The sequence below is a fragment of the Vanessa cardui genome, chromosome 11 (genome assembly GCF_905220365.1).
Source record: "Vanessa cardui chromosome 11, ilVanCard2.1, whole genome shotgun sequence".
NCBI classification, from domain to species: domain Eukaryota; kingdom Metazoa; phylum Arthropoda; class Insecta; order Lepidoptera; family Nymphalidae; genus Vanessa; species Vanessa cardui.
The window spans coordinates 8,267,654-8,334,235 of NC_061133.1; the positions used below are offsets into that span (position 1 = coordinate 8,267,654).

The 66,582-nt window shown below is 30.9% G+C and overlaps 1 protein-coding gene across 2 annotated transcripts; it reads left to right on the top strand.

The window, feature by feature from the left end:
- The first annotated feature begins 6,590 nt into the window (after positions 1-6,590).
- On the top strand, positions 6,591-41,810 carry LOC124533860 (G-protein coupled receptor dmsr-1-like). Of its 2 annotated transcripts, XM_047109408.1 has the most exons (7): positions 6,591-6,833; positions 24,730-25,594; positions 28,314-28,494; positions 35,643-35,809; positions 38,705-38,712; positions 39,359-39,430; positions 41,252-41,810. In XM_047109408.1, the coding sequence occupies exons 2-7, from the start codon at positions 24,827-24,829 to the stop codon at positions 41,280-41,282; spliced, it is 1,227 nt and encodes a 408-aa protein (XP_046965364.1). In that variant the 5' UTR covers positions 6,591-6,833; positions 24,730-24,826; the 3' UTR covers positions 41,283-41,810. The 2 variants fall into 2 exon arrangements, 1 of the variants encoding a protein (XP_046965364.1); XR_006966707.1 differs by lacking the exon at positions 38,705-38,712 and having other exon boundaries at positions 6,635-6,833.
- Positions 41,811-66,582: the final 24,772 nt, after the last annotated feature.

Sequence of the window (66,582 nt, forward strand, 5' to 3'; positions counted from 1 at the left end):
CAAGCAACCAAGCAAGCAGTGTCAGGCTATGATTCAGGATTTAATCCATAAAACCTGAATTATAGTCTGACACTGCTGTCAGCTACGCCCGAGGCGTGCTCGCAGTGGTTACCTAATATTGTAAACGACTGACTCGTCAACTAATGTCACTTTTGGTATATACGTGATTATCGGAGCGTGCTCGTGTCATTTCGTGCAGTAGGTGGAGAGGGCCTAGCTTCCTTCCATTTTTTATAGGCATATAGCTGCTACCTTTCATAGGCGAGAAAGAGATAGCAGAGCGAGAATGGTACAGGACTTAACATGTTCGTCTCAGATGATTCCTTCTTTCGGTCTTTCAGTACATTTGCTCTGACGCTATTAGGAACGATGCCGATGTGAGCGAAGCACGGCACACGATGGAAAGTAATGGCGAAATAAAAGAAATAATATCTGTGTGCTTTTTGCCGAATCATGTTAATCATTTACTGTTTTTGTCTGCTCTGTCACCGTAAGGCGGGAATCAGCCTGTCAAAGCCATTGTAGTATTCACCGGGAAGAGCGTGATGTTTTATAAAGTAAATAGACATTTTATTGTTATTTAAAACGTTTATGTGTATATACGTGTATTAATATATACGTGTGTGTGTATGCGTTTTGTGATTTGTGGAAAATACAGCTTCGCGTTAAGAAGATGACGTGTTGTATTGACATAGCATTAAAATTACTAACAACATATACCTATCTTATTTCTACACTATTATGAATATTGATTCAGTCAATTGCTATTACTCGCAAATGTAGAAATATTCAAAATAAGAATTTTGATTAAAATCAGAATAGCCTTTATTTACCGTTACAGATAACAACAAAGTCAATAAAGTGCATTATTTAAAAAATAAAAAACCTAAACTATAACCAATTTACATAATTTGCCTCCAAGTCTAAATTTTAATGATATAAATCTGAATACTGAAGAACAAAATGATAACAATGATGTCACATTAAATAGTTATAAAATCATCAAAATAATATATCTATATCGATGTATCAATCTCTCGATAATGATGCTTACATAGAGTATTTTATTTACGGTATAGGTTGGCGGACGAGCATATGGGCCACCTGATGGTAAGTGGTCACCATCACCCATAGACAATAAAGCTGTAAGAAATATTAACTATTCCTTAGATGGTCAATGTGCCACCAACCTTGGGAACTAAGATGTTATGTCCCTTGTGTCTGTAGTTACACTGGCTCACTCAACCTTCAAACCGGAACACAACAATACTGAGTACTGTTATTTGGCGGTAGAATAACTGATGAGTAGGTGGTACCTACCCAGACGGGCTTGCATAAAACCCTACCACCATCCATCCATAGCTTTCTAGTTATCTCTTTTTAAATTGTTCTGAAACCAAGCCAAATATACTACTCCTGATCAACCTGGTTCTTAATTATCAAAATATAAAAAGTAAAATAAAAATCTTTTTAAAAACAAGTTTTTATTTAAACACGCTAAAAAGAAAAAAAATAAACTTATACACGAAAAATTTTACTGTAAACTTGTAACGCCATTTTACGCTGACACATTTGACACAGTTTGGAGGTATGTTATGAAAACTTGTCGCGCCAGACAAAATTATTCACTTATTTATAAAAATATAGTAAATCTCGCGACAAGCTTTTCTGCTTAAAAAGGCTTCGTTTTTAAAAAGGTTTTACTTTTTATTTATTTCAAATTCAATTGAAACCTATTAAAATTAAAAACTCCAACAACGAGGCGGCGAGTACAAAATGCAATGATTTTGACAGGATGGCCGGTTCCCGCCTTGCGGTTAGATTGCAAATAAATGAGGCAAAGGAATAATAAGATTCAGTTTAAAACACGCAAACGTAAGTAAAAATATAAAGGTGAGTTGACACTGTTTCTACAGCTTCTCTAATCCTTCATAATGACATGCTGAATTTTCCACGAGGCATATAATAGCTGATTTAGGATATGGTTTATAATATTGTGCAATGTTTGTGTATAAACTACATGCATTGATCCAGTACCTCGTGCAATAACAGACCAACAAAAACTACTATTATGATATATGATGTAAATAATTTTTAAAATCAATACGAATAATACGAAAACATGGAGGTTTTTCTTTAAATTGTTTTGTAAAAGACTTTAATATTAAAGGTTTATTATTAGGACGAAAGACTTGTTATAAAAATAAGAAAAAAATTATGATTACTAATATTTATGTAGTGTAATTTTACATTATTTTTGTCTTCATACCATAACGTGAAAAAAAACTAAATTAGCACACAGAGAAAAATTTAAATCAAGAATCTATCTCTAACAGACACAGTAACGTAACATTCAACCAAACATTTAAAACATATTTTGAATACACATCAAAGTTAAGAGTAAAGCAGGTACTACAAATAGTTTCAATTTCAACTCGCTAAAATTTTGCTTTATCCAGACAAGGTCACTCTCGTAGCACATTTATGTGATTACTCACACTGAGAGCTATTAAGTAAAATTAAAACCGACTTTTCACCTCTAAGAGCTTAATGGGGTTTCGGTTATTTTGTCCATTTACGAACTATATTATACCGTACATAGCACGTACGTAATAATCGAATACGTAACCAAAAGTAATTTCAGCGACTATCAGACGATAATGATCAAACGTACCTTCGACACTATTTGGGCAATAACATCAATAACAGCCTGTAAATTTCCCACTGCTGGGCTAAGGCCACCTCTCCCTTTGAGGAGAAGGTTCGGAGCATATTCCACCACGCTATTCTAATGCGGTTTGTTCGAATACACATGTGGCAGAATTTCTATGAAATTAGATACATGCAGATTTCCTCACGGTATTTTCCTTCACCGCCGAGCATGAGATGAATTATAAACACAAATTAAGAACATGAATCTTCAGTGGTTCCTGCCTGGGTTTGAAGCTGCAATCATCGGTTAAGATGATCATATTAATTGTTTATTACCATGAATATAAAAAAAATACTATTATAATGGACTATTAGTATCTTAGTATATCCTAAGGATGTTCTAGGTCCTGTAAACTAAAACGAAAAACCGATACCATTTTTCATGCACAAAAATGCGTGCAATGATCTGTCATCTTCTGTACAGTGCAGAGCGCTGTTGTTTCATTAGAGTTTGTAAATGTTTACGTACGAACCTTGATGAGTTTACTTAGCTCATTAAGTATAAAGATATGATTAATGACCCACATCATCTTCGCATTAACGATAATATTAAGACTATGTTATGTATTTTAATTTTCAGTTAATGACCCAAGATGGCCTGGAAAATAGTATTTAATTATGTTAAAATCCTGTCAATAAGATGAAAATCTCACACTGATTTTTTATAATTTATCTCTCTTATCTCGTCTCTTATTTGACAGCCAATAATAATATAACGTTTTTCTCTAAAAATTCTGACACACACAGACCCGACTGAATAAAGCATATATTTTTAACAATCCATAATTAATGTATTATATTGTGGCTCTTATATAGGCTTATTAAATATAATCCGGATAAGCTTGATACATGGAAATAAAGTACATATAAAATACTTTTACTATAACTACATATTTTTTTCTCATTTATTAAAATATCCTCTTTATAGGGTTTTTGACGGAACTTTAATAACATTTGTTTCGTTCAACAAATATCTTAAGATATAAATGTAAAATGATAATATATATAATATATCTTTAAATTTCATAAAGTCACATTATATATGAAATTAAAGACTTAGCCAGAATTAATCAGAGAAACATAATATATTTTTTTCAATTCCAAAAAGAAAATCAAAATATTGGCTTCTATTTTGATACTATGTATTATATTATGTTCATAAAATTTTTGATGTAAATATTGTTACTGTACATCTATTATAATGTTTAAATGATAGTTACCTTTTATACACACAATAATTATAAAGTATGATTTGTGTTAACATCAAAACAAAACTATAACACGCGTTGGTAACAAAATGTTTTGTAACCAACTTATGCTGAAATTTACACGTGTCACTGATGACGGCTATATGAAGAACTTTTACAGCTGCACACTGGAAATTTGGCAATTTTGACAATAGCAAATTTCCTACTAACTGGCAAACACTCCTTTATAACTTTATATCCGAATCCCTTAGGATAAAGTTGTTGTTCAAAATTTCGATCGAGATGAATACAAGCCCGAATTAAGTACATGAAAATTCAGTTTATTTTTAGATATGTTGCCTCAGGCGCATCATATTATTACAGGCTAAAATAGCAAATGGTTTATAAAAAATTAACGAGAACCAAAATGGTGCCGTTTTTTCCATAATGAAGAAAACAATTTCATAAATTTATGTAGATTTTAATAATATTTTTGATGTGGTACAGTTTTTTTGGAAATAAATAACGATCGTTTACAAACATCGACGATACGATTATAATGTTGTATGAAAGTGTAAAAAGTTTTTTGTGTAAAATAAATAATTTATAACTTTCAAGAATGGATTTACATGACAAAAGATAATCGTAATTTATATTACAGAATATAATCAAACTAGATAAAGATTTATTGATACCGTGTTATAAAAACGAAGGAAACGTAGATGATTATGGAAATAAATATATTTACAACAATAATAAAACGCCGTTCTATGATAATTGCACATTCACGTAACTCGTTTTATCTTCCATTTAGAATCAAAACCGGATGTCTAGACGTCATAAAAGTATTTCCTAAGTAAATACTTACAAAACATTTTCATAATTATAATAACTAAAAAGTATTTTTTAAGTAATTTATTTAACAAAACTATAAAGTTTATTATAAGTATATTATTATGTATTGTAAAGTTTATTAAGCAAATTGTTTATTTCAAATAAAATTTATAGCTTGAGAAATAAAATCAAAATCTATACACAAACAAACGGTTTGGCAAGTTTTTTTATTGTTATAAAAATAAATGCACCCACATAGCTATTTGATACAAAGTCGATAACGTAATAAATCGATCAAACGATTTGTTGAAACCGAATATGTTGACATGCGGGCCATTGTGACGCACACTTTTAAACAAACTTTAGTAAAAACTTGCTTTAGTAGTATGTGAATAACATTTTAACGATAGATAAAATTTTAATAATTTATTTATTATAATAACGGAATAAGAAATAAAGTATAGCATGCTATAAGCTTAATTAATAGTAGCTAAAATAATTTTAAATTTCCTTAAAAGCTTAAGTTACTTACATAAAATTAACATGGTATTTAAATATTTTACGTGAAAAAAAATGATGTACGCCTGATATTAAATGATAAATCTGAGTATTTTTCACTCAGCAGTTTTGCTTCAGCGGTTCAATAAAAGTTGAAGGGTCAAGTTGAGTTGATTATTCCGATTAATTGGATATACCGCACCCGCCACGAGTCAAGAAATAGGCCACTGAATGATGCTTGCATTGAGCGGTGTTCATTTTGTCAATTACCCGTTCCCGCCTTTCGAATATAAAGATGTATATTATTGGTTACGCTTAATACACCCTAAAGAATATTTATTTCTAATTTGTTTTACTTTTATAATATATTTTACTGTAAGTTAAAAATACAATTTACAAAAATCTGCTATAGTTGTTCTATGTGCGACTCTCTTTTGTTTTTTTTTTAATAATTCTTTTGCGCGGGATAACATTCTAAAGTAAACGAAAGCCTAGAAAGATATGCTTAATAATGACGTTCTAAAATCGCTTACACTTTTTTGAAATCGGATACACTAACAAAATATGAGTTTATTAAATATAAATATACATATACATAAAGAAGTATATCTAACAATATTTTAACATTAAGAAATAGATTGATGTTAGTTCAGTAATTTAAAACGACCCCGAGGAAGAGTGTGTGTCATAGGATTCATGTGTAATTACAGTTTCAGAACTGCATAAATTAGTCTTCCTAGTTCAAATATCTGGGCGGAGTAAAAGTTGTATGATATTAATATAACCATTTGATGATTTAAACATGAGCATTAAACAAATATTTAATTACTTAATCATTAAAAATAAAAGGGTTTAATTAACAAGCAAGGATACGTTTAGAGGATTTGATGAAAGGTTTCGTTGATTTCTTTAGAACCGTTTCGCTTTTCTCTGAATAATGGATTAATATGGAAGGCAAAGCTTATTTTTTATTCAAATTTAATTAGAATTGAGTGCCTACCGAAATTATTTTTTTATGTTTGATAAGTTAAGTAAATCTTGTATTGAGAGAAAAAGATTTGATTATTTTTACAATCAATGACTTCTCATTATTTTGACAAGGTACTGTTACCTATTTAAAATTAGAGAAAAGTAAATATAAAATGTTAATACATTTTTTTTGGCACCAATATCGAACATTGTACGGTATTTAAGTATCCAAGGTTCTATCGTCACCAGCACCAAACGGCTGTGCAGAGTATTATCTCAATGTTTTGATCTGAAACTTTTTTAATTGCGAAAAATATACAACACATACTATGTCAAGTGACAATAAATAAAAGCTGAATAACAAAAATATATTCTTTTTCTAGTAAACTCTTCTGCATCTGGTTAGCATCAAGTGAAGAATACGAAGAGCGACACAGGGTCTGATTAGTAGGGGACAGCAGTGTGGACTTCGTCGCCGACTGCGCCGCACGTTACCGCGCATTTTCCTCGTGTTTTCCTAAAAACAACGAATAAATAAGTGATGCGAACATTACTGACATACCTAAAACTATGTAATATATAACTTTGTTAAAATATATGAACTTAACCATGTGAGGCCAACATGAAAAAGTGGTAAGTCCTATGAAATAAATACTTTTAAATTATTACATTATATTCAATTCAGTAAAAAATTTGTTTTATATAGTTTTGTAATTTAAATATTTACATAATTTAATTTAAGTGATATTTATTTCGAATAAATTGTTCATTCTTCGTCTTATTTGCTTAGTTATCTAAATCACGCTGATCTCAAGTTGTTTACCGTCTTCTCAATTGAATTCTTTATACAGTAGCAAATTTTATACTTTTAAAGTCACCATAATCATTATCTACATATATTTTAAGTAATATCATTAAAAGAATTAGAATCAAAATAGATAAGACCAGTCACGAACATTATTATTAAAAATAAAAACTTTTGTGGATTCTAAAAAAATAGGTATAATATTATTCTTTATTTCGACATATTACTTCCGTGTATTATGATATCCATCGAAGCAATATATGTAGCTATATATATAAATATATAATACAAAACAATGAAGGCTGTATAAGGACACATAAGCCACGACGATGAGATTACATAACAATGGTTACTTTCGGCCGAAACAACTGTAACTATGTCATTAACTGGGATTTCAGGATAATTTGCGTTTTTTGGTCACGCTTTTATCGTAGTTCATTTATTGGAATTCGTATTAAATTAATAATTACTCGTAGAATTTAATCGTAATTTGTTTGCCGATGTTTTTTTTTCTTTCGGCAAAGTTTTTAATTGGATAATAAGCGTTCAATTATAAAACTGGAAAATAATTACAGTTTTTTTTACATTATCAAAACTTTTAATAAAAAATTCGGGTTTTCAAAAATTTACTCTCTGCCTTTTGTATCAAATCGTATTATTGAATCCTATTGTCGTTTGTAGGGATTACTCCGTCTCTACAATAAAAGGGAAACATTCAAATGTAAGATTTATATATACTATAATAATTATAATTTTAGGTAGAAATAAAAATACATTTAATTATAATACGATTTATTTATCGTAACTGTAGTGCTAATTATTAATAATAATAAAAGTATGTTATTAAAACCACATTTAAATACTAATCAAAAATAGTTTTAGTAACAATTTTTCCATGAACAATTATTACGCGTTAAGCTCTTTTAAGTAGGTGCTACAAGCACGGATAAGTAACGGTGTAAAGTTTCTGTTTTGCTAACAAATTTGTTAAATACCGCGTTAACGTGGCTGATTACGTAACGCTTTCAGAACGACGAATTACTCAGAAATCAAATCAAAATATACTTTATTCAAGTAGGCTTTTATAAACACTTTTGAATCATCATTTAACAACTATATTAAGTAAAGCTAACACCGCTTCGGAAAGAAGATTCTGACGAGAAGAACCGGCAAGAGTTTCAGTAGTTATTCTTTTTCAACATTTAAATATTTATTAATGTTAATACTTTTTATCGTCTGCATCATCATATCATCTTGTCCGAGAATAACACACTTCTTTACCATTGTACTCGTATTTTTTACAAATAAATTGAATTTTTGAAACGGCAAAGTTAAAAATGTCTGTGGAATTTTACTATAGAAACGGACAGACATTTCGCATTCGATTTTTGTCGCTATGTAGTTAAACCATATCATCCTAGTTGTATACAATCATGAGTACATAGAGCGAATGCACATTTGTCTTTGTAGTCAATGTAGTCTAATATGATATTGCCATGGTGATTGCTTGTGAATTTGGAATATACGTAGTTATCGTTCTCTCCTTGTAAAATATCTTTAGTAAAATCATAGCCAGTTCGCTTTTATATCAAGATATATTAATAAATTCCTTCGCGTTCTAATTTTATATTTTATGTTATTCAATTAAATAGATACAATTTTTTTAGATATTTAATACTTAATACTTTAGTTAAACAGTGTACAACCCTATTATTTTATAGCCAAAATCATTTCTGTCTCATTGTGATAATGGAAAAATTACCATAAAAATGAAACGAAACGCGGAATAATATTTACGCTTTGTAAAGCTATGCTTTTGTTCTGAGGGATTCTGCGTTGATAGTCAAAAGTTTTTTTATGACAAAATAGCCAATCTTTAGAATGCTACGTACATTTATCCATTAACAATAAATAAAAAAAAAGAAAACTCATTACTGAATCTTTAAATTATCAAAATATCAATCTGTGACTTTGTCTGCTCTTTTTAGATAACTTATGTCAATCTTGCAACTGAATTTTAAGCTAGCTTAGATGGAACTGACATTGCATACAATTTGCATGAAGTTAACATCATTTTTTTAGACGGGTAGATAATTAGTTACCAACATCCATAGAGGTTGGCACTGTTAGAAATATTAGCCATTCTTTAGAGCACCAATTCGCCACAAACCTTGGAAACTAAGATGTTTTGTCCCTAGTGTCTGATACACCGATTCAAACTAAGACAAAACAATACTGGGTATTGCTGTTCGACTGACGATATACGAATATGGGATGAGAGGGTGGAACCTACCCAAGGCCTTGCATTAGGCCCTACCACCAAGTGAAACACAATCTTCTAAATCAATAATATATGTATATTGGAGTGAGTTCAAAATAGATTGCAAGATTGTGTATAATGTAGTATGTAGTAGAAGTATGAAATAAAGGATATTTTTTTTTGGCACAATCTTATTGCCTTACGACAAATTCGTAAAACACATTTATAATATGGTCAAAATTTCGAGGTTATGCTTGTATGAAATTTATTATACATATTTTTATATAAGATAATAATTATATCGATGTTAAAATTATTTAAAATATTTGCGTGTAAGTTATAATATTTTATATCAAAGTAGACCAAAATAAATACGCAAATGGTAGTTAAGCAAATTGTCAAAATTATTTGTGTGGTCTGTTTCATTGGAAAGCCTTATTGAATATTATTATAAAGAGTTATTGCATAGCTTTCTGCTCTAGTGCATTGATTTTAAATAACAATTACTGGATTAGGGAAATATGACCCTATAAATTTCCAATGGATGAACTTGAAACGTGAAAAAATGTCTCAAAGATGACACATAATGATTGAGGATATCTCAGTTTAGGTACGGAGCTCTAAGATACTAGTTAGTACGTAAATGTAGTAAAAATAATTTAAGTAGTAGGTAAGATTTTTTTAATAGTCTCAATCTCTTTCCTGAATATATAAACTGTGTGAGGGATCTACACAGTTCATAATCATTAAGATGAGATGTGTAATAAAAAAATCCATAATTAACCTTTGAATAGCTAGAATATAATATAAAATAAAAGTGCTTTAAAGCAATAATTCCAGACGTAAGTGACATTATTTTTAAGTTTAAGTGAAGCTCAAACTTCAGTTACGTGACAAAAGGCTTCGTGTAGACTACGGACGATATACCGTTTTCTGCAGTTAAATGTGGCGTAAAGCAATAGCGGTTCCGTGGTTGCGTCGAAGGAAACGAAATGCTCTGAATAAAAGTGGATGTGTTGACGAGAACCTTAGAGAAAAACGTACTGTGTTTTATTGCTGAGGTACTGAAATAGAAATGTTCAAACAAAACTTATTTTTTAAAAAGTTTATATAAAAAATATAAATTTCTCTCTCAAACTTATAATGTTAACTATTCATAAATATCTCAAGCTGTATAAATTTCCCAGATATAAACATTTTAATCATAAATATACTCCTAAATAAAAATAAAAAAAAACCTCGTATTATCGTTTCCACCAGTTCCAGCGGAAAAATACAGTTACAATTCTCGCTACTATTTTACCGTGTTTAGTCAATGTGAGCAAAACAATTTATTCGATTTAAGCAAACTTGTTTAATCCCTCTTAGAATCCGTCCTTTCCCATCCGTGTAGATAACACACCTGAAAATCAAACAAATATTATGTTATGGGCGTACCTTTTGGATAAGCATACTTGTCGCTGACGAAACTTCCAGCTAGACGCTTTGGACTTCCAATTTCACGATAATAGCGTATTTATAGTCTATGTCAAGGCAGATTAACATTTAGCTCAAAGTATGATTTAAAATAGATAAAATAAAATTGTATGCTACTGCTGTTAATTTTAGAAATTCCAGTAAACCATTATAGATAAATTAAGATAGAACTGAGCTGCTATTCCAACTTATCAAGATTAAAATTTTGCATTTCAGCTCTACTTAGACGTTAAACTCATGTATCACTTATCTATATAATATTATGTTATAAAATTACACTTCTAAAAAAAATAACTAAATTAGTCACTTTCGACAGGAAGTAAGAAATGTAACCAAAATATTAATACATTATCTTATTTCTAGTAAGTTTGAGCTACTGTAATTTTAAAGATTCTAACCTGTACTAACTATTACGTCACTATAAGATCATTCTAATAATTTCCTTTAATTTTTACGGTCATCAATATTAACCAGCTCATAGTACTTATGACTGAGATGATCTAAGATGATGATTAAGATATCAATCAAAGCCACTGTAGTGCTTTTAATGAAAAGTGCGTAGATAGGCAGTCTTTTTTAATTTAATTTAATTATGTTGCTGAGTTGAGTAGATCTCTGGCATTTAAAACGTAGTATCTACATTTTCATGAGCCACGCAGAGACCCCAAGAGGAACGCGCATTAGCGTCCGACGTGCTAATTACGAGTAACAACCCAAATAGGCCTGACCCTGGAGTAAAGATGGAGCTACTAGCCTCAAAGGCTTCAATGCCGGTATCGTACTAGGTAAACTCCTGCCCATGATGGAAGGTCCAAATGCGAATTGCACGAGGGCATATACATTTATGGCAAGATAAGTAAGTATTAATTGATTGTCGCTCTCAAAACAACCCATTTGCAAAAGCTGCTGCTCATAACGATATAAATGAAATGCAGATGCCTTTAGGAGTCGGGTCATATTTTTACACATTAAAAGCATATGTTATCTGAAAATAAAATAAAAAGCAACCAGTATTATTATATAAATTCGATTTTAGTTGTATTTAATCGGTTGATTAAGTGATGCGATATATTTACGATAAGAAACAAAACCAATACAACACATACAATATGAAGATAACGAAGGTTGTTTGACAGCCGGCGAAGTTAACAGACAACGTGTAACGAGTCATCTCGTTATGCGCATTCAAGCATGTAAATCCGCCTATTAGCGAAAAAAAACATTGTATCGATATTTTTTTAAATAATTTTCTTGCTTAAGATCACATTAAAATGTTAATGTCTTACAATTCTTTGATACGTGCTTTCAAATCAAATCAAATCAAAATAAACTTTATTCAAGTATGCTCTTACGAGCACTTTTGAATCGTCATTTTACAATTAAGTGAAGCTACAATCGATTAGGAAATTAGATTCTACCGAGAAGAACCGGCAAGAAACTAGTAGTTACTTTTTTTCAACATTTCAAAAATACAAATTCATGTTAGTTAAATACAATTATTTAAATTAATATATCTTGCGAAGTGAACAGGTACGCTTTTTTATCATCTATAAAATCTTGTATCGAATAATATGCCTTTTTTACCATTATATTTTGTACAAACGATATGAATTTACGAAACGGCAAAGTTAAAAATATCTTTGTAATTTGAATAATATTATAGTAAAAACACTTAGATTATCTTCATCACTTATATTCATTATTATTTTTTGTAAGAAAAACCTGTAAATACTTCATAGTCAACGACGCCGTTTACAAACACATATTTTTGTGATGGAACTTTTTTATCTTATATTTTCAACAAGTCCAAGGGTATTCTTATGATAATTAATACACTATTGTATTCATATTAGAAACATTGGAACTGACAACAACAACATAAAATTATGATAAAAAAAATTCAAGCCGTTTCATAAATGACAGTTTTAAACTCCTTCTTTTAGATCGTTTCAAAACGGTTAATTTAATACCCTTATATCATTCTAACTTTTTTTTATATAAATTTGTTTAACAGAAAAGGAATTATAAAAATCTCTTTTGATCACACTGTAAGGCAAGCTACAAACAAAAATGGATCGAAATAAAAGCGTACTTCTATTTCAAATACATATAAATACTATATTGGATGTATTCGGCTGTTTGAATATCAGAAATGTTATCTTCTATAACACGAGCGAATAACGAACGTAGGTCATAACGCTAACACACAGTGACTTAGTAAAAGCTTCATTAAAATCTTTGAAATTGCGAGGTAACGTGCATAGAAAACCAAAAAGACAATATCGGAAAAATATGTTTCGTATGTTTGGTAGGAAAAGTTATCGAGTTTCTCGTGTTTATTGAAACCATTTATAATTATGGTATGTGAATATACGTCACCATAACCAGTTTATTAAATGTATATAATCATAATACTTTCACACACACTTGCAGACACTCATATACAACACACATGCTCTTTGTAATAATTATTAATTTCAGTTATCTTTATTTTTATTTTATTTAACTTTTTTATATTAATTTAATGTTGTTTATTCTTTAGTTGCTATATAAGCAACTAAAGAACAACACATGATGTTAAGGAAGAGTGGGTCCCTCTGACACGAGTATGTATCATGCTCACTAGAGAGACTGAACCTTAAATATAAAAAATAATTAATAATACACTACTCAATACCATAATAATAATTGATGTACTATTGATGTTATTTTAGAGCGTATATTACGTCTCGATTGACAATAGACGTATTACACGAAAAAAGTTTAAAGTACAGTCTACTAACTAGTGGCCTTGGTAACTTTAACGGAATGAGGATGGGAGCGAGCGCTAAAACAGCCTTCAAAGTGGAAGTCTAGTGAAGTACTCAGATAGGTTTGAGTACTTTAGACCCGTCTTAATGGTGCGTTCAGTGAGGCCAAATCTCGGCTTTGAAGGCCGTTTTAAAACGAGTGTACGTTATGAGTCTGGCAACTCCAGTATTTCGGTGGAATTTTTCCACTTTGTGTTCTCGTTACCTTATTCCATAGTTATTGTAATGCAAGTATTTAAGGGTCTTCCTTCTGGGATTCCTATTAGTAGATACATGCTTCCTAAATGACAAAAATTACACGATCATTCGTAAATGTATTTAATATGTAAAAAAATACTTTAGAGTATTCGGGGTATTAGGCACGTGAAAGTAATTAATATAAAAACTATCGATTCTATATGAAAATTACGTAAAAAAAGCGATTCGACAAATAGTCTAATAACAAGGCCCCAATAACTTTATTGCTGTTTGCTTGAATGACCAATTACTAATTTTATATAAGTGTGTCTGACTCCAAATTGGAGAGACACAATTATAGCGACTTTTTGTATTTTATTGTCTCAGCTGTTGGGTTCTACAAATAGACACATATATAACACAATGAAGTAAGTTTCCCTTATTGCACTCAAAAGACCAGTACCAATACCAGTTTATGATTTTCAAGTATTACTTACTTTTCAATTTGAATTAAATAGAAAATAGCGTTCTATCATACCAAACGGGATATTTTCCTACTAAGACATGATAAAATAGAAAAGACATGTTAGATTTTTTTTTCATTGTTATTTTGTATCTTCACAAATATGTTTTCCGTGTCATTGATGTATCTATATTTATTCAAGCTCGCCCATTAATATTCGTAAATATATTTTAGAAGAGCAGAGATATTTTCGACTTCTTGATCAACTTTTGCAAAATGCTCAATTTTCAGTTATAAATACTGTGATGAAATCGGAAAAGTATAAGTATGGCACAGTGTTGAATTAAGAATGAAAGAGTGATGAAATCGGAAAAGTATAAGTATGGCACAGTGTTGAATTAAGAAGGACAAATAGACTCTTCACGCCACCTAATTATTTTGGTCAAGAAACACGGGCGCTATTGTGGTCACGAACAACTATTAACTACAAAATTTTGTAATTTGTTTAAAAGTAGGTGTATAAAATAAACTTAAAGTAAGCCCGCACGAAAACATTTCTTACTATAAGCTTCTTGTTTATTAGCATGATTCTCTCGCAGAGACAGATTTATTAATGTGTCTCCTCAAGGCTAAACTAAATTGCTGTATTTTTTCTAACAATACCAAAAATATAATAAAATAACGAATACAAAGCTTATACAAAAATATTTTTTTTTAATAGCACGTGGTTGGTGAGATCGAGACGGTCAACGATCAGCATCGCCTATGGAAATTGGCGTTTTAATCATTCCTTACATCGCAAAGGCGCCACTTACCTTAGGGACTAGGATGTTATGTCCCTCAAAGCATCTGTTGCATGAATCCTTCTTCCAAAATATTCGGTTGTAGGCTCAGCCTGGCTCACCTATCTGTCTATACCATTATATAAATTACACGTGCTAGTTGAATAATTTATACATTTGGAAGAGAACGTTGTTGGCTCGTACGGTGTAGGCATTAAATTATGTGCGATTTACTTTCAGAGTTAAACTGTCACGTTCCATACATGAGAATATATTGCGAATTGTTTACGTAATTTTATTGACAAAAATCCTGAACAAAGCCAAGTCAGAAAATACGTGCTGAACGTGATACTATATTTTATTTTATGCATGGACGCCGGTAAAATACTGATCTAGCCTGTATTACCCAGGTGTATCTAGTTTTATTGACATTGTTTGTAATAAGATCTCAAACGCTATTTATAACCTTAGCTACCAATTAAAATTGTATTTGATTATTTCTTTTGCATGAAGAAATTTAAGTTCCAAATTTAGAAGCTTTTATTAAAAGATCAAGTATTTGATTAACTTTATTTTTAATTAATTACAAGATAAGCTCATAGCTACCTGATCCATAGAGTTTATTAAGATTCGGTGTTTGAAATAAATGATAAAGACAAAAATAAGTCGTGAGATATCCTATTTGCTAATTATTTTTTCGTTTATATTTAATTTATTTGTAAAAAACGTATATAGCCAGAATTAAATAAATAAATGTAGTGACATTATTATTTATTAGTTTTTTAGACAGAATTGAATAATAAATAAATTCGATAAAGGGAGGACGTCAAATTTTAAATCTAGCTCAATAGGTATAGATGTTGCTGTCCTAAAAGTGTCCCTCGATAGTTAAACCGGTACCCAGATATGTGAAAGTCGCAGTTTGGTCCCTGAATCGTAAGACTATTGTTATTTCCACTTCTAGCCTAAGCTTGAAGCTTACTTGGAGAGAAGAGGCAAAATAGAATCTTAACAAAAGCCTTTTATCGAGAAACGAAAGATTGAGAGAACGAAGAAAGGTCGTACTAAAAATTTAAATAAGATATTATACAAACAGGAATATTGATATAATGAATAAAAGGTGTCTTAGTGGAAGCGATGTCCTTTGAAAACTTAAATTCGATGTTGCTTAGTAAATAAACGCTTTTTGTATTTATTTCTTATAAAATTGCTCTTTAAACTGCAAATAAAAAGAACAACCGCAACAGTCGTAATTTCGCAATAGTTTTTTTTATATAAAGTCAGAATACAAAACTGTACCTATCTATACCAATTAAGGAACGACAAAGGCGTATTGTTTCTTACTTTTTTTGCACGTTATATATTAAGTTGCATTTGTATTTTATTGAAAAAAAAATTCTCGAGGAATCGTTCCTTCGCGGAAAAATATATAAAATCTTTCAGACAAAGAAAATTCCTGTCTTTATAATTGTCTTTCTTTTATCGTTCTTCGCTAAGTTAGATGATGTTATGTTAAGGCCCAACGTGCGTTTTGTGAAATATTCTTTTGCTACCAAAATTAAAAGAATTTTTCAATACCGAACATTTGTAGTTATAATTATTGTTATATTTGGAGCCGGTGTCAGCCACGGTGCCCTTGCCCCAACAATCAAAAGAAAGAAGCGATGCGAGCCCCTTGATTGATCCAGTATATTATTGTGTAAAAGGTAATTTGTAAAAAACATATTTGTTAAAGTATTCTCGTATTGTTTTTTGATAGATATACTGTAGGGTTTTATTGGCTGACACCGACTCCAAATATAACAATAATTATAACTACATGATATAATCGTTAATCGACTTTTAAGTAGTCTAATATTTTTCATTTCATTTAACTTAGGAAGACTCTAAAAAATATGTTGAATACGCAATTATTTTTATTACTTTTTCGTGCATATTCATTTGTTTTAAAATAGTGTTTTGTTTGAAGTCGGTTTTTCTTTTTGTTAAAATTTTATTTATTTTTTGATTTTAAGTGAAGCTGATGTTGACTAACTATTTTTTTTTTAATATGAATAGATTAAGCGTTCCGTTTATATGAGTCAGAAACTACTTCGAGGACAATTTCAAAGGAAACTTGCGAATAAAGCAAAAATAGACTTTCGAAAATGCGGATTTAAACGTCACGCGGCGTGAACTACAAGGATCCCTCGAAAGAGCTGTAATCGAACTCAGCAAAAAAACTTTGAAAAAGACCAACTATATTTCGTACATCATATGACATCACATCACATACACAAAATTTGATTAAAGATAGTAAGAAATTCTGCCCCATATCGCACCCTAACTGCGAGCCGTATAGGAGTTCCATCACTACATAGTATAAAACAAAGTCGCTTTCTCTGTCCCTATATCTTTAAATCTACGCAACGGATTTTGATGCATGATGAATTTTTTTTAAAAGATAGTGTGATTCAAGGGGAAGGTTTGTGTATATAATACATGAACAATATAGTAAAGAAACACTGATAATTTTAGAAGTTTGCGATGTGATGTCGTATATAAACAAATTCTGTAGTATATTTAGTATCAGTATTGCACCCGTGCGAAGCCGGGGTGGGTAGCTAGTTGATTATAATATTCGACTATGATAATTACATAAATATAACCACATTACGGAAGGTGACTCAAATATCCAAATAACCTATAAATAAAGGATTCGACTGAGTATCGCTAACGTGCTCCTCAGAATTGTTCCGTTCCCTTCCGTTCCGTCACTTTGTCATGGATCCTGTGCTCAGAACCTTACCAAACTTTCACCAAATTACCCTTGAAGTATATATTTTATAATAAAAAAAGAATTATCAAAATTGGTTAACGTGATTTTCAGTTATTCACCTATTTGTCGCGCATATACATAACGCAAATTTAAGACTTATGTCGTTTTCATATGGATACCATCATCGGAAAAAAAAATAAAAAAAATGGGACCCCACGGGAAGCACTACCTTTCAAACAAAAAAAAAATTATCAAAATCGGTCCACCCAGTGAAAAGTTATGAGGTAACAAACATAAAAAAAAAAAAAAAAAAAAAAAAAAAAAGAAAAAAAAAAAAATACAGACGAATTGATAACCTCCTCCTTTTGGAAGTCGGTTGAAAAGAATTAAGTTTAGCACACTTAGTTACGTTACAGTTACAGTTACACTTAGCACTAAAATTTTACTAGCAAACGCATATGATTTAATTATCCAAATACGACCTATGTACTCCGCTTTAATCAAAAGTTTTTTTTTTTTAATTATATCACGCAATTTAAATGAATTATGACACATATATTATCACACTTTAAAATATTGCTGGTAAAAGGTAAAGGTAAAATCTATCTACATAGGAGTTCAGTTCATGTCCGGTGAAAAAAAGTGCTATTTCCTTATCACGTATATCGCGATGGTTCCTCGATCGCTGCTCAATTTAAAGAAGCACTACAGGGTAAATCTCTCATTTATGTACATAATAGTTTCTAATTCATTTGAGGTATTTAGTGTTAAATTAAAATATTATATAATTATTTTTAATTACTATGAATTATAATACCTTTAAGAATTAATTATACTACTTATCCAATATTAAAAAAAAAATTAAATATACAAGCTTTATTTAGAGTCCATAGAAACTTCTTTTTAATTTTGAAATTATTTTTACTGTCACGCTTTACTTATTTCCCTCATCTTTGAATATTTTTATGTATAACAAACAAACGGGTAGCCCATAGTTTATATAAATAAACACACATACTTTTATTACCTTTTACTAAAGATATAAATATAGTAGTTTCTGTTCAATTCGTTCTCACCATCATGGATATATATTAATAAATGAAAATTAAGTTGTGCTCTAGTAAAATTTTAACCCATAAATTTATATTAGGGTAACACTTGCATAGAATGGGACGATTAATATTTACTCATTCTTGGGTATTATTAATCTCATCCTCGGTAATCTTTTAAGCAAATTCATAATGAATCTAGCCGCATAAACAAACAATATTTTAATGAAAAATATACCTATAATATATATACCCTTACTAAAATGTTATTGATTACGCATCTATTTTGTAAATTTCATATATAAACTTAAATATGCTATGCAACAATTATTGTACAAGATTCTGTCACATGTTCCACCAACCCGCATTGGAACAGCGTGGTGGAATATGTTTCAAACCAACTCCTTAATGGGAGAGGAGGCCTTAAAATTTACAGGCTGGTGCTGTAAGTAATTGTGTACTGAAATATTCGAAAAAATGGAAGAAAAACAAAACACGTTCGGGTACCTACCTATGTTTTGATAATAAACATATATGTAGATTAAATTAGGTAGAGAAACCTAGAACTTTAAAGATACATTTGTCGCTACGATGTAGAGACCTACAATTTTTTTTGTGAATAATTAGAATTAGCATTAGTTTACATCCATTACAGATCTTTCACTAAATCCAATCGATTAGCTTGAAATTACATAGTTTCAACATACCAAGATAAATACATATCAAATAATGTTTTTGGCATCAGTACAGTATGTTACGCTGAAATCATATTAATACATATTTTACGAGTGCTGATACGACCCTTGGTGTGTTGTTAACGTAGATTTAATAATGTATATCACGTGACGAATTTCTAAGAACGCTAACCTTATTTAGTTTATCTTTCTCGTTTGCCTACTTTATGCGTTCGTAGCTATGTCAATAGTTTAAGCGATGCTATGTAAGCACTATAAGGGTGTCAATTTCATAAAAGGAAACCTACTAAACATCTAGAATAAAAAAAATCTATGTTCATAATTGTATCTTCGCATACATTTTTGTGTATTAAATGAAAATGCTTGGTTAATCGGCAAATGGGTCATCGGATATTATGTGGTCAAAACTGCCCATGTTCATTGGCGCTGATAAATATATTTAGCCATCCTTACTTGCGCCACCAACTTTGGGAACTAAAATATTATGTCCCTTGCGCCTTTAATTACATGATAAATATATAAACCAAGCCTACATTTTTTTCACATAGTGGAAACCTTCAGCAAGGTATCAGGATCCCTGGTGGGGAAACCGGGTTATGTGGGATTAAACCAAGCCTACCTGACTTAACCTGACTGCCTCTTTTGTCTTGCTATACGATCATAAATCCCGTGGTATTCCGTGGGTTCATATCCCAGGTTGAGCCAATAAAAAGTTATTGATTTTTTCTATCGAAAAAATGTTATCGGGCTTATATCCGGAATTTGGTAGTCTGTACTCATGTACTTCTTGATATGGCCGAAATCGATCATAACGAATGACATATAAAACATAAAACAACAATACAAACATAACAATTTATTCCCATCGAGAAGAATCTATTCACCGCTGAGAAATATATCATGAGGAAATCGTCATTAAGTGATCAAAATGCAATAAAATAACAATTTGATGTCGGGAGATCGTTATTCACATAAAACTACACCTAGCTGTTTGATTCTAGTATTATGAAACAGTATTCTTAATTTTGGGAATATTACGTTTTAACAGTATTTTAATTTATATGAAATGATTTAATTAATATACAACATTTATTATTTAGCTACAATATGATAATTTCTTTGTTAAATGCGTTTTTATAAAGATTGATTCTATAAGTTAAATATATTATCAATTAATTTAATTAAAAATCCTAATTAAAAATAGCAATTACTGCACAAGTTTATCGTGACCGCGTAGAATGGTAGAGAGAATGCTACGCCATTTTTCCGATGCACCGCAATTGTGATTCTGTGAGTGAAAAATGAACCGACTCTATTGTCGGCGCTGGAGAAAATACGATGGAGGGGACAATAAATCTTTTACACTTTTTTTTATTATCACTCGAAGTATTTGAAGCTATAAATACATATTTGTTTAATTTGAAATAACTGACCAAAGCTGACATAAAGTTTCATACATTTGCCATTTAAATAATTTTCCGGCCAGAATTGGAGAACAATATGTCAGCATATGGCGTGCAATATGCCTACGTACGTTTCCAAGAAATTATGTAACACTCATCTTGGTCCATTCCAGAAATTTATCAAAGTTATCAGAATCAGTAAGTATTCAAAGAGTCCTTTTCTTTGCGTAAATTCTTACTTAATTTTCTCGACGACATTAATTTGTTAAAAAAAAAGAATTGGAATATAATTTTATGGAATTGATGAAAGTCGTAATTAATGTTATAATTTTTATATTATATTCATTTATCGAGAATAGAAGTTCAATAAGTGATATATTTTTAAACATTTAAGTTATCTTAATTGATATTGAATTAAAGTTACTATTTACACCGCAATCGTAGATTACGATTGCCTTACATATTTTATTTTCAAATTATGTTCACCGAAAAAATAGTTCACACGAGTGGTCGGGTTATACTTGTCTTTTGATCATTATTAAAAAAGAAATCATATTCCTCATTTTATATAAACTAATCAATAAATAAAAGTTATAAAATAACTATACCAGACTTATATGTTCTTTTCTTCTCATTTTATTTATTAAAAATCGCACCCGAAGCCGAAGAACTTAATAATGTCCTGTGTCGTGTTTATTTGAATATAATTGTCATCTTTAAACAAATATTTTACTAGGAATATACTGTTTGAACTTGTAAGGAAATTCCATATTGAATTTTAAGTTAATAGTTGTTATAATTCTACAGAAAGTTTTAATCACGAACTCTCTTACCCACAATTTACAACTTCTTGGAAGTTAATTTTCTTATAATCCTGTCCTGTTCGTGCCTACACAAGTACTATAACCGTAAAAGTAAAGTAACAGCCTGTAAATTTCCCACTACTGGGATAAGGCCTCCTCTTCCATTAAGGAGAGGGTTTGGAACATATTCCACCACGCAGTTTCAATGCGAGTTAGAGGAATGACATGTGGCAGAATTTCGATGAAATTAGACTCTTGCAGGTTTCCTCACGATGTTTTTCTTCACCGCCAAGCACGAGATGAATTATAAACACAAATTAAGCACATATATATAGTGGTGCTTGCCTGGGTTTGAACCCGCAATGATCGATTAAGATGCACGCGTTCTAACCACTGGGCCATCTCAGCTCAATAAAAACCATATGTTGCCGAATTATAGTATATAATAATGAATGGATTAAGTGAAGTCGATTTACTTAGAAATGTATCTGATATGTGTACCGGTTACATAAAAGTGTAAAGTACCTAATCGTTTATCACGTGTAATTAACTTGTATTTTATTTATCATCGGATATAAAATTTTCTCCCTCAATAGCACTGAAAATTAAAAGCTATTCTCGATCATGTCAACTAAAATTTAATAACCCTGATGAAGCCACAGGGTTTACCCGAACTACACGTTATATTCATGTACTGCGTGTACATTATTCTCGTAGGTTTATTCTTAAAGATTTTTTATTAAAAAAGTTTCATCATTAGCTCAAAATCTTTTAGAAAAAAAAAGCTGAAGATTAATTGAACGAAAAAGGTTACCTTGTAATACAAACCCTGCCTTACATAAGACCGAAAGTTGATATTTAAAAATAAGTATTTACTGCATAAAACGAACTTAAACTCCACAATTTTATAAAGGAATTTAACTTCCACGTTATAATAAAGCAAATTACATCGAATTACAGTTTTACTTTTGCAAAATTAATGTTCAATTGAAAATTGATGAATTGCTACAAATTTTGTGATAAATGTGCATATATTTTTTTAATATAACTACGGCTAAAATGGAATTATTTGAATATTTTTGTGAGCAATATTTAATGCTATAATGACTCGTGTTTGTAGTACGTTTATGTTGAACTCTGTTGTTATTACACCATTTTTCACGATGCTAGATTAAAATATTAATGATGTCTGTTAAAATTTAAATATATACCATAAAGCTGACAATGAAACCGCGCATTTGACATTTTTCCATACAAATGTAGAAAATAAAAACTTCTCAATTGCCGAAACGTCGTAAACGTCAAATGCCAAATTATATAACATTTTATTTTATGAAAAGGCAAATGAGTCACTTAACGGTAAAATGTCACCACCGCACAAAGACATTGGCACTGTAATGAATATTAAATACGATTATATATTACTAACGACACACCAGTGTGCAACCAACCATGGGAGCTAGGATGTAATGTACCTTGTGTCTGTAATTCCGACGCTCACTCACCCTTCAAACCGGATCGTAGCAATACTAAACAACGCTGTTTGACAGAATATCTGATGAGCGGTACCCAGATGGGCTTGCACAAAGTCTTACCGTCAATTAATTTGTCCCGTTATTATCTTGGTTTATTGCTTCGCAAACAACATAAATATCATATTTCTCGTATTTAACGCGACTTTGTATGTAAATAATTAACATTTAGAGCGTAAGGTATATAAGGCAAAAGGGTCAAACTTTTATTTGATTTTGCATGTGTTTCATTTCAAAGTTTAACAGTTCAAAGTTAAATATAGTACAGTACGTATAACATACGAGTACATTATTATTTCAAGGGTTGGGTTGGGTAAAAAACATTAAAGAATAAAATTTTCTCGATGTTATGAAGTCACAAAATATCCTTTAATTAATTCCGTTTTTTTATTCTCTCAATTTTATAAACCCGTATACGAAATTGAATAATTAATTCTTTCTAAAAATTATTTAGCTTTGATATTAAGAATTTTGTAAATCCCTTTAGTTTCATTTTTATAGCGATAAAAACGCTTTCAGCGCTTATTAAATTATTTTATTCTTTTCGTGAAAAAAAATACAGTTTCCGGACGCATGACACCAATACTTCAACATACACTTATACGTTTTATAATTCAGTCGCTTTCGATGAGAAGACTGCTTTATACAATTAACTGCGATTTGTATTGATTATCATATCATGTTTAAAACAAAATATGATTTGCAAAATATGAGCTACAATAAAAAAAATATCCAATGAACAAACGTTGTACAAAGAAAAAGTATAAAATTAGAGAGTATATGTGTTTACACTCTGTGAAGGAAGCGCGCTTGAAATCTGAAATTATTCTAAATTTCTAAATTCTTTAGAGTGTAAAATTCTGAAATATTTCACAGCTAAACCTAGTTTATCAAGATAATAAGATACAAAACTTATTCTTCTTTTTTAAAAAATCTGTAGAAATAAAAAAATTCAAATGAACATTTTCGGTATCACGCTGTGACAGCGGCGCAGAGGCGACGGCGTGGATTACGCGGTGCCTCTATTGTCCAGTCAGTTTCTCATTGAATTCGTCAACGTAATAAGACTGTGTTCGAGCAATTTCGTCGCATCCATTTTCATCGCTATACATATATTGATTCCTAGCATTTGTAATTATAACGGACATATTTATAAATTTATTTTATAAGAAATCAGTTACCATAGACATTAATGATAACTGAAACAATACCTCCGAGTTTTAAACAGTTCACAAATTAATTCAGTCATTTCATGCGAAATGAGTTTTTCAACATAGCAGAATCAGAATACACGTATAAAGATTAGATACATTTGTTATGGATACAATAGAATATGCTATCGAGTCCAATATACATAGACCTTGATTCTATTATAAGATAATTTAATATCACAGCGCTCCCACTTTGACAACAAATGGATGGACTAAAAATAATCAATCTCATACGTCACAAGACCTTCGAGAAGTTTCTTTGAAAATGTCTTCTGAGATTTATAATTTTTATTTTCTTGTTACAGATAATAAAGGAGAGCGTCGAAGTTTTGAGCGGAAATGAGAAAGGGAAAAGGTCACAAACCTGATGATTGCGTGTAGCGTTGTGGATGAATTGCGAGGATGGCGAACGCAACGGCGACGGACGCTTATTGTGTGCCCGGTGCCACAAATTTTAACAAAGCGTACAGTAGACTGCACGGCTACATCGCTATAGTCATATGTATTATTGGATCTGCGACTAATTCTATTAACATAGCAGTACTCAGCCGCCGGGAAATGATCAGTTCAACAAATTCTATTCTCACTGGCCTCGCTGTGGCAGACCTCCTCGTAATGCTGGAATATATTCCATACGCTTTGCACATGAATATCAAAATAGGACCACAAGTCAATAAGAATACTTACACCTGGGCTGTTTTTGTATATTTTCATTCAATATTTAGTCAAACCTTTCATACGATATCAATCTGGCTGGCAGTAACCTTAGCAGTTTGGCGGTTTGTTGCTATCGCTTACCCGCAAAGAAACAGAACCTGGTGCAGTAAAAAGAACACAACTCTAGCGATAGTAAGCGCTTACATAATTTGTCCGTTCCTATGTCTTCCGATATACTTTGCGATGAATATAGTGCCGAGTGAAGTGACACCGCACAATAATTCGGAATTCGCTGAGGACTTATCGTTACCACAAAACCGGACGGTGTACGTGTTAGAAATGTCTAAAAACAAAGAGTTAGTGACTGCAATCATGTGGATATATAGTGTTATTTTGAAACTCGTTCCTAGTATTGCCTTGTCTGTTCTGAGTACTTGTTTGATATCCAAGTTGACGTCAACAGAAAGAAGAAGGCAAAAGTTGCTAAAGAGATCGACGATCGGATCCAATGAGGCAAGTCTAATTATCCACAATATACTAGTTTCACTACAGATTAAAAGCTTAAATATTTAGAGTTTTATAGTATCGTGGATATTATTCAATTTATATTATTATATTTTTTTCATTTACTATGAAATTAAATTTTGTATACATAGTGTACGTATTTCAAGTTGTAAAATATATTTCCGGTCCATATGTAAAGTACAATATAGTTTATAAAATAGAAAAAAAAACAAGATTTTTGTAGGAGAGCGAAAAATTACATGAATCGTAATATTATATATTCAAAACCATCAATTGATTTTTGATACAATACCATTCGGACATATAATATTATGTTTTAACTACAAATTGAAATGTAGGCACGTATCGAATGAAGCAATGATTTTAAATATATTCTGCGTAAATTGCCACAGTCAAATTTTATTATAATATATTGGAAATAAGGTATTTATTTTGTCATCCTTCTGAAATACCAGGAAATAAGCCACACGAATTTATAGACTTACATATATAAATTATAACCGACTACTATATTGTTCACTATATATAATGTTAATACAATTCCTGTAACTTAAATAAAAGCGTATGTCCAATAAATTAGATATACATTTAAGAACATTTTAATTACAGAGTACATTTCTTGTTTCATTTTCATCTTATCTTCATTTTGTCTGATGTGAAACCACACGTCTTTCTGTTGCTTCTAGACATAAATTCCTTAAAAGCAGACATGTAGCGAGCAATATTAAAGTAACTCGTAAAACTGTAACATTAACGTACAAGTAACGTTAATATCAATTGTGAATTAAAACGCTAATAGAAGGGAGTTTATTTTAAATTAAAGCTAGTTCTATTTTAATAAAACGACGTAGTTAACACAATACATTATAACAAAACATCTTAAGCGTCCAAATATTTACGAGACTTAAAAAGCCATTTAATTCTGAAGTAAATGTTTTGGCGTCATTAGTTATATATTAAGAAACGACCCTAACGACGAGCTTTGAATAAATTATATATAATCCGCTTGTAACAATGCTGCCTTTTAAAGTTATTTTATTATTTATTCCTAGTCTATTATCAAATTTCTTTGATTAAAGGGTACTCTGTTCTTCGAAGTACACCGCTTATTTGTCACTTCTTATTTATCTTAATTAATGCACGAGTCAGAATATAATTCAAAGTAAATTAATCCATTCGATCTCATTATATTCTTAATTTCGACGGGACGGAATTTTGGCCAAACATGATTTTCGTACAAAAAAGACCAAAATAAAGATTCTTTCTTAATGGAGTCTTTATTGCTATCAATTTACATAAAAATTGTAACAAAATGAAATAACAATGGGTAAGGTAGAAATTGGTCTTCCCTACTTCTCATACGTTTTCAGCCGTCTGGTGCACGATAGGCAATTGCATTCATTTGTAAACAACAATAGCGCTCATGAGTCCAGTCGACGTACTTGCGTACTCTAACGGAGATACTTGATGCCATGCGACTTCTAACCGTGCACATATTAGCCTTAAGACTCTAAGTTCTAAACGACTATAATGTAGAGAATAAAAAAAAAACATTAAATCTATACGTATAATAAAATTGGTGTGTCTGTTTGTAATATTAAAATAGCCTTTTTATACTCAATGCATATGTATGTATACACGGTATATATACCAAAATAACATCTTTTACAATTTTTGTCTGTGTGTCTGTTCCGGCTAATCTCTGGAACGACTGGACCGATTTTGACGGGACTTTCACTGGTACATAACTGATATAATAAGGAGTAACTTAGGCTACAATAATATTTCTTTTTGTTCAATTCAAACGGGTACAAGGTCGCGGGCACAGCTAGTATGAAATAAAATTACTTAACACTAAAGTAGAAAATATTCTATAAAGGTCAGTAATCTATCAGACAGGATATATTTAATAATTGGTAATCTTTAAATATAGGAATATCATCTAATATGATTGTAACTAAAGTAGCTTGGTTCCAATTCTACTGACACATTGTCGCTTTATCGCAATCGAATCGAAACGTAATCAACGCGGTTCTGCCATTTTCCTATTCTAGAAACACAACGATCCAATTGCGGTTCCATCGAAATTGGATCGAAATCGTATCATAACCGACATAGATTAGAATTGGTCTCTGGCCGCAAGAGACTAATTTTTTTTTTATTTATATACAAAAATCGTATACGAAAATTACATATATTACAATCATGAATTAGTAACTTCTGTATATCTGTGGTTTTTTATGTAGCAAAGTATATCATACTATATACATTGTATTTTAGAGTTGAATTGGTTTAAATAGCAAATAATTTGGACTTTACTGAGCGAAACATATTTTATGCTATTTATTCAGGTTAAAATGTATCGTGTATTCTTTTCCTAATCGAACAACACGTTAAAATAATGCTTAAACGTCTAAGAGCTTCAAAGACGCTTACGTTCTTAAAAGTTTCACTTTGAGAAGAATACCGGAGAGAGTGCTTAGGAACACTTTAAGATCAAAGAAATGATTTCGGGACTTGCTACGTCTGCAATGTAATAGATATTGGAAAAAATCATTTTCGCTTATGTGATCAGAAGTTTATTACATTACAAATTTAAAAAGTATTTTATTTGACACTTACCTATAATATAAAGTTTATATATGAAGTTGTCATTTAACGTTCTCTTTAAATTATTTGTATTTTAATGAGGGTTTTATATGTTAAGGCCGAAAAACAATCGTTGGCCGACGAGTCGTCAGCGCGAAGGTCGAGTCGAACTGATCGAACTACGAGGATGCTGCTGGCAGTCCTTGGACTTTTTCTATCAACAGAAGTACCTCAAGGTCTTTTAGGCCTTGCGAGCGCATTAGCACCGGACTTTTTTAAAAGCTGCTACAGTATGTTCGGTAAGTTATTTACACATTATGAATTTTCAATTTGGTATTATATTCCTTTTCATTTTTGATATAAAATGATATGATTAGCTTTTAAATAATACAAAATAATATAAGTTTATTTTTATACATGTATATCGCTTTAATATGTAACCATAAAAATGCTATTAATATTCAATATTTTACTATTAAATAACTATAAAAAACATTCAATTTAGTACTACTAGTAGTAATATTGCATTGGTCACGAGAAATTTGCTTGTGTCCCTGGTTTACGATCTTTACGTATATATTTACACGAAAAGCGGCACATTTGGAAACCTTATCTTACTACAGCAGTTGCCGAATTCTTACGACGTCAATAAAATGTTAATGTTAAACGTCGTAAACTCATACATTAAAAATGAAAATTACCTAATTAAATCCTAAAGTATATGATGTAATAATGGTCTTTTTTTAATTCCAGTATTTATATATATATATACAAAAGATATATATCTTTTGTTTATACATTAAAATATGTACATATGTATTGATTACCAACTAAATCTTCGGCTGTACTTGCGCGAGATTTATAAAACTACATCTATAGCACACAAACTAAATAAGTGAAATTAATTTAAAAAAGTATAGGTACTCCTGTTCTTCTTCGTCACCAACATTTATCCAAACCCGTTCAATGGCTTAAGCGTAAAAGAGTTACTTTCGTAGCTTCACTTAATGGTGACGATTCAAAAGTGTTTGTAAAAGCCTACTTGAATAAGGTTTATTTTGATTTTGATTACTAATTTAATAATTCTTGTCATCTTATAATATTCCTATCTTTTGAACTACTTACAATATATCCCAACTGCTAATTTCAGATAAGAGTTAATTCAGGTTCGAAAGAGTGTATATAAATAAACCCATACGACTTAAATGTTCAGTGTTTAAAATTTAAAATCAATCGAAAAGTTCGTATCAGCTAATTAAAATTTCACTCACCAGGTACCGTGGCCAATGAGCTGTACTAATTAGGCTGTGCGTTCGATTAAGCAGAGTCGAACGAAACTCAATTTACATCACAGTTACGAGTATCTACAAAAATTTATTCGAATGAAGTTACTAACAAGAAACTTTATTCAAATAAAAATTATAATTACTCTTAACGAATGACACCTAGGCCGAAATAAGTATAAGATTTGTTTGTGTTTATATTAGTTATCTATATTAATTTTATAAATGGGAAAGTAACTATGTCTGTCTGTCTGTCTGTTCCTCTTTCACGGCCAAACCGCCTAACCGAATCTGATGAATTTGGTATGAAGCAAACTTCAACTCTAAGAAAGGACATCGACTACTTTTTTGCCTAAAACATGACAACTAACACGCGAGCGAAACTGCGAGCGACAATTAGTTTTGATTAATTAGTTCAGGACAAAAAATGCTCTCAAGCTTGTTTATTTATGTCACCGAGCATGCTATTTAATTCATAATATATAGCGAACAGAACTTTATTCCTACCGAGTCTCACGGCACCTTCCTCTTTATTTCTATATTTTATTAAAATTAAAAATTTATATCATTTCCATTAGCGTGCATTAAGATGAGTTAGTGACGGTCATGCTTACAAAAGTGTCCGACGCCTAAGGTACAGACAGCAAAAGATACAAAAGAGGTTATATATATTTGTTAGGTTTACTTTATTAAAAATCAGATAATGTACCGTGAACAGGCGCGCCTTCATAATTGAATATATTCATAAGGAGTTTGGTATACGTGATGTCGTTACATTGTTAGAATTATTTGAATATCATGGGTTATGTATAATATTATGAAAAAAAAATATAATATGACTAATTTTGTACACTTCCTATATAGTCGTAGTCCATAGTATTTTTACGTATTTTTCGATCAGATTGGGATTTCATTCGTACTAGTTATTAGAATTAGGAGTATAAAAAAATAACCTGCAATTGTTTTTAAAAAGGCATTTTTAGAAATATTTATTTGAGTATTGCATAGTATATGTATAGTATTGTAACTTGTTATACAAGTTATACCAATACCTTGTCAAAATAATAATATCAGTTTTAAGAATTGCAAAATCTTATATTTCTATCAGAAGTACAATAAGGGAATGTGCTCAAAAGTGAGAGATGCTGTCTGCATCTTAAGTAATAGAACTAACGCGTCACCTGTTTGTCTGTACTTTGATGGATGGATAAATATTACAGTAAACTTCATATACTGTAAGAAGTGTCTGCTCAATCGAATAAACGATACGCAAAAGCAGCGAATACAAAAAAGGAACTAAATTATTATTAGTAGATCAGATAAATTAATAATACTTTTGTGTAAATATTTTTTTACATACATTTCTTATCAGATTTTCTACTGAATATTTTAAATTTAATGCGTTATCTTAGACTGTCTCTGTAAAGATGGCTTTGTAAACCGTAAAACCCCGAAGCTCTCTTGAATTATCAAATAGTTAAAATGGATATTAGCATAATTGATTAGGGGATGTTAATTTAAATTTTCTAGTCCTTGACGAGACCCAAATTAACGTTTGAAGATAATCTTAGAATTATATTAGACCTAAAATTATTCGAACCCATTTTTAACCCCCGACGCAAAAACGACTAGGTGTTATAAGTTTGACGTGTCTGTGTAAATGGGTATGTGTCTGTCTGTGGTATCGTAGCTCCCAAACGAATGATCCGATTTGATGCGGTTTTTTTTATTGAAAGTCATATATCAGTTATATATCAGTTGAGAGTGTTCTTAGCTATGTTTGGTGAAAATCGGTTCAGATCTTTATCTTCAGGTTCAGGTCATCAGGTCGTTTTTTAGGTGTGATAGGAATGTTACACGCTCAGTTTCAGTATATGGGACTGATATTTGAAACACTAATGTCTTCTGGAACCACCGAGACCGAACCACTGGTCAGCTTTTAAGGCTCGAAGATACCTAAGACGTAACCCTGGACTGCCTTTTGGTAAACCCATCCAGTTTGAGCTCGTTGGATTTATCTTAACTAGTTTTCTTTATAATAAATATAATTGACGAGGACCTGATGCTGATAATCTGGAACCTCTGACCTGGTCTGATGATAGAGCTCGAAGGTAGGAGACGTAACCCTGCTCTACCTTTTAGTAATCCCATCGAGTTTGGGCTGATTGAATTTGTCTTGTTTGGTCGGGGGATATTTTATTTTTTTTAATTTAATTTATAATTAACGTAAGCTTAACGGTGCTGCTTGCTAGTAAGACAGTACCTACCCAGACGAGCTTGCTCAAGGCCTTATCAAGAAGGAACAAAAGACAGAACCTGCCTACCCTTTTTCAAAAGATTCAAATGTGTGTCACCTGCACTCATTGGACCAAATTAGCGGTGGCTCGTATACAGGAATACTTAATCAGATCACGAAGAAGAGCTAGTCGACTCGATCCTTCTTAAATTGCGGAGTACCTGAAATCCAGATCTTAGGTACCTTGCAAAGCCCGTTACAACAAAACAACGGGCAGGGCAACCAAATACAAAACAAGTTCATGTCCAGCTTGTCAATTCTAACCGGAGATGCTGATAATGATTAGATAGATTAGATTAGTTACTTGTGACGGTAACGGTGATTAGAGTCGAGATGGCCCAGTGGTTAGAACGCGTGCATCTTAACCGATGATTGCGGGTTCAAATATGGGGGGTTGCGAATATCCATGTGCTTAATTTGTGTTTGTAATTCATCTCGTGCTCAGCGGTGAAGGAAAACATCGTGAGGAAACCCGCATGTGACAAATTTCATAGAAATTCTGCCACATGTGTACTTCACCAACCCGTATTGGAACAGCGTGGTGGAATATGTTCCAAACCTTCTCCTCAAATGGAGACGAGGCCTTTAGCCCAGCAGTGGGAATTTACAGGCTGTTGTTGTTTGTTGTTGTTGTTGACGGTAACGGTGAATAACGACTTAGTTCGAAGGTTGACCTTTAATGTTCCATACGTTCAGATCCTACACCTATCAGAAAGAAGAAATTTATTATTCGTATTTCATGAAAATTATATTTCAACTTCATTGAAATGATTATAATGATATTCAAGAGTTACCTTAATTAAAATTATCGACTTCAACAGTAAACTGAAGCTCTGCGACTCATGTCATGCTACGAAGTTGGAAATTAATATAAATATGAAGCGTTTATTTGCAGACATGAATGATAAAGGAGTTTAAAATGCATAACGATGTAGTATTAGAATATATCTGACTTCATTAAATATAATTTCATTATGAAATCATATATCTATGAAAACATATGACGCCATACAAGATAGAAATCATAAAGCCAAATTTTCCAAATATACTTCGGAAATGTTGATTCTCGGCGTTTCAATTATCATAAATTTGCTGTATTGAATAGCCAATTTAAATATTCGTTTAGCTCTCAGTGTCTCCATTCGGAGATTTTAGACCGTCTGCTCGATTTATTATTAAATTATATTGCAAGAAAATTTTATTAAGGTTCAGGGAAATATACGTTTTAATTTTAAAATATTCAACTTAGCAATGATTAATAATTAAAGACAATACGAATACTTTGTGAACTGAATAACTTGAACACTTAATAATTTTATAATTTTTAAGAGCACTCAAAGAGTTTCCGTTTAAAAGAATAACAAAATTTCTTGAGTACTTTTCATCGCGAGAATTAAACTTTTAATCTTTCATTTATTCTTTACATTTCATATTAGCTGATTTATATCAAAAGTTTGAATATGAGTTATCATTATCTATATAAATAATAAAGTATTATTTAATTGCAAATTACAAGATAAGGTTTTCAGGTCGGTTTTAACAAGACTTGTTGTTTTAGTTTAAAAGCGTGTTCTAATTGAATGTTAGCTGAAACCTTTAAATGTATATACGGATAACAGAATCTCAGTATCTAAGTGTTTGTATATCTTCATTGTAATCTTCACATAATCTGTGTATAGAATGTGGATTTATTTCCACTGATCAAACACGTTTTACTAAAAGTATTATGATTTTTTTCTAGTGTTTTTGCTTTGTTCTGCATAGGTATAGGAAGTTATATTAAAGTCATTATATCATTTATTCTTATATATAAAAAAGTATAAATACCAACATGGTTCGAACTATAAATTTTACAATTAATAAAAATATTAAACCGATGTACTAAAGATCTGTAATATTAATTATATATTACAAAGAAATATAGATATGAAAAAGCTTTATTAAATAAATTAAAAAATGGGCTATTGCATTTGAAAACAAGCGTATTGTACTGTTTTTTTTTTTTTTGTTTGACGTGCAATCAACCAAGCCACGTCACCTATCCGAACGATTGCCTAACTACAACTACGCATGAAAAATAATAAAGCTATCCAAAGTACACAACGCTGGTCAATTATTATCTATCACTCTCAGTCTTATCATTGGTTAGGCTGACAAACAAGGGACAGAGGAGATGTAAGACCACACTGCCAGAGGTGCTGTCAGAGGCAGAAAGTTATAAATTGACGACTATTTCACTTAAACTAACTTCCCATATTATGTATATGTATGTATACGTTGTGAATACCTCAGGGTTATACTTGTATTTACTACCTTAAACTAAAAACTAATGCATTAACCTACCGTTAAAATAAAAACAACTACACAGACTATACAGACACGTACGATACCCACACATACTGACTCCATACTCAACACGTGTTATCTCGAATACAATTTGATCGTAATATTAAGACGATTATTGTTACTGGACTCGTGGATTGTTTCGAGCTCGTACGGTTATAAATATTTATATTAGCCGGCCCAACAAATGTGGGAAAAACAAGGTTTTGTTTTAACATTAACAATCAAGCCCACGTGAATTATAAAACGATACTCGATTATGATAATATAATAACAACATAACAATTATTAAGTCGAGTTTGAACCGCGACAAGGACACATGTGTCAATCACATTGACTTCATGGTATCAATAGAGGCCTATTCTGGAACTTAATCTGATGCTAAACTGCTACATTTTATACTAGTTTTCACCTGCAGCTTCACTCGCGTTTTCGGGTATCGATTGCTATTTGTAAGCCAAAAAAATTAGGCATCCTTTCTTGGAGTTCAAGTCTGCTTCATGCCGAATTTCATCCAATTCGATTTAGCAGTTTGTTCATGCAAGAATGACAGACAGACAAACAGAGTTACTTTCACATTAATAATATTATTATTAACAAAACAATCTGTTTTGTATCAGTTTGAATGTTGAGTGATTCAGAGTAAATATTGACATATTTCAATAAGAGAACTTCTTTAAAGATGATGTAAGAAAGTTTTTTACAATGCCAGTCTTAATAGGTAAAGGTAAATACTGACCATCATATGTAACATTTGCGTTGACTATGAATTAAATATGTATATAAGCTCAGTTGGATTGAAGTTACACATGATTTATATTATTGAATTAGAAAATAATTAAATTATGGAATGGTAATACAATCTTAATACAAATTAAATATCATATATTTCATCGAATAGTGTAGTTTTTTATATAAAGAACGGTTCCAATTCGGCAATTTAATGAAAGAATTACTATTAATATTAATTACTAGTATGCCTGTTTCCCTTCAATTAATACAATAACCCAAGGGACCTAGAACGAACCAGCGACTTTTTAGGTCTTAAACCATTGCGCTATTAACACTAACTATATATGTAAACATTGGCAGTGGTGACAATCAAGAGGCCGATTTGATCGTCCACCTACCAATGTTATAAAAAAAGAACTGAAATAAAACTTCTATTTGTAAATCTTCACGAAATATTTATTTTAATTTTTTAATTTATACGTATAATATTTTTAGATTCAAACATCAGTCTCAAGGTCAATTGTCTGGTTTAATAAATTAAATATTTTGTATGGCATCTATGTTAGTCATTTAATACTAATAATATTATAAATACGAAAGTTTGTGAGGATGGATGTAGGTATGTTTGTTACTCTTTCACAAAATATCTAATAGAATAAATACATTAGAATAATACATAGGCTACAATTTATAATGAGTTTATGTAATTTGGTGATAATATAAAGATTTATCAAGTACCCGTGCGAAGCCGGGGCGTTTCGCTAGTATTACAAAAAATATGTTATGTTCTCAGGTGACCTAATGGACGTGTTGGCACTATTCACGTCTTCAGTGAACTTCGTGCTATACTGTAGTATGAGTAGGCAATTCAGGTGTACCTTCGCTCGACTAGCTCGACGGATGCTGTACGCAACTGAAGAACCGGCCAAATTCGGTACTAAGCTGGAACCCACAACGCAGGTACGCATAATAAATGAGAACATATTTTTTTATGCTAATGGATTGCACGATGGTAAGTAACGATCTCGATGAACGATATAGCATGACCTCCGTGGTCGAGTGGTGAGTACACCGGCTTTCATGGGTACGCCACTCCGAGATCCCGGGTTCGATTCCCGGCCGAGTCGATGTAGATTATAATTATGTTGTCTTGGGTCTGGGCGTCTGTGGTACCGTCGTTACTTCAGATTTTCTAAAACACAAGTGCTTTAGCTACTTACATTTCACGGATCAGAGTAATGTATGTGATGTTGTCTCATATTTATTTATAAGTAACTAGTTCCCCATAGACATTGGCGCCGTGAGAAATTTTAACCATTCCTCACATCACTTCAGCATTGGGATATGACATGTTATGTCCTACAGTTAAGCTCACTCACCCTTTAAACCGAAACTCAATAATACTCAGTATTGCTTGGTGGCAGAAAGTGTAATGAGTGGGTACCTGGGTAGGTACCACCCACTCATTAAACCTTCGACTGGTCAAGCGGCCTTGCTGATGCCCTGCGACCAAGTTAATGAACTTAAATAAATTATGGACGTTGATATATGCTTAAACGAAAATAATTATTATTTAAAATTATTTAAAAAGAATAATTACAAAGCAAACGTTGATGAACATAGGTATATTATAGTTTATCAAATACTTATTGTATTTGTTCACCATTTTTCATTGTTATCGTTTCTACATCAAAGCAACCTTTACGAACTGTCATGATATAAAATACATTTGTCACATCCTTTTTTATACAGAGTTATTGGTAATAAAGAGCACAGTACACACAGCTTGGTCTACAGTGATAATTAAAGTTTTGATATTGACAAATAACCAGTGATTAATCGTTTTTATAAATCAAAAGAAAAAATAGATTTAAATTGATACTGTTTTTAAATACATTTTTGAAATTGCAATTTTGACTTATTTTGATAACTCGAACATGGTTAATTTTAGCATGTGTAATAGTCACCCCGATTACCTACTAACGGGAATACGTCGAATTACCTGTATATAAATATGATAAATTCAAAAGTATATTGTTCCGTGTTTTTAATTTTCAGTTATAAACTTTCGTTATCGTTTTTTATTTGGTAATTACCGCCAAAGATAGAATAGCGCTAGTATATGACAGTGGATTTGCAAATCAAACTTTGAGGTAGTAGTATTAACAGAACTCTTGTCGCGAAAAATTGATAAAGATTCAGGTATTTTCGATGTATTCTTTGCCTCAAAATCAAATATAATCCAAATCGTACCATACCTTTACATTACGAAACGAAAGGTATCATTTTTAGGTTTATAATTGGTATCCAAATAGACACTCGTGTCATTCATATTATAAATAGATCAACAAATTCCACGCGAACAAAATCTCATTCAACGGCGTAGGTAATAATATGTTTAGATTGTACGTGATAAATATTGTAAAATATGATGTTAACAGCAACGAAATACGTTTAGAAATATAAATAATAAACATAAAACACGCGAACAAAGTCTCTTTAATGAGAGAAATAACGTATTTAGCTACGTTTTTGTTTTGAATAACACTTGTTCCGAAATATGCTGTTAACAATAAAGTAAATACGTTTACAAATTACTTGTTGTTCGTTATGCCCACTTAAACAAAATTGGGGGTCCGAGATAAAGTCATTAAATACGATTATATTTTCCACGTAGCGGAGGTTCAAAGGTACTTTAAAATAACATTGCTACCCATATCAGTATTTCTACTTTGAACATTTCAACTGACAAAGGATTTCCGTCATTAAGGTATTTTTCATAAAAATAATATTATACTATGTAACTGGCTGTTTTTAAGTTATTTACGCCGTTCATTTTTTTTTTTGTTTAATTAATATATTAAAAGTACTGAAGTAGTTTAATAGGTACAAAGTAATGTTTGCTTAACAAGAGAAAAATAACAATTAGCTTAAATTTTTTGTGCGTTGCATTCTATCTACCACTATTTAATAAAAAAAATACTGATTGTTTTGCGCTTTTAAACCATTCATTATAATAACTAAGTGTAATAAAAAATATTGGGTGTGTCAGCGTTCGTCGAAGAAGGTTCGTAGTCCAAAAAAAGCAAAAAAAACTGTCTGTTTGTCCTTCAATATACATGTTTTATGTAGATTCGTATTCTACCCTTGCGCAGCTGGGACTTGTAACTAGTTTGAAATAAAAAAAAAAGATTTAAGAGCTGTGAGTAAAGCCTGCATATTTATTTTAAATTAAAGTCTGCGTTCCTTTTCCTTTTTCGTTTACGTAAATTGGTCATTATTCAGCTTGCAAGGGGTAGCTATTTTATTTACGACTTTCGACACAACCTAATCTATTGAAATGACGAAATAATCCTGGTTTCAATTCGATATTTGATGAGCTTTTCTTGAAATATACGAATTCATCAATAATAACAATGTAAAGGTATAATGTTAATGGATTGCTCAAACGTTTAAGGATTAGTAAATTAATTAACAAAGTATTTATAATTTCGAGTTATATTGCAATAATAAATTTTGGATGAATCTTCTCCTCGCATACTTCATAGATGTAATTGCGTTAGCGAGTTAAAGCGTGAGCTCAAGTTGCGACGCTTTGAATAAATAAAGTTGAATGATGGAGTACCTGTCACTTCCTAAGAAAACAATATAAACAAATTATTTTGCTAGTCTAGAGAATATAATCCTCTCGTCATTAAATTCGTTAGTTATGTATACAAAGCATCGAAATTGAATCGTGAAGCTATTGATAGCTTCTCCTTTCAGATTTAATTTGCTATTTATAAAATATTAACGTAAACATTTTTATATGAGTGTAATGAGCAAACAGCAATATTTTCGATTGTTTTGTTCCAGTTTGAAGGGTGAGTGAGCCAGTGTAACTACAGGCACAAGGGACATGACATCTTAGTGTCCGAGGTTCGTGGCGCATTGGCGATGTAAGAGATTAATATTTCTTCAGCACCAATGTCTAGGGGTGGTGATCGCTTTCCATAAGGTAGCCCGTTTTTACCCAACCACTTTTAAATGGGTATTATTAAAGTAAGAAGTTTATATATGTATGATGTAGATAAAATCCAGATCGGATATATGTAAGTTGATAAATTAATATTTGGATTTAGTTTTTGCTCATGATAATACGTCAAATGACATGTAATAGTCAATGATTGTGTATATACATATATATTTATTACGTATATAATTTTAGTGGAAGTATTTTTTTAATTTAGTGGTTATGTTAAGCATTTTAATTAAAATTACCAGGAAAATAACTGTTAATGATTGTAAATATATCATTTTACATAAACCTATATATCATTTTATACAAAATATTCATTAATTTCGTTCATACAATCATTCATACATTTCAAAGCGTTTTGCAATAATTCATAATTGCTTTTTAATATTACATATTAATTAAACTGTTTGTTTGATTACATAAACGTCAAATAATTTCGTGTATACAAATATTTTTATAAATATGTTTTGAATAAAATGGCTTTGTTCCAGGTCACCGGTCCGCTATAGCGACCGATCCCCGCCCTCACCAGGGTGGTGGAGAGTATTATATAGATTTAACAGGTAAACAAAAATTTGATTCGTCTTTAGATTTAAGTACGTCGACTCCTAGAATTTTCGATAAAATTGTATGGATTCCTTGTTTATACCTAATAATAAGTATTGGTAATTGAAGAAGTTATTACCTATTTATTTCGTAAATTCTCAGAAGCAATTTAATTTTATATTAATTTCATTTACATTTAGTTTACAATTAAATCGCTTGTACGTAGTAAATAATCAGTTTTGCATTATTATAAAAGCTATATAGAAGGTTGTTTGAAATTTTATTTTAAAAGTGAACTATATCCAGTGGGTTCATTAGCAATTAACTTGAGGGCATCTACAGTGTAACAGAAAGGTTCTTACAACAAACCTAACATTATTAATTAATTTACAATATTAGTACAATATAATTAATTAACGTTGATTAAACTAATAATAATGATACAAATTACTCAATCGGCAATTAATCATCAGCTAACAACGCCGGACCAGTTGGTTTAGTGTAATGCACGAACAATAATATGGTCACTTAGCAAATACAATGTGTTATACATATGCCAAGTAGGTATTATGATGGTAATTCGATCTTACAAATATATATAATTAAATAACTTTTATTTAATGAAATTCAATTATAGTTTTGCTTTTAGCTTCACCGTTTTTACGGCCAGCACGCCATTGGATCATTTTTTATTAATCAAATCGTATCTTGTATTTGTTATAATATTAAGTTCATTCGTAATTTTTACCGTTTATTACGTTCCGATATTATAATTAGTAATACAATTAAGAGTTTACACAATTTAAAAATATAATATCGTCAATAGCATTATTAACAGTAATGTCGTAGTGAAAACAGAATACTTCCTGTAGGGTATAATTCTCCCAGTAGTAAGGATTTGAGCGAGGTCATCAAGGTGGGTACGATGATCACATTAATACTACTCAGTATTGCGTTCTGGTTAGAACAGACCATGAACCAGAATAGTTGCGGTCACAAGGGATAGAATATCTTACATCTCATGGTTAGCACGGTGATTTAAGTGTATGTAAGGTGTAGTTCATACTACTGGAATGTCAGATTTAATGATACTTGGACATTACTAAAATTTTAAATCAAACTATACTTCGTCCAAGCGTCTTTGAAACGTTAAATTAGGGGATTATATTAAATATACCACTGGCTCGGAATGTAGATTTCGTCGAGAGCAACCGACAAGAAAATTCGATTACAAAGTTATGACAATCAAATAACATTAAATTTATGAACTTATTATCATCCTAATCCTGCCTTAAATTCAACAAACACTCCACGCTTTTTTATCCTATAAAGCAAGTTATTTTGTTATTAAAATAAAATAATTTCAAAAACATTATTTTGTGAAGATATTTCTAATGTAATAAATGTTATTATAAAATAGTATATACTAAAAAAATATCTTTGTACCATTTACAAACAAAATTATAATACGCAACCGATCCAAATGACATTTATCTACTTATATTAAAATATATCAGATACTTGTTGCTTATATCTAGTTCAAGACTAGTGAATCCAATTGCCTCAATAAAATAAATATGTTTTTCATATTATATCAAGGTCGACTGGGCATCGAATGTTATTATTTTTAGCTCGTAAAACTGGCTGCCTCGTGTTTTCCAGGATTATTCGGTAAAAACCTCTGTACGGACGCCTCTAAATGGTTAACATCGTTTAAAGGATTACAATAACGGATTGCTTTATAAAATGAGATATACATTTACGAACATTATCAAACAACCAATTAAATTAATTAATCTCTTATTATATTATTGATTTGAATTTATTTTTCTTTTCAGGTTCATCCCGCCCTCTAATACCATACAGTAAGAATGAAATATAATTATAGATGTAAACTTTGTAAAATAATCTATTACTATTACAAATTTAATCTTACTATTTTACCAGTACACTAAGATTATATAATTATCAATAATTATATTTATTACTTGTAAATTTTGTAAAGTGTGTTATAAAATTTCTGATGTACATACTTTGTGTAAGTTCTAGTTATTGGGTCTTTTGAGCCGAGACGCAAAAACTAGATAAAGTAATATTAAAACTTCTAATTATAAAATATTTGAATATAAGCTAACCGTTGTTAGTTAAATGTTAGGGTCCAAAATGTGTTTTTTTAATCATAGGGTTGTATACATAAAAAATATTGTACGTATTTTTATTTTACAATTACTTCTTAATAAGAAGCTTGAACACTATGCCAATATTGATCTTGTTTTTTGTATAAGCATTTTATACGACTTATAATAATTTTCTTAACTCTTTTAAGAATGCTATAAAACCAAATGTTTCTTACTTTTTACTTATTTAAATAAATATTTAATAAATTCATAGAAGAAAAGATGTTTTATTAATATAAATATATAGTCTTAAAAAATTGCGGTTAAGCAATAAAAAAATTTAAATTTGTAACCCTTGGCGTGACCTCAGTTGTGTTTCATCGGAAATTAATTGTTTATAATAATTAATACATATTTTTAGTAATAAAGTACAAGACGGTTTGCGGTAACTAAGCAAAAAGATGCAAATACACGCAATGTGCGATAAAAACATTTTCTCTTTGCATAGTTACATGCGGTACTTTCTCGGATACCCGAATCAGTAATACGAAATTCTAATTTAAAAGATTCTTTTGTTTTTTCTTTTATTATCACTTATTTTAGATCGTCGCATCTGTCATCAGATAAATACTCAATCTGGATTATTACTGCAAAAAGTCGAATTTACTTTTTACTTATATTTTCGAACATGTCTACTCGAAAAATAAATATCAGTCTTGCGCGATGAAAATACTATTTTTTATAATATTTATGTAATTCACGATTATTATTCATATTATTCATTTCATATTTTATTTTCGCGTGTGGAAGCCGCGGGCAAAATGAAATAAAATATTATTAAAAAACATAATAAGTTTGACACGGTTTCTGACTCGAGGAAGGTACGTATTCTCTGAAAGTTTTTAAACCTTAAGTAAATAAATAAATTATTTGATGTCGTGGGTGTTTACCAGCAAACTAATTACCCGAGTCGGCATTACACTCCGATTCACAATACGACACGAACAGAGAGTGAGACTTGAGTTTATTGCTTTGCCACATTCAGGGTCGAAGTTATATATTTGCAGTTCTTCAAAATTGGATCAGTCATTATTTAACAAAGGAAGTTCACGTAATCAGACCGAAGAGATTTGGGCTTTTATTTTCTTTGTAATATTTGATGTGACGGATTGATTAAAATTCCCAGATCAATATCCGCAAATGATATTTTTATACTAGCTGAACCTGCTGGTATACCTACGCTATTTTTAGATATAGAAAGCAGTCGAGGCGAGAATTAAAAAAAGTGCATTTTATCTTAATCGATTCAGATGTTAAAGTCAGCCAACAGTCTACAGAGTTACTTTTGCATTATTATTTGTCGCTCGCGGCTTCGCTCGCGTTTTAGGTGGTTTGGTTGTCATGTTTTAGGCAAAAAAGTAGCTTATGTCCTTCCTTGTTAATCAAATTTGCTTTATACCAAATTTCATCAAATTCGGTTCAGCGATTTGGTCGTGAAAGAACGACAGACAGACAGAGTTACTTTCACATTTAAAATTGATAAATGAATATAGAAGTATAGATTAGAATAGACATTACATAACTCACTTTGGAACATTGTATTGAAATAAGATCGCCAAATATTCGCCTTAAAATAAAAGGACGTCTTGCCCAGAGGCCCAGCAGTGGCTTTTTTACAACCTGTTACAACATATTACAAAATCATTGTGTATTGTTAGTTACAATAGCGTCTCGTTAATTATATTCATACAGAAAGGAGTAATGTTTTTTGCCAATTACGAGTTAAATATGAAACGAATTCGTAGAAAGAATCGCCACACCTTAACTGTTGATTAATTTCATATGACATGACTAGTTTTGAATGTCCACGCCTCTTTCATTAGCAGATATTATGCCGCGATGAAGTATCATCAGCTAATGCCTGCGGGAAACATCGAGGCACATTATTTCACATTGTTTTTACCTCATTACACTTACATTTACATTCGTTTTTTTTATGTCGCCTACGTATAATTCGTACATGTTTTTATATATTACTTGGAACAATGATAATTCAGACTTATTCTTACATCATATTTGCAACAAAAGGTAAGTACTTAATTAGTTTTTTTATCAAATTACTTATTTCTTAACGATAGCTAATGTAGATAAAAAACCTGAAAGAAAAATAAAAAAACATAAAGACCATATATATATGTTTTCTTTTTCCCACTTAAGGTGTTCCGATGGAATTTTAGATACAATATCGTCTAGACGGAACCTAAGCTCTCCTGTAGTCTAGACATAGATACAAATATGAGAGGTTCGTTAACGTTTAAGCTATGTTATTTTAATTTTTAATGAATATTACTCTAAATTAGCTAATATGAATTTCGTTCGTCGAGTTTATTTTTATGACAAGTTAGTCGAGAACACAATCAAAGATTTATTCAATACTTTTTTCGTTTATTTGCGACTTTAGAATCATCAGTCAAGAGAAAGTTTAATAGATACAAAATAAGGAATATCAATTTCGAAATTAACCAAAATATATGAACATGTTTGTAAAATAAATATCTTATTATTCGTTAAAATTAAGAAAAAAAGGATTGAAATTCACCCAATTAAAAATTTTAAAACACTTTCCACTACAATTTTTTCTTAAAGAGATTAAGAGATTTAATAAAAAAATAATTTCTTTAATCGAAATATTACTAAAAAAAAATGTTAAATGATGATTAGTAAGTACCTTTATCTCGGCATGTTCAATTATTTTAAGATTCGCCCAAAAATATCAATTATGAAACGCATTTATGGAACAATTTATATATTCCAGATGCAGCTGCTCATCACTCTTCAATACAATATTACTACAAAGGTTACTTCTACATTTTTTTAGTTATACCAACACAGTAGCAAAATCAGAACAAGAAATTCAATATAATCGTAATTGCTTTCTAAAACATGCATTAGTTATAAAAGTTATTTCATTGAAAATTTAACGCATATGATTGTGATATGCCTGGAAGTGATAAGCGTATTCTATTATAATAATTGTCACATTTTAAGTGTGGCAATTATTATAATCGAAAACGGTCAGTCATTAACTTAGTGTAATATCGAGGTTAAAATCGATTAATTAAATTGATAAACGAGTAAAACATCTCGAGAGAGCAAAAGGGACCTACAGATATCAAATTACAGTGACCCATATTGATGATATCGTCCTGGCCGTATACGGTCTCGACGATCAATCGTATGAAAGACCAATCAAATAGGCAGGACATATTATAGTGTACAAGTGTATACGAGATTTCGGACGCAGGATCAATGGATTTAAATCCGAGGCACGGGAGTTCACACACACACTTAAGAATTCAAATTTTTATCCCTGGAACCCTAGCACTAGGGATCAGCGCCTATCCGGCATAAGACTTAACTAACGAGTACAATTCCTGAACAGAGTATATGATGACAGTAACTGATTTGGAGTTTCAGCGAGTATTTGAAAATTCATCCGGTGATACAGATCTATACAAAATAGTTAGGTATCAACTCATTAATTATTCTACAACCACACATCAATACAACGTGTTACGATTCATATAAATACAGACACAAAGGATTTAACATCCTAGACTGAAAATGGCGATGACTCAACATAAAGTTCATTATTCTGCTTTCAAAAACAAATAAAAAATAACAAATAATATAATTTCTAAATTTAATCCTTTTCTTTTCACCACATAGGTATATAAAAAGCAAATGATTTTAGTCAGCACATTACATGAGATCGGCTAGACAGATAGCTATTATTACCTATTTTTTCTTATAAAATGTTCGTAAAAGTCCGAATTAAGCTTTTATGTAAAGCAAAAATTGGAGAAGTTTCCTGGAAAAATTCTCAAATTCTATAGGATAAGGTTATTTGCCAGACAAAAGATTTTCGCGGTAAATTTGATATTTACCTAACATTACCAACTTTGATGGCTGTCGTTTATTGTTTACGCTATACGACATTATTCGGACGTCTTTTTATTTTATTTTCCGAGAGAAAAATAACCTAAGCTGATTCAAATCTATTTGAATATTCATTTTCACGACCTTCAATTGTTTCTTGTCAGTGGAATCGGGATTACCTATGTTTTTAGTTTACGTCGTCGTTTGTTTAAAATAAATTTTCATCGACATAAAAATAGGCGATAGATTATTTTGTATTTTGCTTGCTTGCATTTAATTGAATTCCCATTCGATCCGCCGGATACATTTCGGAAAAGGTTGATTAAAAAATACTGTAGGGATATTTACTTATAATTTCAATCAATATTATATTTGAAAAAAATAAAGGGACAACACAGGTTTCAATTGAACTAGATTCTACTACTGGAGTCCTAGGTGGCGGTGGCGAACAGCTTGCAGATATTGTCGCTAATTGCACTTTAGTTCCCAACAATTCAGCGACAAGTTAGTTATATAGGGGTTATTTAATTGGAAATAATAACTTATAAAATGCTACAAGCGTCAATATGACCTGCTATGTTATTCCGGTAGAAAATAAGCTCTCCTCGGTTATAGGCAGATGCGTAACGTTTCCATAAATGCGGACCAGCAATTAATTATGTAGATATGTAAGCCTCTTAGACATTCAAAGACAACAGTCGATACGGTTTCTCAGCGGCTTTGTCTTCAGACACATCGAATACATGAAATATAATATCAATTATTTAAAGTGCTGGGGTATTCGAATATATCCAAACCCTATACTTTGAATATTACTAACGAAACAGTATAGTTTTTCAAAACTGTGTCCAGTAAGCACGTGATAGGAAAATTACAAGTTTTAATTCAAACGATCAATCAAAGAGAAACTGTTTCTACTTACTTTGTACAAATATAATATTTATACTTTTGTATTAATAGCGGTTTAAACATTGATTAAAAAGTTCTCGTATTAATTTTTCTGATCTATTGATATATCTTGATATTAAAATCGATATACATACAGTTATATAAACAACTAGCAAACAATACTCAAAGAAATCCAAATCAAAATATTCTTTATTCAAGTGAACTCATAAAAGCACTTTTAAATCGTCATGAAACACTGTTGAATTAAACTTGAGAAGAACCGGTAAGTAACTCAATATAAACTCTTTCCCGCCATTTAAATTATGGATATATGGATATTTTTATTAAGTATATCTATAGTACCATTAAAAGTATTATTATTATCTGCCTAGACAAATACTAAGCCCACGCTTAATTATCAATTAAATAATCTTGTATTAATTAATGTGTCTTATTTATAAATGTTTATAATAATCTCTGTAGAATCTAATTAGAGAAACATATGCCGTACCCCAGGAAGGATGTCTTCACTTTGCGAAGTCGGAAACTAAGCGTTATTACATTACCTTTCCTCCTCTTGTCTATACAATGATTATCACCGTTTCTCTCAAATAAATCTTAAATGTTGTGAATATTCATTATAGATACAAAATATTGTAAACATTGTTAAGCAATCTTCACTTGTACTTGTCAGTACACTCACTTTATTAAAAAAAATCCTGAAGGAAGTCATGAGGTGATATTTTTGCTTGTCAAATGTCCTCCTGGTCAAATTCCAGCTTCTGGTTTTTTCGAAGTAATTTTATTCGCATAATAAAAACGATATAAAGTTATACTTGGAGTACCCATTTTAACTTCGGTTAAAATTAGTACAAGGTTGGTATATTATCTGTTAAATAATTAATAAAAAAACACGTAAATAACTAAATACCAACATATTTATTCGCTTGCATTGCGTTGTTTAAATAATGTTTTTCAACTAAATTCCATATAAAGATACAGATTTTAGTTGATCTAAATGGATCTAAAGGGTAAAAATATTAAAACTCTGCTACAAGACGTTTCAGGAATCAGAATAATATCTTTGTTTGTAAACAATTTAAATACAAAACTGACATCAAAACATTACGTTAAAATTAATGCAGTGAAATAGACTTTATATCAAGTGTGTTGACCAGGTGAGCTACAGTTTACGATCGTGAGCTGCACTTACAGCTTACGATCGTAAACTGAAACTCGACAAAATTTACTGCAGGTTCTTTACATTTCAGAGCTTTAAATATTAGAGTATAGCTTCTGTATTTGCATTTTAAACGAGATAAAAAATATGTTTCAGTTAGTATATGTAAAGACAAAATGTTCTTTTATTGAAAATCTAAAATTTACTAGAAATAAATGACCCATTGTTTGAATAGGTGACAAATAGCTACGTTCAACTTCGATATACTTGGTACAAATTGCTCAAAGAAATAAGTTGCAAATTTATGGAACTTAACTCACGACGGCTATTAATGTACAATGATCGATTCGTGAACTGTATCAATATTCAAGTCATCTTCGAAATAAACATTTTAACCAAGTGTTCAAACTTTTTATATAAATTTAAATTGAAACTTATATTTATGTTTGTTAACTTCATAACAGTGGCGTTTCGTATCCTTTACTGTATGTTGTGTTGAAATGACCATTCAATTTGTTTTTAACAAAAACGATAAATGTAACAATTGTTGATTTAAGATAGTAAAATTGTAATACTTGGCTTTTACAATTTAAAAAAAAAAGTTATCACAAATTCTAATTGGTTCCGTATTCTGATGAGGTTTATTAAACGGTCTCGCGAAATCGCCATTCTTAGTAATACCATTATTGTGCGCATAGTATTTCTCCCATATACAGCTTTTTTTAAACTATCCCAAACATGTTCATTGAAATTAGGACCAGAGTTACCTGCTGGTTAATTCATGATACGAATCCTAGCCTGTTTGCTTTATTGTCTAACTTGTGCAGCAGCCTGGCGTTGGGCATATTCTTGCATTGTGGTAAAATTCTCGCCATTAATTCTCTTACTTCGTGATCTTTTAATATCTCTGCTTTATGTCGTTCTTCCGTCAAATCACCTCTTCTAGGGTTTTATCGAACCATGTCGATGAACACAAGTTTCGTCCGATCATCGAAATGTGATCCTAAGGTAGCATATTATGTAGTGGGGTGGCCCACTACAAGGTACGTTACCAAAAGGCAACTTCTCCTCAATGCAATTTTGAGCAGATCCCACGATGTGGACGGTAAATTATTTGACCGTTTGCTCCATTTTTAACATGTCCTTAACAGACAGTTCAGTGGTAAACAATATGGAGGCCATTGATCTTCAGTCACATTAAGATGTTCAACTCTTAAACAAGCTTATCTGTGAGCTGCAGACATCATTGGACTATTTGCTGGTCTCAAAGTGGTGATTTCCGCTTCCTTAATCTTGAGGAAACGATAGGGAAGTTTAAAACAATGACTCGGTTGTCACGACGAGTGGATGCTCAAGTTCTGAAAAGAACGGGTATTCTTTCGTAAAAATCTGTTTCTACAAAACCTCAGACATATTTGAGAAACCATAGAAAAAGTTAAATTAGATTTTTTAGCTATCGTTTGTTGATCTAAGCCCTCAGGCAATAATGTCACAATTTGACGGCTTGATCCGAATGTATCCAATTTTATTGCATCTATAAATCCTCTGTTCAGTTAAAAACACTAGTAACTATTCAATGCTATTGATAAAAATATTTAAAAACACAAATATAAAAAAAGCGTAAATATTTAATTTCAAACTTTAATAACTTGAAATATTGAGACTATGAATAAATTTTATTTTCCCAGTTATAATATCATCTTTGACTATCTACTTTTCTCATTTCAAAATATTAAATGTTTCTTTAATACTATTATATTGTATTCAATTTTGAAGTTTCGTTTTTTATTCTATGATGGAGGGATCTTGCTGTAGACATTTTCATTTAGTTGCATTTACATATATATGATACTATAAAATTGCATACTTACCAAAAATATTAATCCGAAAGTTGTATTGAACTTTGATTCAGCTTATGAGTCCATCAGTGTTTTCAATACTAAGAATCAAAGCCGCTTCGGAAAAACGCTGACGCGAACAAACTATTCAAATATTCGTCTCTTGTTACAAATTACGTTTTCATCCCATTTGAAACACTGGAATCTTAGAGTAGTTGTGCCTTCATTAAAGATATAACCTACCTTATCTTTGTGCCTCCACTGATGAAAAAAATCTGAAAAATTGGTTGTGTTACAAATGGTAAATAAAATTACCAACTATTTATATTAATAAATATAATGTTTGCCATTGCCACGAGAATAGAATTAAAGGCTTTAGCCTTTTTTCATGTTTATTTATATTTTTAAAAGTTGGATTGGGTCGTTCATTCCATTAATTTTTGTCAAAGATTTTAAATTTATAAACTAACTAATGTGCCAAACGCACGCTTGCACGTTTCCATCTCGACAACAAAGGGTATATAAAATTGTGGAGACCAGGTAAAAGGTATAGCTGTATTCTGCTTTCGCTATTAGCTTCTTCCCTCTGAAATAGGTCAACTTTATAAAATACTTTTAGTACTTTTTTAAACGAAGTGACAGCTTTAGTGTCATCGCTCTATAAAGTTGTAGCGATATTCAAGTGGCGTGTCGTAAATGATAAAAAATTTAATGAAATGGCGAGTCTGTGAGTAGGCGACATTGATCGAAAGCACATCAAAAGTTCCGTAATTAATAGACGCTGAAGTGCCCGACTAGATTGTACGGTGAATATTGACAACAACGGAAATCGTAACTATGATAAATATTTACACATTTGCTATGGATCAGTATTTTATTTCACTGCTATTTATTTGTAAACAAATCTGTAAATATGTTGTTGGCATTCAAAATCTAATTAATGATAATGGACATTATTAAAATATTATGTACAAATAGTACACTATACTATGATATTATTTACCCAAGTAAACAATAAAATATAAGAGTACATTATTAAATTATTTCACCTAAAGTATCATGGTTCAATACTCTATATTTATAGAATATAAATGTATTATTAGTTTCGATCTGAAGGTGGAGACTCGTATCTAGACGTAAATTTGTATTCAAGCACTGAAACCGAACAAATTAATCTGAATCATAACGAATGCGTCGCATGTTGTGCTGAGATACAAATCGTAAGTTACGAGTAGGTATCCGATAAGTTGTGCTCAGCGAATTTGTAGAAATATTTTATTTAAATTGTTTATACAATCAGACCTATCTACTAGAGTAGCAGATGTTTACATCTTCAACTTTATTCTATATTACCCAAGAGGAATTAGTTGAAATAATAATCTAGCGTTGTAAAACGATTGTGTAACATTCAACGCTGATTTTGTGGGCCATAAGGGAGTGAGTTATTCATAACGTCTTCGTAGTAATCACAATAAACATAAAATTTGAATAGGTATCTAGACAATATAATTCGTATATGAGAACTAGCCAAGACAGACCTTAGGCTACAATATATTATTCTAAGTTATAAGAAGAAATAATGTTTTATGAAGTTATAAATAAATTTGAAGAAGAACCATTGAACTTGGCACCCATTTAGATCTCTTCTTTAACGTTGAACTAAGGTATATATCATAATATTGAGATTGGCTCTCACTTTACATTTATGTTTTTGATAGAATATTTATTACACCACTAAGTCAACACTGCTAGATGAATTTCGCAATCATTACGTGTACGTAATGATCCGCATAGCATAAAACAAACTCTCTTAGCATATGTACAGACACACATAAATATCTAAGCATTTACAGATATGCTTAGATTTTGATGTGGTTTCTTCTAATAGATAGAGTAATTCAAGAGGAACGTTAATGAATGATAAAATAAGGTATAATACATGTACAATATAGAAGAGAAACACTGATAATTGTTGAGGGTTCTATTGTGATGTCGTAAATAAAGAGGTTTTTTTTTAATTACTAAAAGTTAATCAAAATAATGTACTACAGTATTGTATACCTTATAATTATAAAAAAAAATCTGTGGTTTATTTAGTAACAGCACTGAGAAGCCGGGTAGGGTAAGCGCTAATTATATTATTAATAAATGGAAAACTATTTTACTTGTTATCAAAATCAAAAAACCGGCTACAAACTCAATAGTTACTCTAAATCGTTTTAATTACAGGGAATGTCAGAAAAAATATATTTTCATTTTTTGTTTTACTGCTTTGTAAAATTTTATCAAGCATTTTGAAAGAATATTGTGAAGGAAGAGATTAAGCAACAGTGCTATAAAAACAACCTAGAAAAATAAAATAAAATCCACTATTTCTGGAAATATAAAGCAAGTGTTTGTCTTCTTAATTTTCCTGGAACACGCCATACCAAACTTATTTCGATTGTTTTAATATAATATTTACTTTAAAAGAAATTCATCTACCTGACTAAAAAATAACATGAATAAAAATTGAAATACTCCTTTTATATAGAATTATCAAATTAATAAAAAAAAATCAACCGGTTCATGTAGAATGATTTGGTTGCTTGTTTTACTATATGTTATTTAAATTTTTTGTGTTATTTATATTTATTATAACATTTATTTAAAGATTATGCTTACATTTTGATTTTACTATTTTTGTATAGATGATTTAAAGCACAAATTAATGATGAAGTGCAAGTGTTTTATTATTATAACGCTAGGTGAATTTCGTATCATCTGTATTTATACAGTGTAGTTGTAAGTCAGAAGCAAATATAAATTTAGATATTCTTCATATAGTATTACTTTTTTAGGACTCTAAAACGATTACGATATTTTAATCCATGTATTTTAACGAGGTTTTTAAGCCCATATCAAAGTGCGACCGAAAGCATCTGACTAAAAAACCAAGGAAAAAATAGTTACTGTTGTCGAAAGATATTTGCCGATCTGTCCGCTACGTATTCACAATTCAAATTTTTCCAGATGACAACAAGACAACTTTCTTACATCTCAAATTATTAGAGGCGCAAATCGCCTCATTGCATAGCAAACCATCTGATGTATGTAGTCATTTGCATATTTTAAAGCGAAAATGGCCATATCGCTGTTCTTGTTTACATATTTAAATATGTACTATCGACTCGACGGTGTTGTCGACATCAATGTGAGTAACTTATAAAATAAATATTGACAAGCATATACAATATAGATACATAAGTATCTTGTCCTTTGATTTCAAAAACTACGCACCAAACGTTATCTCTGCAATTGAACGCCGAAAATAGAATGAGTTTTATTTCATTACCAACGAGTATAGTGGTGACAGCAATCAATTATCTCCCGTGTCGGTTGGAACACTTACTGTCGATCATACAAGGTGATTCGTTATTGAAAAGTCCACAAGTCCATGGAGCACGCTCTTAGTCACCACTGCAATTTTGGATCAACAGTTTCGTAGGGGATTTCAGCTGAAATGTGAATCTGAATAATCGAATCAATTTCATCTAGTTTGAATTCGCCAACTAAACTAACTAAAATTTGTACTTTCGGCAAACCACACTTTTGCGTCTAACAAAGTAGGTACATCCAATAACGACCTCGGCCTTACTCGTGTTGTTTGATAATTAAATTCATAAGAGTTAATCTCTTATGAGTAACTTCACATTAAAAACTTGACCAAAGATGTCAAGTCTATCAACTAGAAATTGCCTTGGTAGTAGTTCGTTCTTAATTTCAATCCATTGAATTTTATATTTGAGAAGCCCAGTGGTTAGAAAGCGTGCGTCTTAACCGATGATTGCAGGTTCAAACCCAAGCAAGCACCACTGAATATTCATGTGCTTAATTTGTATTTATAATTCATCTCGTGCTCGGCGGCGAAGAAAAACATCGCGAGGGAACATGTGCAATTTCATAAAAAATCTACCACATGTTTATTCCACAAACGTGGTAGAATATGTTCCAAACCTTCTCCCCAAAGATAGATGAGACCTTAGCCCAGCAGTGGGAAATTTACAGGCTGTGGTTGTTGGTTGTTGATTGAATTTTACAATTTATAAGTGAATGTTAGGAATAGGTCTGGATGAAATCATATTTTGCGCGAGCAAATATGAATCTGGCTTCTGATCGATGGCTGACAGTTGAATTCGAAAATCTCAATTTAAGTTCTCGACTCACTTATGTGGAAAGGTGGCCCAGTAACCATTCAGACCACGTGTAACTTACCCAATGATTGCAAATACAAATCTTTGATAGCACCGCTGGATTTCCATCTGCATCTTATGGAAAATATCGTGAAGAATTCACAAATTAATGAAATCCTCCAAAGTCTGTATCCGCCAATGCACATTAAAGCTCGAGACCTTCTCAGCCTCGCCCATAGACAATATTGCTTTAAGAAATATTATCCGTTCTTTAAGTCGCCAATACGTTACCCGTCTTGGGACCAAGATGTCTCTTGTGCCTTTACTCCAATAATACTTACCCAGGTGGACTTGCTTGAAGTCTTACCATCAATTAAAACATACAATTATAATATTACGCATAAAATATCGTTTTACTGTAAGTCAATCTTTTTTTTTCACGTTTCGTAGAACTCTTTCTGAATAGCACTACCGTCATTGTTTTATAATTCTGATTTTTCTATTGTCATTTGTTGTTTATAAAATTTTAAAATATTATATTTATAAAATGTAAATGAATTTTCTAAAATAATGAGCTACCAACAGTACCTATTACTTTGTATCGTTTTGTTATATATTTAATAAATTGTCAAACAATGTGTAATTATATTGTCCATAATATTAAGGATATGGAGGATTAGATAATATTTCTTTTAACGATATGTTTTTGAGGTGACCATTTTCTATGAGTCGAGCTGGCATCTCTTCCACAGTTTCAAAAAAGATAGGATATATTATAAATTAAATAAATATAATATATTTAATAAATAATAAACAAAATGAATGAACTATTTTCATATAAAAGCTAAAAATACATATTTTTGTAAAAAAGTGCTTCTGAAAACAAGAACCGGTACAACGAAAACTTCTTAGCATTAAACTGTATAAAATTCATCCCCTTCCGTTATCGCTTTTTAAAAGTAAAATCTTTTAACAGCAAAAGTATTTTTGTTTACAACTTTAAATATTGTGTCGAGCTAAAGCTCAACAGCTTGTCCGTGACATTAAAAACTTTTAAACAACTTTTACTAAGTAGCATTTACACGAGTTTAACACATTTTACCACTGTAAATAAAATACGAGCACAAGGAAATCGCTATTTAAAAACTTCTCGTTTAAAACGTAGTCATATTATTAAATTTAATTACAGTAATATAAAATGACTCAATAACTGTTAATATATATTTTTTATATAATTTTAATCGTATATTTTAATGTATGTTTTATTTTCCATTACATAATTTTAGTTTACAACAACAACAACAACAACAGCCTGTAAATTCCCACTGCTTGGCTAAAGGCCTCCTATCCCTTTGAGGAGAAGGTTTTGGAACATATTCCACTACGCTGTTCCAATGCGGGTTGGTGGAATGCATATGTGGCAGAATTTCGATGAAATTAGACACATGAATCAGCGGTGCTTGTCTGGATTTGAACCCGCAATCATCGGTTAAGATGCACGCGTTCTAACCACTAGGCCATCTCGGCTATCTTAGTTCAAGTAATGTTTAATTTATATTTTCAATAATATGCACGTTGAGACTACCTGTAAATAGTAGAACTTTTACTTTGATAATTTTGAAATGTTATTTATTTTTCATGTAATATTGTATCTACTGTTGATAGTCCTAATAAAAATAAAATATATAACTATTGCAAGCATAAAAGAAAGTTGAATTCGTCAGTAATAGTTGAAATACATTCGAATAAAGTAGAAGTTGATGTTTTATTCAAATATCATCTGAAACAGAAAGTAAATCCAATCGAAACTGTCGATAACTTCACGTATCTAATTTCCATGCATTATAATACTATATGCAGATTCAGAATCAAATCTCCAATGTTGAATTCTATTATTAGTTTTATAATAGCTCGTACATTCTATTCCTAGACTGAAGTATTCTATCCTCTTGAGTAATTTAGATCTTATCTCATCTGCTGTAGGTTGGTTGAATTCTGTACTACATATGAGAATTTGATCCGACACAAACTAATTATCCTTCGCCGCCGATCACAAGATTCATTATATTTTCTGGGCCATCGCGCCCATTGTGAGCCAGGTTTAATTATAAACCTACGCTAATTAATAATGTCATGAGATTTGGACCATGAGAAGTAAACATTAGTTCGTCTAATTAACTGAGCCCTTACTTCATACTGGGTATGATTGTAGGATTAAAACTTCGAAGATCTAAGTTTTAAAACGTATCCCAATATACATCCATATTTTTGATTTCCCTCAGGCAATATACCTTTCTGAATACATCATGTCAGAGGGAATAATCTTTATAAAGAGAAACAACGCTCAAATAATTTATATAAAACGTATTCTAGCTAAATTATAAAAATAAAAAACGTATGATATAAAATAATAAGAAGTGAGTAGTGACAGAAGAACAATATTAACAGAATTATTTTTTAAATATTTTCGAGAAACTAATCTTGAGTAATCTAGCCTACTTTACTAGCCTACTTTTTTCTTCTTAATAAATTAATAATTATTTAATATTACTATACTATTTCTAGAACCGTATTTTTAATATTTATACTATCGAATGAAAAATAATATTATATATTTACTTTATATTAGTCGACTTAATATACAGTACTGTAATATAATATATAGTTTTATATGAAAATAATGTTATAAAAGTTTGAAATGTATTTGTACCTATATTGGTTTATGTGTGTGTAAGTATTTTATTAAAATATATAAATTCTTAAAAAATAACAGTTGCTTGATAGCGGAAATATTTAATTTAATTATTTGAATTTCTGTGAAATAAAAGAATCGGGCTTTAAAATCTAAATAATGAAATTTCAAACAAATCATTTTAAACTATTGCTAGTGGTGATGTTCTAAGTAAACAATCTCAAGTACAATAATTGTTTTAAGAAGTATTTGAAATTAAATTATATTTACCCTTTAAACTGTGTAGATAAAAAGTATACGATTCTCCTTCATTTAATAAATGAATTTGTATTATAGCACCATGATGCTATTATATGAGAAATTATAACATATTAAATGGACTACCTGATGGTAAGTGCTCAATGGCGAAAACAGACATTGACGCTATAATAAATATTAGATTATCTTTATATATATTATTCTCTTTCACGTGTTTATGTGACTTACTAATTTTATTATCTTTGTCTGAGATGAAATGTGTCCCTCGTTGCTTTGAGTACCAGGCTTATTGAAAAAAGATTTCTTTATTTGCCCATACAAAGTCCTAACGGGCTAATAATAAATGTAACTCTGACGTATTTAATAAAACTAATATACCAAAATTGTAATAAGAGATAAATTGACTCTGTTTCTGAAAAGTCAAATAAGCAACAACATACAGACAAAATGCTATTTTATGTGCTCTTTTAATTCTGGTATATTTTTAAGTGCGCAAAATATTTGTACGTTAGTACGCTCTATTTTATAAGGCAAATGTTGAACAAAAAGTATGAGGTTAGTTAAATATTAAACATCCTCGTAAATGCGCAAGTCTTAAGCAGATAACGCTGTTCAAAAAAGTGGATTAATAAGAAGCCAGATAATTTTACTAATACAGAAGGTACGAATTTATTAATTATGAAGAGAATACTAATAATAATAATCAATAATGATTCTATTTATGGCGATATGCTATGATAATTTTATAATAATATAAACCATCAGTAACAATCATGAAAATAGGAGTTTTACCATCGCCACGCGCTTTAAGTCCAGCGGAAATATAAATACTGTCACCTTTAAATTGTAAGCTACTACATGTTATTTCCCCCAAGAAATAAGACAACCAATACTTTTACATTTTTTTCTCGATTCATAGTTTAAGCCCAGGGCTTCAGGATATGCAGCCTAAAAGTTATCTACTAAATCAACAAAGCACATTCATCATCATCATTATCATCGTCAGCCTGTAAATTTTCCACTGCTGGGCTAAGGCCTCTCCCTTTGAGGAGAAGGATTGGAGCATATTCCACCATGCTGCTCCAATGCGGGTTGGTGGAATACACATGTGGCAGAATTTCTATGAAGTTAGACATATGCACGAGATGAATTATATACACAAATTAAGCACGATTAATATTCAGTGCAATGAATTTTCAGTGCAGAGCCCGCAATCATGGGTTAAGATGCAAGCGTTCTAACCTGGGCCATATTAGTATAATATCTTCAAACACATATCCCACTCATCTTATAAGTCCTAAGAATATAACCTACTGTTCTCTGATTAAGTTTATGAGTACATAGTATACTCATCCAATAAAGTAATTAAGTCCCTGCATCTATGTCTATAAAACAGTAATGTGATCTCCAAGACCCAACCCCAAAACACTTAACATACGCAAGCAGAAAATATCTCTACAGACCGAGGGTACACGACGAAAGTAATCTAACAATATATGAGTTGCAAGACGTGACTGTGATCATCATCAGTGAAGGATACGCAGCAACGATGAAGTACAATTGCTTGTCGTACAAAAGACTTTATATTTTACACCGTTAACTGCGAAGACACGTTGGGGACATTATTTAAGGTGATAAAAATGGTGAACACCAAAGACATACTGACTTACATACGGGAATACATTGAAGAAAATTTAAAGAAATTAAATATAAAAATTGTTGTGTTTAATATATTGGCCACATATTAATATCCATATCCATATAATACACAACCATAACCATATAAACCATAAACATAACATGATATATTCATGTTATGGTTATAATGCCGCTTACGATTTACAATTTTGACCAGTAATATAAGTAAGCGACTTTATTTTATATCATGTAATCATTATAATACCGATTGTTATTAAGTTATAAAAAATGATTTATGTTTATGTTTACTTTAATTTTCAGTAAAACCTTCAGTTATTCTACCGCCAAACAAAAGTAATCAGTATTGTTGGGTTCCGGTTCCTGCTAACTCACCTTGAGTGAGCCAGTGTAACTACAGGCACAAGGGACATAATATCTTAGTTCCCAAGGTTGGTGGCGCATTGACGATTTAAGGAATAGTTAATACTTCTTACAGCGTCATTGTCTATGGGTAATGGTGACCACTTACCATCAGGTGGCCCATATGCTATAATGTATATTATGTATAAATAAATAATAGGCCATAAAAAAACCCTAATTTTATGCCTGCGACGTCAAAACGCGTAGCTAAAAAGCTCTATTATAAAGCAATTCCAAATAAGAAGCTTATACGCTTACAGTATAAATCGAGTTCAAAATATAAAACGATTTCGTGGAAGTCGATAAACATATTTTACTACAATTATTCGTTTAAAACACATTTCTCAATGAGTATGATCGATGAAGTTTTTACAAAAGCGGAGACATACAAAATGGTTCTCAGCGAATACGAATAACATGCCAACGAACTGTCAATACTAAAATTTATTGCGTCCTTTTATATTTCAAGTGTAGGTTTTGATCGTATGATATTCAAGCCTTTTATACTTGGCTATTGGGGTAGTCTTTAATATATATGTATGCTGTTTAAAAATATATTTTATCTGGAATATTGACTGGAAAGGAGCGTATGGTATCCAGACTACTTGGCTACTAAAATAGTACCCCACTTACAAGTAAAGTACTTACTTAAGTTACCTTATTTTTGTTGAGAACACGATCTAGCAGCTTAATGCCGAATAGCAAAGTTTAAAAGTTTTCCATTCCGTTCCTTATACCTTTAATGCGCTGCAAGAGCTGCTGTTTTTCTGAGTCGAATACGCTAAGAATTTTAATTTTAATGCGATTGTTGTATAGGATCTTAGTATTGTGTAAATACTAAGCTACTAAAGCTAACAATAACATCATATAAAATGAATTAGATACACATTACACGTGTGTAACAAAATAAATTCTGTCCAAAAATTTTTAATAGTGAGTGCAGCACTTGATATTATATTAGTAATATGTATAGGAAAATAACAAAACAAAGAAAAGTTTTGCCAGAAAGAAAACTGTATTTAAATATATTTTTTTGAAATAGTTGAGAGGTCTCAAGGGCATCGTACTATGCCCATTTGAGACGGTTTAATGATCATCCATAAAGCCTTTTGGAATCGAATAAAAGTAAATATAAACAAATCTTAGTTTATCATATTCTATATGATATTCTGGTAGTGTAATATTATCTTGTTATTTACTGATATACATTACTAGGTATTTTTTGTGGATACTTACTAAGATTAATAATGAATTATGTATGTATATGTCAGCGTAAGATTACAAAATTCGTTAGATTACAATCTGACGAGACAGATTATAATCTGTCTAACTAAAATATGATAGCAATATAACGTATTAATTTTTGCTATATTATATTATATGCTATATATTGTAATCTATCGAAGTATGAGAGAAAATGAACGATTATTCTTATAACTAAAAAGTCACAAACCAAAAGATCACGACAAGCTTAGATCAGTCTTAGGATTATAATGTTCGAAGTTTTCGATCTATTTTATAAGCATGTACAAAAATCTAACGCCGTTAATTCTTATTTTCTAATTAAAACTGTGCATTTGTGGCGCTTGAGCACTTGAACAGATTCAGCCTCAACAACAACAACAACAGTCTATTGATTCCCACTGCTGTGCTAAAGGCCTCCTCTCCCTTTGAGGAGAAGGTTTGGAACAGATTCATGCCTTTATGAAACTTGATTTGCAAATGAGATAATATTAACGTATCTGTACAGGTAAATACAAAAAGTTAATTTGAGGAAATATGTAATAAATGAACTATGTAATTCAGTTTCGTTGGCTAATCTTAGCTTCGTTTCTTTTTTTTACGAAAACTATCGATAAAAACTTTCCTTCATTACTTGATAAGAAAAGTTGATTAAAATTTCTTCAATTATTAAAAGATAAGGTTTGCTTTTAAACTCAGTATTAAGTAAACCTTTAAATTTTAGACCGGTACAAAAAAAAACTCATATTTAAATTGGAAAGTTATACCGTTAGTTATAACTCTGGAACTTTCAATTATGGAATAGTCAATATATATAAAGACTAAACGTATTTTTATTGTAGGGTAGGTAAGTCATATTTATATTTGTAATTAATTAATACTGCATACATTATATAATTAATGTAACGGTCTGTGCAAGCTTTCGTTATAAAATCTGCCCATATGTATGGAGAAAATCTTGCAAATAAATTCGAAACTAATTCCCTGTAACCGATTAAAGTCTACACTCCGCCACTAAATTGAATACAATACACTCCAGTACTTTTTATTTAGTATTATTATATTACAATGTAACTTGTTTTTATAACTTAAGCTTGTTTATATAGATTAATCCAAAACATAATAAACAGCTACATTTTTTTATTTTACATTATAATATAATTATATATTTAACAGTCTTGGAACGCCACGCGCCAAGTCTCCTGCACTTTTCTCTTCAACTACGTAGACCTATATCAATAAAATATTAATAAAACTTTATGATAGCATAATATTCACATTCGTGGCACGTGGTTTGTAGAAACTACCTGACTTGCCCATGAGACGTCTCAAAGCGGCAAAGATATCAAGTTTCTGAAAAGTAAAGTTGCACGCATCGGCAAGAAGCTAGATGCTTCAAAACCTATAGGTATCTGCTAGAGTACTGAGACAAGTATTTTCACTAAAGTTGCGCCAATAATTGCGTCATCGTTGTGCAAACGTAAGCATGCGAGACAGCGCCTTTCAGTTTTCGCTCTTCAGCTAAAATAAAGTTGCGACTCACAGCGATCTACTAATGTAGTGCAATGACCAAGTAGTGACCACTAATACCTGGTGTATTAGTGACCTAATCACGTCACAGACACAAAACACCCATTGGAAATAGTTTGAATTGTTAAACAAAGAGAAAGATATTGAAGATATTCTAAAACGCAATCAAATCAAATAAAAAAAACTTTATTTAAGTAGGCTTTTACAAGCACTTTTGAATCGTCATTTTACAATTAAGTGAAGCTACCACCGGTTCGGAAAGTAGATTCTACCGAGATTCTTCTTTAACATTTACAAAATACAAAGTCATGTTAGTTAAATAGTAAATCGTAAAAGGAATCCCTCTCTTAAAACTACTAAATAAGACAAAGATGGCTTGACTCTAGTTGACGGCATAAGAAGCCAGCCCTATTGTCACCGCAATAAATGAATAAAGCATAACTGTTGCAATAAGAGGAGAAGCAGGACTTGGAATTGATATATTGAGAGGAGTACTCGGGGTGAAATCGGAAATGACTGACGGAAGATATTCAATTTGAAGCGGTCGGATTCAAATACAATAAATGCCATTGCATTCAATATAGTTCCAGTCTTATTGTACAGTACGACATTATTTATTATTATGAAAATATTAATGCAAGACACGTTTTCACTTGTTCACTGCACTATTTCGAATGATCCAAATATATCATCAATAAATATATCACCTAAATTTGTTACTAGGAACATGTCGTACACTGCCAACATCTATTGAGTCAGGATGATAATATAACTCGAAGTCCAATGATGTCAAAATAAATAAAAACTGAATGCCGTTATACGAAAGGACAAATAAACTTTAAACTAGAAAGGACAAATAAAGTTTGTAGTACAGTACTAGATTCGTATATTACAGATATTGTCACTGGCAGCACACGCCTTTAAAGTAACAATCTGAGATTAAATTTTGAGCATTCGCCTGCAGTTGTCTCAGTTATTTTAACGTTCACAGTCACATATGTATTGCTCGATTTTGAACTACAATATTATATCAAATCAAATCAAATTTCTTTTAAAGCTTCTATATTGTACAAAGGAATTTGTCTTACTTACACATTACACTTACTTATTAATTGTCAAATTAAAGACTACCGGTTCGGAAAAGAAAATGCCCTGGTCTGAGCAGTGGCGTAAATAGGGCGGTGCCACCGGTACCCAGGCACAGGGCGTAGACTCTCGGGGGCGCAAGAATAGACATACTGGACAGGATTAATGTTTTTTCGTTTTACGATTAAGATTCAGCTGAGCCCCTAGTTCTCAATTCCAATACAAACGTGCTAGTATCATTAAAAATATACATCGCGCTCATTTTTTTGGCAGCGAACGAGCGTATTTGTGTTTAGTGTTTATCGTCAATAGGCAACTTTTGCATTTGCAGTAGTGAACCTGCTGTTAAGTTTTAGTGAGTGAGATCGTAATATAGGCAAAGGGTCTGCTTAGCTCGCACAGGGCACAGAAAAGGCTATTTACGGCACTAAGTCTGAGATGAAATAACTTAGCAGGTTTTTTATTGCCCATTTTATTTTATTTTATAAGAGAACGCTCACGGTGTGTGTCATTCCTTATGCGTTACTCGCTTGTTTGCATACGTGTTCAATTAGCTATATGAAGGAAAGACTTTTGTATGAATAAGTACAATTTTAAGTATTAACACTTTACCTTCAAGACTTTGGAATTTATTAGAGCTACCCATACTAAATCAAATACCTTTAAATAAAATTTACATATGCTAAAGCGCTACAATATTCGATCCCCAAACATTAAGGGATTATGTCAGAAGCCGAATGGATGGGCCATTCAAATTCCAGTGATGTAAATGCCAAGAAACTCTGTCCATTTGTTACGTTTCCCATTAAACCGTTGTGAAGATTGACGAAATTTTGTTTGTTAATAGCTTAAATTTATAAGATGACAGAGATGAACAAATAGTAATACAATAAGACGTTGATAGACAAACAACTTATTTAACGCGAAAGAAGTCGCAAGTAAAGGCTAATCTTATCAACAATAATTTGTGTCTATGCGTGTGCACTATGTCCAAACGCTAATAACATTGTATTATCACATGTAGGTACACAAAGAATTATATTTCGAAAGATATTTAAAGAAATTTATTACGTACTAGCTGTGCCGCGCGAATTTAATGGAAAAAAAATATTGTAGCTCATATTCCTCTTATAATATCAGCTACCGACCAGTGAAAGCCCAGTCAAAATCGGCAAAACTGTTCCAGACCAAGCGGATAGATAGACAAAACTTGTAAAAAATATATATTTTCATATAGGTACCAAGATATATACGTATGCATTTAGTAAAAAGTGGTTATTTTAATATTACATATAACAGACACTCCAATTTAATTATGTGTATAGAATAGAAATTTTACATCAGTATTATACAAGTCCTAACTCTATGAGCTATTTGCGTTGTTTGAAAACAAGAAGAGGAGATTTCATTAAAATTTATAACAGTTGCCGCTAACACATTTTACTAACTTGCCGTGTAAAATGATTACTACTATATGAGAGAAAATAAGATTACCATTACAAATTAAGATTTAACTAATAATAGACTATGAAGGTTGATGGTTAAAACAACATTTTACAAAGTTAAGTTTAAGTTTAAAAAGTTTAAGTTTAAGGTAATGTACATTCTATGATTATTTAATATTTTCAAAATAAATAAATCATGTTTCAATTGTACACAATTGTATTTTTAGGATGTGCAATAAAATAATTGTCACAGTTTAGACGAAAATCTCCATTTTCAATATTTTTCAGAACGAAAACTGAAATCTATTTAGTTGTAAAATAAATATATATAAAAAACGCAAGCAATTACATATAAAGGGCAGAAGTAGGTCAGCTGAATTTTTGCCGAACTTAATAAACATTTTTAACAGAGAAACAAAACAATATTTGCATCGTAAAATCGCGAAACGACTTCTAGCAGTTTTTTTTTCGACAATAACATTCAATATTTAAGTTTTAAATATATTCGTCACTACATCCCATTGTTTTTAAGTATTTAAATTAAATATACTTTCATTATAATCGAACATACTAACAAATATATGTATTATACATGAATTGGTATTTAATTAATGCTGTGTTACGTAAAAGTATATAACCCAAATAAGTACACAATAATATATTAGTAGAATTGTAAGGCAATTTTATCGATTAATAAAAAAATATAATGTATTTAAATATTGTGAGCTAAGATTTTGGTTAGAATGCATGAACCAATGATTACAGGTTCAAATTCATGCAAGCACCATTGATTTGTATTGTGCTTAATTAGTGTTTATAACTATATTTGATGCAGAAGTATAATAATAACATCATGTTTATTCGTTTGATGTAAAAACGTACATTGAACACAAATATGCGAAAAATAAGCATAAACTTATTCCTGATATTTATAGTTCATACATAACAATTCGTAGAAAAATCTTTTATGTTTTACTTACATACATCAAAAGCTTCGGACATGAAAAGGTATTCTTCAAAAAAAGCGACTGGCTATTTGTGATCCCAAAGCTCGAGACTCCCATCGGGATGTTTTTAATAAACTAGGAATACTTACAGCTGCGTCACAATTCGCAATACGTTTAGTCACGATAATGTCGATAGATTTGATATGTGAAAATCATTTTCCAACCACAACATTTCCGATTCCACAAAATTAATACCTAATATTATATTATAATAAAGTATATAGAGAGTATAGTACCTAATATTATATTATAATAAAGTATATACGAAGTTGTAGTATAATTTTAGTATTTACTGATTAGTACTATAGAGTTGACATACAGAGTATATACATTTAATTATGTAACGTCGACTTAGTCTTATCTTGCCAATTTTCTCCTTACTTGATTACATTTATTTTGAATCGTCATTGAACAACTATATTAAATGAAACTACCACCGGTTCGGTTAGAACATTCTACCAAGAAGGATCGGCTAGAAACTCAGTAATCATTCTTTTTTCAATATATAAAAAATCATGTTAGTTAAATACAATTATATTTGTATGTAATATATCTTGCCCGAACGTCAACAAGTAATTATTATCGTCAGTGTAATCTAGTATTGAATAATATTCCCTCTTTACCAAAGTATTTATAGGCAAAGTTAAAATAATTATACGTAATCAATTAAAATATATTTTTTCGAGTTTACTAGAGGCGTACTAGAAACATAAAATATCGAATGTTTCTCGTAAAGTTTTTGATCTATTTTAAATCACTTCTGTAAATTGCAATGCATTCACATAGAATTTTTTGTTTCGATTTCAAATAACTGCAGCACAAAAAGTAAAGTGAGTCACTCAAATTATCAATGACTATGCCTAAATATTTTATATTTCAACAGATAAAATATTAAAAGTTAACTTTAATGATTGTGACAGCTGAAGTGACATTATTATGATTACGTTACAAACATGTGAATTGATGTTGGTCAAGTAATTGACAACAATGATCCCAGGGGTTAGAACCCGTGCATCCGAACCGATGATTTCCAGTTCAAACCCAGGCAAGCACCACTATATATATGTGATTAATTTGTGTTTACAATTCATCTCGTGCTCAGTGATGAAGGAAAATATCGTGAGGAAACCTACATGTGTCTAATTTCGTCGAAATTCTGCCACATGTGCCAACCAAGCCGCATTGGAACAGCGTCGTGGAATATGGTCCAAAAACCCTCTCCTTAATGAGGAGAGGAGGCCTTAGCCCAGCAGTAATTAGGTAACTAAACCATACCACCGCAAGATTAAGTATTGCTGTGCGGTGGTAGAATATTTGATGAGTGGGTAAATTGAGGAGTAGGTGGGTGTTTGAACCAACATGCGTTTCTAGAAATAATATTAAAAAAAAACAAGCAGGTTAAAACTGTTATCGAAGTTAGCTGTGTTAGGTAATCTATATTACAGCTAGCACTATATGCAAGTAAACATCAAAGATATATTCTCCTGAGGCCTCGGCTACAATGGCTTCTTTAATAATTTATCCATTCCTCTATATTCATCGAATAGCTCTGGACATATATTACAGACAGGACGCGCTATTTCATCAGTCTTATCATCCTTTGGAATAGAGTTTTCATGGTACTATAATCGTAACAAAGGCTAAGTAATAACTGGAATTGAGTTGCGTCTTTTACTATTGGCCTCAAACTAGTTTGGCCTCTCAAAAAGCAATAACA

Excerpts from the sequence above, each read along its gene's own strand:
- LOC124533860 (XM_047109408.1), top strand. The coding sequence starts at position 24,827 with ATGGCGAACGCAACGGCGACGGACGCTTATTGTGTGCCCGGTGCCACA. Across the intron at positions 25,595-28,313 it reads CGACGATCGGATCCAATGAG|GCCGAAAAACAATCGTTGGC; the intron begins GCAAGTCTAATT and ends TTATATGTTAAG. Across the intron at positions 28,495-35,642 it reads AAGCTGCTACAGTATGTTCG|GTGACCTAATGGACGTGTTG; the intron begins GTAAGTTATTTA and ends TTATGTTCTCAG.